Below are 69,938 nucleotides of genomic sequence, written 5' to 3' on the forward strand. Positions count from 1 at the left end.
CCAAAGTTGATATGAGACTGAGGTGGTATTGCAAAGGACTATGAGGAAATGAAACCACTTGTCCAACAATGCAGCAGTCAGCAGTAAGACCCATCCAAACTTTCCACAAAGAAGTCAGCCGGAGTGCGAATTATACAATCTCCAGGGCGCGTATCAACCCCCCCGACCTGTTGTTTTTACCCCTTTTGGGGGGGTCCAAGTCTTAATTAGGGGATCAGACCCCCCCCAAACCCCCCGTAATACGTACCTAGGATTCAGCCTATTTTGAAGTTGAGAAGAGCCATTCAAATGCAATACTCTTTGCGCCATGTCTAAATAGAGTGTCTGTGGTTGTGGTACAGTGACGCGTTGGCAACACCCATCCCTGAAGAAGCAGCCCTCTTGATTCACAGCTCACATCTTTCCTTTCCTTAATTAAGCAAACGCTCTGAAGCGGAAATAATGTTACCGGCCCTCAATCTCATTACCAGTTTAATTAAAAAATAAATGTGCTGGAACAAACATAGGTGGTGCTCTAGACAGTCAAGTGACTTAAATGTCACAATAAGGGTGAAACATAGGACACATTTTAAATGATTTATTAAATGGCTTTAAAGACTTTGTAAGATCATGAGGGATAAATAATCTATGCAAATGTTTATTTATAAGTTTGTTTGAATTGTCCATCTAACTTATCATCATTGAACAATTCTGAAACAACCAAAACAATTATCTATTTCATAAGTCCACACTTAATAGTTATGGATTGACAATAGATACTACTCATTTTAATGACAATAAAATATTGCCACTTTTATTGAGGCTGTATTTCATTGTACAATTTAACGGTAATGACAGACATTACTTCAACCCATAAAACAGTTGTAAATTTGAAAGTTCTTGTCTGGCAGTTTCTTTCCACGTTATGTGTTTATGGTAAGGCATTATGTTGCATTGCCTAACAGAGAGATTTACATTCTCAAATAGATTTTGACAGATCCTTGTTAAACCAGTGGTTTCTTATGGATGTTTGTGTCTTTTTGTATTTTGAATTGCGATATAATTTTAGGTTTTGACGCCAGAATGTGTCACGTTTATGAGAGTAAATGTGTGGCACGAGACTCTGGGACACTTCAAGGACAAAGCCCTGTTTGCTGAAGCTCTAACTGTCCTCACCCTTAGTGGCCAGTAGATGGCACACAAAGCGCTTGTCCGCCTTGTTTCATAACATTATTCCCGAGGATACCAACCGAACCACAACATCATGGTACAAAAATGTACCGCTTTCCGTACGCAATTTAAACATGCTTCAGTAAAGCATTGGGTCGGTTTACATGGTTGGCCTTAATGAGAGATCTGTGTGCAGTTTATGCAATTTCAGATGTATAAAGAGAGGTATACTTTAAATGGTTTCCTCTGGTGGAGAACATATCATTTTACCCGTCAGATTATCCTACCAGGGTTTACTGCGCATGTGCACATTAATATTGCGTCATTTTTGTCACTGTAAAATCATACTAGGCTACTCTTTAATTTTAGACTGGTAGAACAATCTGATGAGGTATTTTGCACTGTAATATCATTTTACTCGTTTATTTTAGACTGATAGGACATTCTGATCATGTATTTTGCACTGTAAAATTATCCTACCTGTTTATTTTAGACTGGTAGGCCTACTGGTAACAGTCTGATTGGATATTTTGCACTGTAAAATCATATTACCAGGATTTTCTGTCGATGTGGTAGGATGGATCGATAGATCGATATATGGATTGATATAGCTATAATTTTGCTCTACGGTAGCAACATCTGACAAGGTGGGACCAGGACAAATCAACAGTACACCGATCCTGGATCAGTACAGAGAACTGCTTTCGTCACGTGGTCCGTTAATCCCTGTCACTGTCACCGAGGAACGTTTCTGCTGTCATTAGCCAGAAGGACCGATCACGCTGCGAAATGGAGGTGATGCTTTCATTGTACATCAGATGTTTTAGATGTTTACTATACAACAAATTGTAAAGACCGCTTCATTATATTCAAAGTAGCCGTCCCGTGTCAGCAATTAGTGATATTCGAAGTGCATCGTTGAATCCGGTGACTGCAGCGATTAGCTAACGCTAGCTAGCTACCTAGCTAGCCTCCTTCAATTCCTGTTTGACTCAAATCAACAGCCAGAGCTAGCTAGCTTACATGATGCTACAATGTTACTTCCAGAATCGTCAAGGCCTCGATCGTTGCTGATCATATTTACAAGCTAGAGACACTGGTTCCAGAGATCGAACAGACACACGTGGAGCCAAATGTATCCACGTGTTGTCACATTTGTTACGATGTTATGAATTGCTGTTAAGTACAACGATGATGTTAGAGCTAATTAGGTTTTGTCTATAGCTAAATGTGATGTTGCAGACTGGTGAAATCGTTGTTCACATTAGCTTCAGAGCTAGCCAGCTAATTTAGACTGGCTAATGTACCTAACCCCAGTTAGCTAAATACGAGTGCGTCCCATAATTCCCTCTTTCCATTCTGAAGGATTTTAAGGCGCGTTTTGAACGTTAATGATTACATTCAGAAATGCGTTCTGTGGTTTTAGGATGACAGCCTATACCTGCTGGATGCGTTTTAGCCCAGTAGCACAGGTCAAACGTGGGAGTGAGGTCAAGTGTACAACTGTCAAGTCTAACACTGTTTTTGATCAATTCCTGTTTTCCTAAGTCACTTAATCAGATTTTGCTTTTGACCCCTTTCTTTGACCTAACAGGGGCGTGAGTCCAAGGAGCCAGAACAACTCCGAAAGCTGTTTATTGGAGGACTGAGTTTTGAAACTACAGAGGAGAGCTTAAGAGCCCACTTTGAACAATGGGGAAAGCTCACAGATTGCGTGGTGAGAGAACCATTATGACATTTCATATTTTCCACATTACAGATAATAATGAAGAAGTCTGATATTTTGTGTGTTTTACCTGTAACCTGACGACCTCCCCGCTGTCTTCAAGGTGATGCGGGACCCAAACAACAAGCGCTCGCGAGGGTTTGGCTTTGTGACGTACTCCTGTGGCGAAGAGGTGGATGCTGCCATGGGGGCTCGCCCCCACAAGGTGGACGGACGCGTGGTCGAGCCCAAGAGGGCTGTGTCCAGAGAGGTTAGCCTACCCCGCTGGACTAACCCCGTGGAGCTAACCCAGTTGAACTAACCCAGTTGAGCTAACCCAGTTGAGCTAACCCAGTTGAACTAACCCAGTTGAACTAGGGAGTCAGGTGGCTGAGCGGTGAGGGAATCGGGCTAGTAATCCGAAGGTTGCCAGTTAGATTCCCGGTCATGCCAACTGACGTTGTGTCCTTGGGCAAGGCACTTCACCCTACTTGCCTCGGGGGAATGTCCCTGTACTTGCTGTAAGTCGCTCTGGATAAGAGCGTCTGCTAAATGTAATGTAAATGTAACTAACCCAGTTGAACTAACCCAGTTGAACAAACCCAGTTGAACAAACCACGTTCGAATTATTCACTTCTGACCCTTGTAATGTAACCCAGATTCACTTTCAGGTGCATCTCAGTTAAACGAAAACAAGTTGTGCTCCTATTTCTGTGCTTGGTCTCAGGACTCCTCGCGACCTGGCGCCCACCTGACGGTGAAGAAGATATTTGTGGGCGGGATCAGGGAGGACACGGAGGAGTACCACATACGGGAGTACTTTGAGACGTACGGCACGATCGACAGCGTAGACATCATGGAGGAGCGGCAGACAGGCAAGAAGAGAGGGTTCTGCTTCGTCACGTTCGACGACCACGACACCGTCGATAAGATCGTCGGTACGTTGTCGTTTTGAGTTTTAAGAATTTCAATCAAAATTTGATTTTTTATAAGTTTAAACGCGTGGAACTATTCTCTGTGGTAAACCCTTTTGTTTACCTTTCAGCTCAGAAATACCACACTATCAACTCCCACAACTGTGAGGTCAGGAAAGCCCTATCTAAACAGGAAATGATGTCAGTGTCAAATCAGAGAAGTAAGTATAAATAAACAGTTCAGTTTTTCGGTTCTCTGCAACAAACAAAGACACGCCCTACGTATTAAAGCTGTTATCCTGTAAATTATCGACTCAACGAACCTTTCAAGGGGACTGCACTCATACTAAAGTCCTTAGTACAGTGGTAGACCTGTACACAGTTAGAGCAGCGCAAATTCTTCCGTGTAACTGTAATTGTCTTTTAGACAGGGGTGGAGGATCAGGGGACTACATGGGCAGAGGTGGAGGTTTTGGGGATGGCAACTTTGGCAGAGGCAAGTGCCCTGTTTTTGACCATGGCAACTACAGCAGCCGGGTGAGTGGAGTGGAGCGCTCTGACGGAGCGCGTCGCCCCTGTGTTACAGGAGGCTTTGGCGGAGGGCGGGGCGGTTACGGAGGGGACGGTGGCTACAACGGCTACGGGGGAGACGGTGAGCCCTCACAAACACGAGCCGGCCGGAAGCGCCAGGTGTTCGGCAGGTGTTACAAAACACGGCAGCGTCACCCGAGCCGCGGGCCTCTAGTGAGCGCTGCGTTTGTTGTGTCTCCAGGTGGGAACTACGGCGGGGGGCCCGGCTATGGGGGCAGCCGGGGGGGCTACGGAGGGGAGCCCGGGTACGGAAATCAGGGAGGAGGATTCGGAGGATACGACAACTACAATGATGGAGGTACACAGAACCTTTTAGAGGTGTTGGCTCATGTAGTTAGTGATCCACGACCCGCTGGAGGCAGGGTGTCTGGTGTCTGGAACGGGAGCTTGCTCTGTAGTTTGACACCTGTATTTAATTTCTTGTGGTTGATACTCAGGAAACTTCGGTGGCGGAGGAGGAGGTGGACATTACAATGACTTTGGCAATTACGGTGGGCAGCAGTCCAGCTATGGACCTATGAAGGGGAACAATTTTGGCGGCCGAAACTCCGGGGGTCCTTATGGAGGTCAGTGAAGTCTTTAGCTCTGGTGACACTCTTTTTTTTTTTTAAACCAACATATGTAAATATCGTGGTTTCTTTTCCCAGGCACAGTTATTTACACTTTGTCTGAGGTTGTGACAGCTTATTGTTTTGAACGAGCTGATCATCGTTCGTTACAGGTGGATATGGGTCCGGAGGTGGAGGTGGAGGTGGAGGTGGTGGAGGTGGCTATGGTGGTTCACGGAGATATTGAGTTTTGACGCTGGGGTAAGTTCCATTAGAATCAACATGCCTGACCACACAGAGTACAGTGAGCGTATGAGTGTAGAATAACTGTTTTGTTCTATCCTGTATCCATTCAACAGGCTTCAGATCTTAGCAGGAGAGGAGAGGAGGGGTGAATGGGAGGCAGCAGTGGTCAGGAAAGCTGCAGTTTAACTTTGAGGCAGTCGTCTTGAGAGCATTAGAGGAACACAGAAGCCAGACACGTTACTCAAGCTAAAATGGGAGGAGCTAATGCAAAAAGGGGACTGTTCTTCAAGCTAAACAGCGAACCAGTGTAGACATAGTACCTTTCCCACTTTCTGATAGATGTTTCCCCATTTACACATTTTCCCTTTTGTGTATATGAAGTGTGTGTACTGTGCCTGTGGTATCAGGAGTAAAAACAACATTTATTTTTTATTTTTTACTCTGCAGTCAGTTTTGAATGATGCGTTATGTTGCTGTAGATGTATTAGATTTAGATCTGGAGTCTTTTCATCTTTGTCACTGAAGAATTTGGTTTTGTCAAAACATCCCAGGCATTGCAGGCCCATCTATAAGCTTTAGCTGGCCATTTTTATTTGAAGTTATTATGATTGCTTGTTTCTCAGTGTCATGTGTATTTTGATTTTGTATTTGAAGAACAGCATGTAATTCATAGTATTAGTGTAACAAGCAATTTTAAGCAGACTGGACATTAATTAAGGGAATGTTTCACACTACTTGTACACAGTAAACAGAAATCTAGATTGTTTAAATATTTTGAGAAGTGAAAAAAAAAAAAACAGATTAAATAAAATTTGTTTAGTAAAGTACTTTGAGGTTTTAGTGCGTCATTGGCTGAGAGAGAGAGTTGCATTTTTTTCTCCATTCCGTATTTGTCTGTAATGAAGTGTAGTAAAAAGCCATGTCCGAGAAGAACCGTTTTCTTGGAACTACTTTCAAAGATCTTTTTTTTCCAACCCCATGGCTCAATTGCAAGAGAGTCCGCTAGTCCCTAAGGCTAGGCTCACAATCCACCTATGCCAGTTTTGAGCTAGTAGGATTATTGCCACTGCCAGCCTCTTCAGCGGGATAGTATGGAACAGACTGTCAGACAGGACCTCTTCAGCCGCAGCACAGTGGACGAGTCAGCATGTTCAGAGAGGAGGCAGCTTCCACAGCCACGTCCGAGGAGGGGGAGCGGGCAGTCTCCATGCCATGTAGTGAGCATCTCTCAAGGCTAGCTAAACCTCCCCAGCAACTGATGCTAGCGAAGAAAGACTAGGAAGTGCCGTGCCTTTGGACACTTGGAGATCCCGTTGAGTCAGATACACTTTGCCAGAGAATACTAGTTTTCAGACGTAACAGGAAAAAAAAAAGGGAGTGAGTATTTCTCAAAAATGCTTACCTTTCAGAAGATGGAGCAGGTAAGAGTAACTACTTTGCTTGATTTACAGATTTGGAAAGAACCATTTCATCTGCTCTTAATGGCTGAAACTCTGTAAAGACCTGGTAACATGGAAGGTTCTGGATGGGTAAGACGGTATGTTTTTCAAAGTATTATCCATGGCTGCCACTTGACACTCTTAAATTTACAATACCACAGAGGTTGAACAAAAGCATTTGGTCTGTAAAGTATGAGAGAAGGGTTCATTCACCCATTGTGTAGCCGATCAAATTGCACTTCTACAAAGAATCTGAGGTTTCTGGAGCAGTCCTACAGTCAGGCAGGTTTCAACTGTGTACACAGTATGTGTGTCTGAACAAGGACCTCACAGTGGCAGGAACATTCAAGGGAGACTTTTGCGCAATTGTCTGACTGTGTACATTTACATTTAGTCGTTTAGCAGACGCTCTTATCCAGAGCGACTTACAGTAAGTACAGGGACATTCCCCTGAGGCAAGTAGGGTGAAGTGCCTTGCCCAAGGACACAACGTCATCTGGCACAGCCGGTAATCAAACTGGCAACCTTCTGATTGAAAGCCCGCTTCCCTAACCGCTCTGCCACCTGACTCCCTAAGACTCCCTAAGTGTCGTGTTTGAGAGGGTGAAACATGGAGAGGACTGATAGGACTCAATCCCTTTAAGCTGGCGAGAGCATTGCTCCCCTGCTCAGAAACTGGACACACCACATGTGAATAAGCACACTGCTCACTGTAAATTAAAGACAGATGCACACCCAGGAAGAGTTAGAGAATAGTGACCGAGACCAAACAGTTTTACATGGATACTCTAAAGAACTACAGTACTATACTATATACTCTTATCAACACCCAAATGAAATTGACCGCACATACTGTACTCCCATAGTAAGTCTTGACGATAAACTGTGAATAAAATAAATGATGCATTCCAAAAATGACTTATTTTTTTTCCTGAATAATGATATTTTCTCTCCAATTTCTTTTGATATGTTCAGTATGGATCATAGCTGTAATTCACTCAGTTGAGAGTCTGAACACAATTTAATTGGTTGATCTGCACAATAGAGTAGTTGTGTCACTTGGTAATGGTCACAGAATAACAAACCTTTTAAATCATTTATCTAATTAGTAGGTTGTATTTTGTGGGTGGGTTATTTTCTTGTCCTGTGAAATAACACAGGGTAGCAAAAGCTGAACTTGGGAGTGTACCTTCTCATTCTGCTATCTTTTGTTAGCTTTGTAGTTGGAAAAGAAAAGGGTTTGGTGCTCAAAGGTAACGTTGGTGAGTGAAAGTGCATCGAAGTACAAATACTACCGAGTGCTGTGCTTTCCAAAGTGTTTATCCAGGGGACCTTTGTAAAGTGTTCATGCATGGTTCACATGGAGTTTAACTGAACAATAGAGTTACTGTGGCATAACAGAATGAATGCTGTGTTGTCCGAGCCTGTGTACTGTACATGGGCTCTGTAGCATTAAAGGATTCGGGTCATCATGGGCCAGATTTAGTTGAATGCGCAAGTCTCTGTTCAGTAAAAAAAAGTGGGGTGATTGATCAAGTCTAAAAATGTACAGAAACGTTGTGCTGATCCACATGCACTATTCAGTGTTCCGTACTGCCTTTGGTTGAAAGGGAAATCACATGGATTGTTACGTAATCTGTCTCCAAAACCATGTGTCCATCTGGTTCCCATAATGCGGCCTATCTGCAGTGTTTTTCCCAGTAAAGTTTCCAGCGTTTAGTCAAAGCTGAGTTCCGAGTCAAACACGAGACCGATCGTCTATACGAATAGTTTATTATAAAGCACGAGAGAGCCAGGAGATAAAAAAAGATGGAACTGCAAATCAAAAAGTACAGTTTATAAAATAGATTTAAGTAACAGTGATTGCAACAAAATTTGTAGCATACTAAAACGTGATATATATATACAATACATTTTCATATCTCGATAGCAAACAATGTGAATATTTACAAAGAATGTCAGTAAAAGAATCTCTGAGGAAAATAGAGAGCAGTACAAAAGAAATAAAATATCAAAATGTGTCAATAGAGATCCAGAGAGCGAGCAAAAACTATATAATAGTTCTGCTATAATAGTTCTTCTCTTCTAAAAAGCCAAGCGTCTACAAAGTTATCCTTGCATAGAGTTACTACTATGATAACGCTGTACCACGTAATGAAGCCGATCGGTGCTAATTGGGACCGCTCTTGAGTGTCTTTTTGACGCGAGGCACGAGGAATACGCTGCCGTCGGTGGTCTGCTGCAGGGAGTAGTCGGCCGGGGAGTAGGAGCAGCCCTCCTCGTCTCTCAGCAGGCTGAACACCTCCAGGTACAGGGTGCTGAGCTGCCGCTTGGCCTCCCTCAGGCTGCCCGCGTTCCGCCGCTTCTCCTCCAGCTGGCGCTCCTTCTCCTCCTTCAGGGAGTCCAGGTCGTACTCCAGCCCCACGATGTTCTCCATCTTGCGCTTGCGGCAGTTCTGCGCCGCCACCTTGTTCTTGCCCCGCCGCCGGATGTCCCGCACCAGGGCCAGCTGGGCCTCGTTGAGCTGGTGCTTGGACATCATCTCGTTGAAGTCGTCCACGGGCAGGTTGATGACCGTGTCCACGGTGAAGGGGATCTGCAGGGCCTTGGCCTTCTGCTCGTCTCTGGAGAGACGCTTCTCCGAGCGCTTCTTGGGCTTGTCCTTGGTGAAGGGGTGGCTGCTGTGACCCGCCTCCTCGTCCGGCTCCGTCTTGTTCGGCCGGTGTTTCTTCCCCCGCTTCTGGGCGGCGGGGTCCGACGCAGAGAGGGGCAGTTTGAAGCCGTCCGGTTGGTAGTTCAGGGAGAACATTTCCGAGTAGTCGGATTCGGCACTTCCGGGGTTGCTGTCCATCTCCTCCATATCCGAGTCGCTGAAGCCGTACGAACCGTCCCCGTACACCGATTTTTCTGGGGAGCTGGCGTTGGGGCTCGTGTTAAACGACACTCCCGAATCCGAATCGGGGGATTCGGTCATGGCTTCGAGTTCCCCTCTGTCAAACATCTCCCCAGGAGACAGGCTCTGTGTGTCCATCGGTTTAAAGGGTGGCTTGTGGGTGGGGTCGGCCAAGGCGCCGTCTCCCTCGGCCTGGCCGTGGACCTGGGCGTCGCTGCTCATCTCGCCGGCGGCGAGGCCCGGGTAGAAGACGTCACAGAAGCCGTCTGTGCTGAAGGTGGTGTTTATCTCTGGGGCTTCCAGGGTCATCTGGCCCAGGTGGTCTGGGGGGGCCCCCGTCGGGAAGGCCCCCTCGAAGCTGTGGACGAAGTCCCGGGGGCAGGCGTGGGCCGCGCCGGGGCTGTCGTCCGTGTGCTGGGGCAGGGGGTAGAAGCTGTAGGCGGGGCTGTGTGACGGAGGGCTGCTGGCGGGCAGGTACCCTGACGTGTCCAGCAAGGTGTCCTCCATTTGCATGTTCAGGCACTGCTGCGAAACGAGAACAATTCCAAATGGTTTAAGCCCCATGGTGTTGGATAACAAGCTCTCTGCAACAAGCTGTGCCAGGATTATGTCTACATTCCTAACAGAGAATGTTCCTCCCCCTAAAACGAACACAAATACTCAAAAGAGGGAACTAAACAAATGCCAAAGGGTTCGGCCATTCTGTTTACTGGAGACGCATGACTTGTATGTTTGTAGGCATGCATGCTTCAGTGTCATTATCTGCTATATATTTCAAAGCTATTATGTTGCTACCATGGCCACAAGTCCTCCTGCTCTCCCCCCCCCCCCCCCCCCGGATATGAGCACCCTCTATGTGGAAACCCGATCTCAGAGGAATTAGCTGTGTGCATCTGCCTCTGCCTACGTATATATGCCCTAGTCCCACAGGCTCAACAAAGGTGAGCTTGTGTGCTGGTGCCTGCCTCCTGCCATCCAGGCATTCTTTGTGGGTGTTTGTTCTGCGACCGCAACCGCGGGGGGAGAATCTGCCTATTGTACCTGCAGCTCAGGGAGGGACAATAGCTCCATCCAGGCCTGCTCCAGGTCTGGGGAGGTTCTCTGTGGGGGCAGGGGGTCTGGGTGGGCTGGGGTCCGGGCCGCACGTGGAGGTTCTGGGGCCATCATTATGTGGCCGCTGGTGGGGGCTGGAACCAAGTCAGTGTCCAGGCCCGCGGGGGTTGGCTGCAAGGCAAGTTGATTTGGCAACATTTCAACAAAGGCGTTTTAAAATGCTTCGAAAACAAGAAGAGGATTTCCAGGCGATGCATTCACGCTCGCGGTGGGTTGTGTAAACAAGGAAATGTGTTGTCGGTGAGCACAGACAGAGGAAACGCCTCAGCCAGCGTTCTTACCTCAGCCAGCGTTCTTACCTCAGAGTTCTCTACCAGAGGGAAGGTCTCTGCCAGCAGCTGCATACATTCATCAAAGGACATTGCATCACCGTTGTCTTCTGTAAAACCAACATTCTGAAAAGAAAAGATTCAGGGTTCGTCATTCCGAAGAGTGGAATATTCCTGTTCTGCCACACGTATTGTCCATGTTGACAACACGGCGTCCCCTCCTTAGAAAACAATGAGGGAAGTGAAGCTGAACTCCACTGCACACGCAGCAGTTTCTAAAGAGCTAAATCCTCCCGATGCAAAACTACAGAGCCACCTGTGTTTCTCTAATTACACGGGATGAGGTGGTTACCTAGCTACAGCACAGCTGCGCCCCAACTGAGTGCGAAAGGAGTGGCCAGCTTCTGACATGACTGATGGCTGTGTGTGTGTGTGCGCGCGCATGCGCATGCATGTCTGTGGTGTGTGTGTGCGTATCCGCGTGCGTGTGTACCTGCGTAATCTCTGAGGGCTCGCCGGCGGCCCGCGCGGGGCCGAGCGCCGGGGGGGGAGGGCGAGGCACAAACTCTCCCGTCTCCTCGTCCAGCTGCAGCTGGGCCAGCAGGGCCTTCTCCTGCTGCCTCGCCAGCTCCTGCCTCTTCTCCTCCTCCGCCTCGCGCTGCCTCCGCAGCTCGCGCTCCTTCTGCCTGTAGCTGTAGTCGAACACCTCGCGCCGCGCCCCCAGGTCGATGTCCTGCCTCCATAAGATGTCGATCAGGTCCGTGTCCTGAGAGAGAGAGAGAGAGAGAGAGAGAGAGAGAGAGAGAGAGAGGGGGAGAGGGGTGAGTGCGGCTCGAGAGACACGCCCCCTGACTGGCGCAGTTACGGGCTGCTGCTGTGCCCCCCCCCCCCCCCCCCCCCCGAGCGAGGAGAGGCCCTGCCACGGAGAACGGGCTCTGCACCGAGGTGCCGCGCCCTCCTTTGACGACGACGACAGGCGAGGAGGAAGAGGAAGCCACATGAATAATGAATGCCGCTTCTCCGTTTCGGGGCCGCGTCGCCACCCAAGCAGAGGTGAGGACACGGTGTGGCGTGCGGCCCATCACAGGCCGCTCTCTGGCTGAACACAACAAAGGAACACGAGGGAACTGGAACCGTGGCACCTGGTACGGATCACAATGCCAAATACATGCCAGTTCATACATGATTGGACATTGAATCTTCTGATAACGTGTTAGATTTAGGATAGTTTTATTGTAAGATTGTGTCAACTTCCGCCTATCTCTTGGCTGTTGGAATCAGATTGCTGCTAGCTGCCTGTTTAATCAGGAATGTCCAGCCATAGCCTGAGCTAAGTGTGTGACTCCATTAGGCCTGTTAACATACACAGAATTTAGAGAAGGAAATGTTTCACAAAGTCGGCGGGATGTTGCATGAACCCAACATGTTTGGTCACAAGCCGAGCTCAGAGCATGTGACCTTGGGTGTCTTATCTGTGGACGGAGGCGGGCTGTGGGTAGCTTTAGAGTCACAAGGACAAAACGGCGTCGAGAGAGGAGGAAGCAGAAGGTGGCGTTTGAAGAACCGCTTGAAATCAGTTTCTGCATTTTCCTATTCATATCAAATCGCAATCACCCAAGTCGTTCCTAACATATAGTCTGGTACAATCAGGTTGAAGGCAAAAACGAAATATCCAAAGCCAAAAATATGACAAAAACATGTCTTTTTTAACTATATTTTCCCTACATGTACAGTATGATACTATGAACACTAAGTAGTGTGTGGAATTGCATCAGCAGCTGTCTCCAGCAGTATTTACCTCAGTGTTACATCACAAGCTACACAAGGCCATAAACACAGCCTCTGATGTCACAGCCTGTGATGTCACTCCGGCTAGCCAGGTCAAAAGTCCCACCATTTAATCATACAGCAGCTTTATGGGCACACAAACATGCATTTATGGCCGTGGGAGATGGTGGATAATTACAGCTTTTGGGGTCAGCCAAGTTTTCGGACACAAACAGCCCATTAGGTCCATTTGTCACACGCCTTAAGTGCTCACACACCACCACGTCTACATTGTTTTATTGTATGTACGCTTTTTCTCAGCCTGAAACCAACTGGGACGACGACTTTCTCTGGGACAACTCGACATCTTCCTTACCACCCGTAAAGGACAGATGACTTCCGGAACATACGCAAATAAATCAATGATCAAAAGCTAAGACTTGTAAATCAATGATGCTTGGCTCCATGTTACATTTAGCAGACGCTCTTATCCAGAGCGACTTACAGTCAGTACAGGGACATTCCCCCCGAGGCAAGTAGGGTGAAGTGCCTTGCCCAAGGACACAACATCATTTTGGAAGGCGGGGAATCGAACCGGCAACCTTCTGATTACTAGCCCGATTCCCTAACTGCTCAGCCACCTGACTGTTCATTAGGCCTTTGAGTCTACTCGATATCAGAATGCTTCTTTTACTGTGTGTCGGACCATGTGTCACACCTTGTGATGTTTGTCTGATTCACGCTATAACCGTGTTGTAAACCCATATGCTACACTAGGCATCAGTGAACGGATCCTTTCAATGTGAAATGAGTTCCTGGAAATGAAATGTATTCCAACATTAAAGTTTCAACATGTGGGTGAACTTCAGCCTACAGACCAGCTGAGTAGGCCCGAGTGAAACCAGTTTTGTAAGAGGAACCAGCATGCTATGATGGCCTTACCCCTCACAGGCCTACCATGGAGGCTGCAGTGGGCGCAGTAGGCATACAGTTGAGGACTTGGTTGCTTTGTAAAGGTTATTCATGGACTGTTTTGAAAGCAAATATTTACAGTGGCTTTTCAGGAAAGACAGGTTTGGTTTTTCCTAACATGCTTCAATGTTTCCGGAATACATTTCCAGGCAGCAAACAGGAAGCACAGTGACAGGGATAGTTTTATAATCTAGTTATCTAGTTTTATAATAGGACAATGTATTTTTTAACAGCTTCGAAACTGTGATCAGGATCTAAAAACTATCTGACTGGGTCTGTCGTTTCTTGTTAATATTACGCGATGCAAATATCTTGATAAGTAAAGCCAAAGTATGTCGTCAGAGATATGAAAACTACTATTGTTAACCAGCAGCACTTCACTCAATAGGGCCTCCTGGGATTGAGCAATGAGCGAAGCAGGACCAAAGGTATCATGTCAGTTACGGGATCACACGCAATGGGGCTCCTTCACACGCGAGGGGGGCTGCGACGTCCAATAACCAGGCCAATCAAGACTAGTTTGTAACAGAACAAATCGGCTATGAATTTCATCATCGTCAATTTACCATGTTTGGCCTATGTCTTGCTGCACAGGGGGACGCTAGACATTTAACGGCAACTTTCTACGTGAAACATCACCGCTATTTGAGTCGTTTCTCTGCGGCACTTAAGTGACTAAGCACATTTTATCGTGGGGAAAGTAGGCTATAGTGGTAGCCAAATGAGAAGAAGCGCATAGGCTACAAAGCTACATGTGAAATGCACGGCACACTAGACATTCATAAAATACAAATATTCCAACAGAATCAAGTTTACCACACTGTTATTACATACTAGTAAGTAACATTATTAGAATAATTTGCCTATATGTCCGTTTCAAAAGCGACAATAAGAATGAGGGCGAGAATAGTGATAGGAAGAGAAGCTCTTAATTAGTAGCCAATGAATTTACCTACGTTGACAAATAAAACATATTCAATGTTACTTAAAAAAAAAAGTGGGCTGTACGGTCTGTTAAAAAAAAACGAAACAACCAGAAAGCAGGTGTGAAAATGACCTCAATTTTCATTAAACAAATAACAGCATTACCATTTACCTGTTGACATGTAGGCTTTTTAGGTATCTCAATTTCCATAATAATGGAAAATAAAGTACTGTCTTCTTGCAAAGAAACGCCCCCTCCCAAACTGTTATTTGTATTCCTTTGAGGCAGTGTAAAATGGTGGTCTATCCGAAGACGAGTCTGGCGCAGCACGTTTGGTTTCAGAGGAAATAATGCTTCTAAATTCTTATGAAAATTACGGAAAACCCCAGGCAGCTGATGATGGCCACGCCCACACAGTCCGGCAGCCAGTCAAGCGCCCTTCTGGATCAGCGATGGGATCGTCCCACTCAATGTTATACAGGACCGAAATATAAAGTGTCTGTGAACAACATGATCCTTATCATTTAAACAGGTTTACATAATGGCAGGAAAGGCTTTACGAAACAGTCCCTGTTTTACAGCACATGTCAGGGATACATAACCTGTTTTCGGTCATAGGCTACTCTTTCTTATTCAAAACCAAAAAATATAAGTAAGCTAAGCTGATTCAAATAATATGTCCACAAACTTTATGTACATTAAAAAAACACTTGACGGACAAGAAGAACGATATAATAAAGAGATGCTGAAGATGACCACTGATATAACAACGACACTTGACATTGACAAACCTGAAAGTTAGTTTATTGCATGGCGACCTCTTCCGGCTGTCACCTTTACATGCACAGAGGCCCGGAGCCTTCAAGCGCTCTGCTTCTGAATTTCAGCAATCGTGCATCTCACCTAAATTAGAACCGAAAAATAGGATACGGTGACTAGCAGAACTAGAAATATGAGCTAGCCTACAAAGCAAGAACGTTCGAGGCCTGGAACTGTTTATTATTGTTGTCTTTGCACAGTCCTGAATGGCAATCTTCATAGGAAATTTGCTTACACAGAAACAGTATAACTGGTAGTATTGCTTGCTAAGCGTTGCTCAAGATTTTCCACAATGTGCCAGCTGCAATGTGCTGCCGGCTGTTAGAAAGCGCAATGGATTATTGACAACCAGGAACTATTCTAAACATTCTGGCGCCTCAATGCAAGAAATATATTGACACCGTTGCACCAATATGCAATTAACCAGCGTCTGAAATATGTCTAGGTAATGAGGTGGGCTTTGTCCCGTGAGCTCTGACACGTATCTGTAAAGAACCTCACTCTACCTCTACCTCTCTACCTTACCTACAGTACAGCCCACTGTCCCCACTGTCTGAAATTACACTAAAAAGAGTTTTTTTTTCTGACGCGCGCTCACGAATACGCGTTCACGTTTGGCAGCTCCACGTCGACATTCTTCCAGCTGCAGACTGAACTGCACAGGGCTGTTAGAAGAAGTAAAGGCGACGTGTAGGCACCTAACAAACAGTGTACTGCAGGTTCCAAAGAAGGACGTCAACCGCTAAATGAAGCCATGAAAACTACAGTCTTTCTTGATAGTTTGTTCAGTATCCTTCAGTGTTTCAGACAGCCTGCTGCTTTTGCATTTTATGATCCATTTGCCCTCGTGCTGGATTGCAGCTGGCCCCTTTTAACTGCCTCCACTTCTCTCAGGTATAGTATTATTATTAAAAGCACCTAACTGTATAGCTTTAATGTAATTGTTTGTCTTATGACATAATCTAGTCGTTGGGCACCATGCTGTTCGTACCATTCTTTAAAACCACTAGCTGGATTTTGCACTTTGAAACTTCGAGACAATCAACGTAAGATCAAGTTCTCAAAACTGACCTCAAGCTCATACAATGGGTTTGTTTATTACCAAAATATCGTTGTTTAATCGAGATGGTATTTTATACGTTTTTCTTCTCGTTCATTCAAATTCTGTCAGCAATTTTATAACATAAAATAACAAGTTGAAAGTTACATATTACATGTGGATGCATTAGGCTATACCCCTTGTGTAAAAAAAGATTACCAGAAAGAAAGCATGCTTCCAAATTTGGGACCTTTAGACACGTCAGCTTTTTCATTCACTGACTGACCTGCTTTTTAACTTTACACCCTTGAAGATTGTCAAGGTTGAACTGTAAAAGTAAACACTAGTGAAAGGTATTCATGCTCCCTGGCCTGCTGTAGCCTAATATTTTGATATGAAACCATTTAGGAGGTCGGGGCTGGAGGTAGAGAGTGAAAGTCCATTCAAGTCTCCACCAACAGGTAGGCCCCACTCAGATTACAGACTCATGTGGTGTGTCGTAGGCCCAAAAAGATCCAGCTGTCCAGCCTTTGCAGTTCCTTTTGCACCTTTTCCTATTTCCTTACGTGCTTTCATACAGTTGAATAAAGTTTGATCTAAAAACCTTTTTTATTTATTTATAAAAAAAACTAACATTTCTACTGTAAATCCTGCATTCTGAAATCAGTGAGATTCTATTAAAAAACAACAATGTGAATGTATTATTGACATGTTTTCCACTCTCTTGTTTCATGTACAGAATCGCAGGTAAATGAGTGGTGGAAATGGTCTGCACAATGGAGTAACCTGTGATGTGGCACTATGGCTTTCCAAGTAAAGTTCTGTGGTACACTTAGACTCTGGTTGTTTGCAGTCAGTGCATTACAGAACTTTGTTTTGGGAGTTTGGTTCTGGCCTGAGGGATAGAAAAAACATCTGGACAGTGACAAAATAATTCACAAGCGACACACATCGTTTTGTTTCTGAGTTGTTCTTCTGAGAATAAAGTTTGGTGCCCGGTCGGTTCCCATGTGTTTACATTTGCATTAATTATAACAATAAAGACACAGAGGCTAATGTCCAAACTACACTATTGTTGCACTACAGTTGAAATGACCGTGTTTGGATGAGTTGCAGTTGTAGAATGCCTTTGAAGAATGTTGCATCATATTTAGTAAGAACACACAGAACCATATGGACTCAGCAGTCCTGCATGACTCAACAGAGCGGTGCGATGGAAAGGTAAACACACAACCACTTGGCCAAAGCTGCTTTGTCGTGCTAACCCTACAGTGTAAAGTAATGGTTGGTGTGTGTGTGTGTGTGTGTGGTTTGTGGTTGTGCAAACCTAAATGTCACGTTTCTGATTTAGTTGTTTCATATTGTTCTCTGGTGCCCTTTCATTTTTGTGTGAGTGCTGACTGATGTATGAACTAATGGAATAATTAAATAAAGCTTGGTGTAGGAACCTATTGTATTGAATGGTCAATTTAGCTTCAGAGACAGTAGCAAATTATTCTACATAGTGGTGTAATTTCTACCAGGCAAACATGAAAGCAAGGTATCACTTAAAATAGAAACTACTTTGCTGTACACACAATTCCTCAAAATGTAGGCCTCTACAAGTTCTACGCAAAGCCTACGAAAAATAACTGGCCACTAATATAAAAATATATTGTTTAATCCAAACTCTATAATAAATGCATACACTTGCATGTAACCTACTAAAATAACACAATTCAAATATTCAGGCAGAAATGTAATGTGCATTAAAAGTGAAGAACGAGTGATATTAGGCTAGGCTACATTGTAAAAAGTGGCCTGCTCAGATTGGTGGAATCAATACAGATAAGCAATGTAACCAATCTGGTAGTTAATGTTCCTGACACACATTATATACAATTCCCTTATTGCCCGATGGTATCCGGTTACAATGTACCTCATCATATCCTCGCTGCTGACCTCTGACAGCCGCTGCCTCCCCCCCTCACAAACACGGAAGCAGCATGGCGTCAAGTAGCAGCAGCGGCGGCGGCAGCTCCGAGGTGCAACGAATTGCACAGCAAAGATTGAGAATAATCGCTGGACATCTACAGAGACCTGCGTACGATGAATCGGGGATCGTTGCTATGGAGTGCAAAGCTGAAGAAAGCAGATCAGATGTTGCCAACACACCGAAGACGTTGCCGAGGAGGAGGTAAAGGCTATGATGATGGAGAGCTCTCGCTGTCATGAGTGTCCGTCTGCTAGCTCTTAGCTTGCATAGTGAGCTGAGAGTTTAAATGACATGCATTATTAGTCACTAACAGTAACTGAATACAGTCCACTGTCGTCTTAGTATAGTTAGACTGCCGTAGTACATTTAAGCACTGCTTCATAGCTTTCAAACTTGGCCCGCTAGCTTTGCTGGTAGCGGCTACTCTGAATGCGATTCATTCATAAGTGGGTGCGGCGGGTGGGCATAGACGTGGTTTGGTAACACCTTTCTTGATCGATATAAATAGCACTAGTTCTATCAAACGAAATCGATGTGTTGAGAGGGGAACGTCTTTTAATCAGTCTTCTGTAATGCATTAATTCAGAAACAAGCTGGATGAGAGAGACGTCGATGTGCCTTACATTTTGACATTTCCGCCCATTTTTGACTGGTTAGTCAACGTACTGGCTGACAGAGGCCAGTTTATTAGTGCGTCAGGCTAAGGAATGTTTTTAAAGTTTGCCAGCCTAGTTGTCAAGATACTTTGACGCCCTATTGTCTTATCATATACACAACAAAATCAACGAATATGTTGTTTTCCGTTGCTAATATGGGTCATTCTGGGACACTTATTCCCTTTCATTTGTAAAATAGTAAACATTGACAAAGGAGGAACGGAGAAAGTTGGTCAGGTAGGATTACAACTTTCCCCCATAAAACTGTGATCGGATTGGACAAGAGCTTTGGTGGCCTGACTCTCTAACAGGGTTGTGAAAAAATTTGCTCCTTCCAGGCGGGGCATGTCCCCTCTCATGGTGTACTGACATCTAGTGTCATAAAGCAGATAACGCAATGACCTCAGTGCAAAGTTACATATCTGAATTTACCAACAGTTTGTACAAATGGCCTTGCGAAACTTGATCACAAGTCAACCTGATGCTCTGATTAAGAAAGGTTATGGAGTTCGAGACATGTTTCGTCTTAAGTTGTACCCAAGGTAACAGTTGACTTATAAAAGTCAGTTTGTGAGCAACGTTATTGTGGCTACTTGTGAGGGTATAAGAGAGATTATGCATGCCTGAGGTAGTGTTGAAATATATTTACACTTGCATTATCTTCATTTAACAGATGATTTTATCCCAGGTGACTGGCTATGAATAGTCCATAAAGAAAGCACAGCAGAAACTCAAGAATCAGAAGTGTTTATTTACAAACAGAAGGGTCTAATAGTCTGAAACTACTAGTCAAATACTTCTAGGCCTATTTTGCTTTTTTCTCACATGTAATATCCTCTTAATTTGAGTGTAAAGTTAAATCTTTGAAAAATATACATTCATTCCAGAGTATGTTAGTATCACATTTGGCATGTGATGTAGTAGGCAGGCCTTTTGGCGTGTACCTGATGCCCAGTTCTGATAGCTCTCGTGTGCTGGGTTGGACAGACTGAACCAGTCTGTGTGCCCAGCTGAATTGGGTCAAACTTCCTCCAGTGCCACCTGGAAGGTATTTGGCATCATGCTTTGCTCCTAGAGCATCATAGAGTGAAATCAACTGTTTGGAATGGATGTTTAAAAGCCAGACTTATGAGATTCAGGCCTAAATCATAAACTATAAACACTGTTCACCTAGATAAATATTCAGTACACCCCTGAACCAGTCACGGCTGTGGACAGTATTTGAATTCCAACAGCCATAATGTCATGTTTGGTGACGTGCTCACAGCTCAATGTGTCACACCAGGCTTTGACTGTAGATCAAACGTTGGCATGAAAAGCATTCCGCTGTCTCATTCTCGCTCGTGAATTACAGGCCTGAGAAGTTTGTTAAACACTCATAACTTTTGTCGCTACACTGTTAGCATACAACACTCCTCGTGCACCTTGAATTATGAAAAGGTTATGGCAAGGAGTGGCTATGATATGGCTATTATTACAAATAATAACTGTGGTTCCTCTGGAGTCTCCTTCCTTTGTGTGAGCGAACATTCTGTGGGTGTCATTGCTCAACAGCAAAGACTCCCTGACAAGCCAGCCACTCCCTGTTAGCATAGGTGGTTGCTGGTGAGGAATCGTCGTTTGAGAGGAACCGGGTTGGCCATCCTGCGACGTTACCACGGTAACGGGGAATGGGGTTGCCGTCTGTGCCCCGGCCACAGGAGAGCGGCAGTGCCTCGGGGGAACACTGTGCTCTTGGTGTCCCTGTCAGCTGTCCCCAAGGCTGAACACAGACACCAGCCACAGTGTATCCAGGGGAAAGTTCGACACCATTCGTCCTTGACTAGAGGGGTTTAAAGAGATCCAAAACAAAAGATTGCGGAAGGAAGTCCCGATATCTGAAACGATGGGAGGATGGCGGTGTCTGGATGTGCAAGGCCGCAGCCTTTGGAAAAAGTCAGCCCTTGGACTGTGTGTGTGGCGTTTTCCTAAGATGATCGTCCTGTCTTGATCTGAGAAGTGTTCTGACACGGTGAACTTGCTTGACACCGGGTTCTTGTTTTCCCACAGGCAGGAAGTGATGAAATGGAATGGCTGGGGTTACAGTGACTCCAAATTCATCCTCAACAAGAAAGGCCAAGCGGAATTCACCGGCAAGAGGTACCGTCTTTCGCTTTGCAACAGTCATGTACGCGTTACACAGGTGTCTAAACCTGGTATAACTGAACATTATTAAACCATGAGATCTCACACTGACTTTATTAATATTACTAAGAAAAATACCCCCATCCTTACACAATTCCATTCCATCGTACATTGACCTGTAAACTTTCTCTTACTGGGATAGAAAGTGAGTCTGAGTGGAGATATCATGTATCTCCACACCACACGCCTTTTGAGAAACTCCCCCATGGCCAGTCCCATCCATGTGGTGCTACTGCCATCTGGTGGCAGGCATCTGCAGAGAACATTTAAACACATCGGAGAAGGTCAAACAGTATGATAGTCGTCTGAAAAATCCCTCGGATGCGTTGAACAGATAATGTGTTGACTTGACAACTCGATTCCCCCTTGCTCCAAACGAGAGAGAAGTGAAACGCGGCGCACGTTGAATTATGTGGACCACTTATGAATGTTTCTTTTTTATCCCTCCCCCCCCCCCCCCCCCCCTCATCTCTGTGTGTGTAGAGAAACACAGCCTAACGTTTCCATGCTGTCAAGTGACTGAGCAGGCTTTCAATTGGCACAGGCACCAGAATGGATCGCTCTCTCATCTGGCGAGCCATCACCCTCTGTTCTATAGCTTTATCTTTGTCTGGCACGATGGAGGGGGAGGCGGAAGGGGAGGCGGAAGGGGAGGCAGAGAGGGAGGCAGAGAGGGAGGCAGAGAGGGAGGCCGAGAGGGAGGCCGAGAGGGAGGCCGAGAGGGAGGCCGAGAGGGAGGCCGAGAGGGAGGCCGAGAGGGAGGCCGAGAGGGAGGCCGAGAGGGGGAGGCGGAAGGGGAGGCAGAGAGGGAGGCAGAGAGGGAGGCAGAGAGGGAGGCCGAGAGGGAGGCCGAGAGGGAGGCCGAGAGGGAGGCCGAGAGGGAGGCCGAGAGGGAGGCCGAGAGGGAGGCCGAGGCAGCGATGGGCCAGCCTGTTGTTGTTCTTTGTCTCTTCCTCTTTAGTTGTAAGGGTGATGTACGACTTAACAAAAGACATCCCTGCCTGTCGGAATCAAAAAGAAGCCAAGGCGCCCGGATCGAGGTGTCTGGGTTTTGAGTAATGGCTTGAATTGTACAGGATGTTGCACAGCAAATGGTTTTTCCCTCTTCGAAGCTGTAAGCTGTATCAAACCGCGTCTGCGAGGCTTCCGTCGCGCTTCCTCAGACGAAACGTCGTCGGACGAGCCGACTTGGAGGACACTGGAGGGAGCGGAGGAGTGAAAGTCGGAGAGAAAGTCCTCCTCCTCCTCTCCTCCTCCAGAACCTTCCATGACAGAGGCTTTTTCATTAAGGGCTGTGTATCATGGTCTGCTGGACAAAGGCACACCACAGTCCCCCTAATGGGCTGGTCGTCACCGTGCCAGCAGCTCAATTATACAGCGTCCGAGGTGGCGATGGCACAGCCAGCGCTGTCGCCTGGGCCGCCTATTAACCTCCTCCGACACCAGCTGCACACACTCCCAACCCATGACGGACGAATGAATGCTAACCCGCGGCATGCTAACCCGCGGCATGCCAACCCGCGGCATGCCAACCCGCGGCATGCCAACCCGCGGCATGCCAACCCGCGGCATGCCAACCCGCGGCATGCCAACCCGCGGCATTCTAACCCGCGGCATGCTAACCCGCGGCATGCTAACCCGAGGCATGCTAACCCGCGGCATGCCAACCCGCGGCATGCTAACCCGAGGCATGCTAACCCGCGGCATGCTAACCCGCAGCGACTCCGAGACGAAATGCCAAGTGTGTGGGGGGGGGGACTTATTTGGTCTCAGAAGTGGTGTTGTGTGAGGAAGTAACGTGTGTTGTGACCGGGCCCCCCCCCAGGTACAGGCTCAGTGGGATGATCCTGCCCAGTCTGAGGGAGTGGATGGAGAAGACGTTTGCGACGAGCATGCAGCATAAAAACATGGCGATGGTGAGCATCGACCGCCGTCGAAACCCTCAAGCCCCATTCCTGAATCACCACGACGACGGCAGTCGCTTCATGACTCCCCCCCCTCCTCACCCCCTGTGTCTTTGTTTCAGCCGGTTCTGAATGCCAGCTCTGTGCAGCCGCCCTCCCTGAACCAGCCATTCATGGATGAGCTCAAGTCCTCGGGCGTCCCCTTCTCCCTGGACGCCGAGGACCGGGTGTTCCGGGCCCACGGTGAGGCATTCTGGGAAGGCCCCCCCTGAGGGCCCACCAGCATTAGACACGTGTAGCTCCCAACACTCTCTGACACGGGGCATCTCACCGGGACTCAAACCCACCCACGTGTGTTCTTGTCGTCCACAGGGCACTGCCTGCACGAGATCTTCGCTCTCCGGGAGGGTCGGGTGGGCAGGACCCCCGACATGGTGGCGTGGCCAAGTGAGTTCCGTGGCGTCGCTGTTTATGACAAGCCGTGTCTCCCCGCCCCCCCTACTGCCCCCCCAACCACCACCACACTACACAGTTAATCTCTGGGCGCGGGTGATTTAAAGGGTTAATCTCTGCCGAGGCGTGGGAGTATTAATATGTATGAGTGGAGGGTTAATAAGAGGCGTCGGGGGGAGGACATGTGACACCCGACACCCCCGCGCTCCGAACCGGCGCCCCACGCCCATGAATTATGACGCTGGGATTGGTTTGCTGCCGTTCAGGCCCGGCGCTATTTCATCATGCAAATGAGTGCTGACTGGTGGCTGAAACTTGATTATCAGGCTCACAATTGGCCAGCAAATCACCCAGACCCTGCAACAGCATCCAGGATGGGGGGGGAGGGAAGGGGGGGAAGGTCCACAGATTTTTTTGCTCTCTCAAATGCCCCTTTTCATGTGTGGCTTCATTCACCCAGTTCCTGTGTCCGTGGTATGAAAAGGGGAGTGGTAGGAGAACCGCTTGGTCGTGGTTGTAGATCTGTAGCTGGGTTTAGTCTGTTATCCTCGCCTCAAAGCCCTGTTGTTTTGATTGGACGGCAGGGCGGGTTTGAGTCGAGGTGTTTCTTATTGGCCTGTAAGACTGCTTGTGCCCGGTGAAGCATGTCTATGTAGGTGGATATTACTGCCCCCCCCCTCGCGCCCCCCCCCCCCCTCCAGATGAAAGGTCGGTGGGGGCCGTGATTGGCTAGAGCGAGAGAAGCTTCTCCGTATCGACCGCCCCCCCCCCCCCCCCCCCCCCCCCCCCCCTCAGGGACCCTGGTCTTCATGCTCTCTGGCTCCATCGTAAGACCGCCCTGGGCAAATCTGGGCCATCTCTCCCTGGAAGCCCCCCTGCCTATCTTCCTGTCTCTGCTCTAATCGCCCCGGGCCTCATGACTGTTTACTGTCTCCCCAAGACCCAGCATCATGTGGCGTTGCTTATTTCCTTTGCCACATGAGCACTCCCGTCATCTTGCTAATGCAAATTTATGTGCGGCGTTGCGCGGTTTTACTGGCTTTCGGTCGGTGTGTTACTGCAACGACTGTGTTGTCTGTCTCCACAGGCTGCCATGACGACGTGGTGAAGATTGTGGAGCTGGCCTGCAAGCACAATGTTTGTTTGATACCATTTGGTGGTAAGTGCCTGATTGTGGCAAAGCAATGTTATTACTCAGTGTATTACAATCTTCAGTGAAGTAATGTGTGGGTCATGGAAACTCCCCCTTTTCACTCACACTCCACCCTCACCCCCCCCCCACCCTCATCCTCACCCCACCATCATCTCTCCCTCCCTACTCTCTACTCTCTACCCCCCTCATCTTTCAACCTCGCCTCACCCTCTCCCCTACACCCCCCCCCCCCAGGTGGGACCAGTGTCTCCAGCGCCCTGGAGTGCCCCCCTGAGGAGACTCGCTCCATCGTCTCCCTGGACACCTCCCAGATGGTGGGTACCCCCTGTCACTCACCCCCCCCAGAGGAGAGCTGCACACGACACACGCCGCTCTGCCCTGCCCGGCCGCTCCCCTCTCTAACCCTCAACCTGTTTACCTCGCCCGGCCGCACTCCCCTCTCTAACCCTCAACCTGTTTACCTCGCCCGGCCGCACTCCCCTCTCTAACCCTCAACCTGTTTACCTCGCCCGGCCGCTCCCCTCTCTAACCCTCAACCTGTTTACCTCGCCCGGCCGCTCCCCTCTCTAACCCTCAACCTGTTTACCTCGCCCGGCCGCTCCCCTCTCTAACCCTCAACCTGTTTACCTTGCCCGGCCGCTCCCCTCTCTAACCCTCAACCTGTTTACCTCGCCCGGCCGCTCCCCTCTCTAACCCTCAACCTGTTTACCTCGCCCGGCCGCTCCCCTCTCTAACCCTCAACCTGTTTACCTCGCCCGGCCGCTCCCCTCTCTAACCCTCAACCTGTTTACCTCGCCCGGCCGCTCCCCTCTCTAACCCTCAACCTGTTTACCTCGCCCGGCCGCTCCCCTCTCTAACCCTCAACTGGTTGAGCTAAGCTCCCTTCACGACCAGTGTCGTGGTCGTCGTTCTGGAGCATTCACTTCAACCCAAGAGGCCCTACAGTACCGTAAACCCAGTTCTGCTGGACGGGGTGACCGTGCAGGGCTGATATACGACCCGTCTGGGCACGGCGAGTCCAGGCTGGGCGTGGCCGGGCGTCATCGGCACCAGGGAGCCGTGTGTCAGGGTCAGGGGTCGCCCAGGGCCAGGGCCAGGCACATGAAAGGCACAGCAGGACAGCATTAGACTATTTATTACTGGGGCGGAGAGATTGATGGCAGGTGTGTGGGTGTGTGTCTGTGTGTGGGGGGGGGGGGGGGGCTCACGCTGGGATGAGGGTTTATGGGAGCCAGTGTTAAAGGAGGGGTGACCTTTAGCGAACCTGCATGAGTCAGTGCATCAAGCTACTGATACACACACTCACCACAGCAACATCAACCCTGCACATTGCCCTAAAATAACCATAGTAATGATATACATTTAGCAGACGCTTTTATCCAAAGCGGTGCATGGCGCAGGGGGGTTTCGAACCTGCCGCCTCTTGATCTACTGTTCAAGATATCGCATCTTTTTTTGGCCGTTTTTAGTTCAGTCTTTTAGAACCTGGGATGTATTTGGTGGTAGTATTTCAGGGAGGGAAGACAGTTCTGCAGAACAGCGAGGATAGCCATGTGTTGGTGCTGCCGATTCCACTATGTTGTGTTGAAATTCCTCTAACCCCCTCTAACCTGAATCAGATGTGTGTGAAACCAGCCACGCCAGGCCCCGTGCCACAGAAGAGAATTTACTTTGTGTGTTTGTGTTGCGTAAACGATAAAAGTTTACAACCTTTTTCTTCATGAATCCCACCCCCCTCCTCTCTGCAGAACCGAATATTGTGGATCGACGAGAAGAATTTAACTGCCCATGTCGAAGCTGGCATCATCGGACAGGATTTGGAGAGATTAGTGAGTGTCAGCATCCACACACCTAAACTGGTTTCTAACCTTCACGTGTCCACGGGCCTCTGTGATGGAGCAGATGGCAGCGCGTTAAAGAGCCACCTGCTCCGGGGGGGCGGGGGGATAAAACAGGGCCTCACTCCACCACCGTCACCTGGAAGAGAGAAGCCGTTAGGGTGAGCCAGGCCGGGGGCGGGGGGGGAGACGAGACGACCAGCCCAGAGGGGTGACTAGCCACCACTACACCCCTTTCCTCCGACCCCCCCCCCCCCCCCCCCCCCATCACGTTTTTTAGCGGTTGGTTTATTTTGGGCGTTTGTAAAAGTCTATGATGTCATAAAGGGCAGAGTTTGGAGCGTAAAACGCTAACGAGGCTGCAGTTACGCCCGGCAACGACGGGAGGAATTCGGTCGAGTTTAATCAGCGAGCGTTTTTGTCAAGCCGTTGAGTTTGGAGTGCGTCTATGAATGCTGATCTGTGTTTTTGACTGTTTTGATATATATTATTTTCTTTTTTTTGACTGGTTTTCCCTGTTTCCCCTCAGCTCAACGAGAGTGGCTACTGTACGGGCCACGAGCCAGACTCCATGGAGTTCAGCTCTCTGGGAGGCTGGGTGGCCACTAGGGCCTCGGGCATGAAGAAGAACATCTATGGAAACATTGAGGACCTGGTAGGTGCCGTGGCTGCCTCTCCCTTGACCTCGTCCCCTGACCTCGTCCCCTGACCTCGTCCCCTGACCTCGTCCCCTGACCTCGTCCCCTGGCCTCGGTAGTCGGCATAACAGCTTCATAAAGTCCGCTTTCCCTGCTAAAATGAAGCATGTTCAAATGCACTTTCAAACACATGTGCTTTAAAAACCAAAACCTCACTTTTCACTGTAAATAGTTCAAGCGTGTCAATCTTTGACTTCTTGGCCCATGATGTCACCACTGTTTCCAGTCTACCTGCTTGAACCCAGAAGTGTCCCAGGTCAACAGTAGCCTGGATGTTGGTGTGTTGGGGCTTCAGATCAGCGAGTGACAGCTGTTGGGTTCCTGTGCAGGTGGTCCACGTCAGGATGGTGACCCCTAAAGGAGTGATCGAGAAGAGCTGCCAGGGGCCACGCATGTCCACGGGGCCTGACATCCACCACTTCATCCTGGGCTCTGAGGGTACGAGCCTCCCACTGCTGGGTGTGGGTGTGTGTGTGTGTGTGTGTATATGCTACGTGTGCATGTTATGCATGTTTGCTTATCAGGGCAGCAACACCAGGCTAGCTCTCACACTGATCGTCAGGTGAACATTAACTAGGGCTGGTGGGGAAACCATTTTGGCAACCAGGGCTGCTGGTGAGAGGCGTCACCCCCCCCCCCCCACACACACACACACACACACACACACACCCCCACACACACACACACACACACACACACACACGTGCCTTGTCCTTGTGTACGCCCACATAGAATCCTGCCATATGCCAGTTCCCCCCCACATAATGGGGAGCTGGAGGGAAGCTTGGCACCATCATGTTAAACAGATGTGGGTACAAACTTGCTGTTTGCCCCCTGAAAAACTCTGCAATCTGCTCACTGCCTATGCAGCAACTGGGACAGAGATCTCCATTTGTACTCATTAGAATGGTGTTCCATGGATGCTTAATGCACATCTGTCTGTGGACAGGGGAGGGTGTTCCATTAAGTCAAATCATCACTTTTTATGTGACCTTTGTTTCGGTGCTGTGTAGAGCAGACACGGTACGGGCTTGTGGTGTTCGTTTCCCAGGCTTGTGTCTGTAGCCAGGTCTCTGGGTGGAGGGTGTGGGTCTCTGGGAGGAGGGTGTGGGGCTGGAGGGTGTGGGTCTCTGGGAGGAGGGTGTGGGGCTGGAGGGTGTGGGTCTCTGGGAGGAGGGTGTGGGGCTGGAGGGTGTGGGTCTCTGGGAGGAGGGTGTGGGGCTGGAGGGTGTGGGTCTCTGGGAGGAGGGTGTGGGGCTGGAGGGTGTGGGTCTCTGGGAGGAGGGTGTGGGGCTGGAGGGTGTGGGTCTCTGGGAGGAGGGTGTGGGGCTGGAGGGTGTGGGTCTCTGGGAGGAGGGTGTGGGGCTGGAGGGTGTGGGTCTCTGGGAGGAGGGTGTGGGGCTGGAGGGTGTGGGTCTCTGGGAGGAGGGTGTGGGGCTGGAGGGTGTGGGTCTCTGGGAGGAGGGTGTGGGGCTGGAGGGTGTGGGTGGAGGATGTGTGTGTGTTTGTGGGAGGGCTTACTGCTTGCCCGTGCCTGTGGGGGGTCACCCCCTCCTGGGTGTGATTGGAATATCTCCCTGTGCGCCTCCTCCCTCCCTCCTCGCTGACACTGTGCCCTGACACCCCAGCCGTGGGATCAAACTCCCACCCTGCCTGCTTCGAGGGAAGACATGGACGTCATTAGCAACCACTGCAAAGCCTGTCCTCATATCTGATTCAGCAGCCCAGCCGGGGTCGCCCCTAATCTCCCTGACCTTGATGGGGCCTGAATGCTGATGTCCTCCACTGCAACACGCCGTAACATGGTGTGATTGGAACCATCAATAATCATCTGTTGGTGTTTTTCCCCCAAGGCTTCCAGACATGGACAGTGCTGGGCAGGTGTGTGAAGCCATCCAAGGCTGAACCCACACACACACACACACACACACACTCCTACCCTCAGGTCCTCCTCATGTCTTCATGGTGGCGCTCTGTCCTCAGAGTTGATCTCCTCTAGATAACCCTGGCTGGAGAGACGTCAGCTGGTCACGGAGGAGAGCACTCTGCCTCCTACTGCCTCCTACTGCCTCCTACTGGCTCACACTGCCTCCTACTGCCTCCACTACCAATCTAGGCACAGGACACCCCTGCCTTTATTTACCTCTCTCTCTCCCCCTCTCTGTCCGTCTCTCACACACACATGCTATCTCTTTCTTTCTGTTTGTCTTTTTTCCACTCTCCCTCTCTCCCTCCCTCCCTCCCTCTCTCTGTAGGTCAGGGTGTAGCTCCAGAGTGGAGATGAGGGCTTGTTGAGGCGTCATCCAGTCACCTGTTCACCTCAGGACCACTAGATAGAGCACGTGGAGGGTGCTGTGACGTTACAGGCCTCATTAGCATCCAAAAGCAGCGCGTAGACCGGCCACACAGTCTGTGTCACGTAGGATGGATGTTAGGCTTTATTCATTTACCTAAAAAAAAAAAAGACAAAAAAAAAACTCAATGTAGAAAGTACCGCAAAAAGTCAAGGATCAGAAGTGCGTAGTTTTAACTCTATTTCGGTGGTCAGAGATGATGAGATTAGATTAAGCGTCATGTAAATTGAACCAAAACCTGAGTTTTAGGTTACGCTGGAGTCGAGGTTCTGTTATTTGAGCTGCAGAACGTTGCACAACGTTGGTAATTTCCCGGTGGAATATTTGAACATGACACTAGACGGGAGGAAACTCCGCACACTGAAAAAATGGCGTTTGGCACCGCTGTACCCTGACTGTGCTTGAGTAGGTTTGGTCTTGATTTAGCTGCGATTCATAAACATTTACAAAGCCGTTAGCGAGACATCTGTTTTCTTTTAATGTCTTTGGTAATTATATACGCGCGAAACGGTATCGAAAGCTCCCATTTCGGTCTCCCTCCCTCGGAATGATGAAGTGGGTTTTCCGAGTTATGAAAGTTTTATTGAAAATTCTTTACGACGAGAGGTTATCACTGTTTACTGGAAACTCGTTAAGACGAACGTGTCGTTAGTGTCCCTGCAGCGCTGCCCTGCGCTGAGGCAGTTTGTGGCCGGCGTCTGCGAGGGAGCTTGGAGAGTACCGTCGCTGGCAGCGCTACCTCTCCTAGCTCCCTGTCGGTGTTCAACTGTTTTCAGCACAACGGCAGTAAACACGCATCCCTTCTCTGCTCCGCCAGCAGATGTTTCACTGTCATGTTCCCTGTTAGACCCCCCACTCACCCCGAATCACCAGCTAATGACTCAGTTTATTTCCTCCTAGTTACAATCCGCAGCTCTCCCTGGCTCCTGTTGTAGTTGTCTGAGAAACACGCTTCTAAATAGACGACGAATGTGGTCATTGGGCAGGAGAGCTATACCAGACAACTCTTGTCTGGGTGGGGGAGATTATACACACACACACACACACACACACACACACACACACACACACACACACACACACACACAGGTAAAGAACCTGGAACATGAGCCTCATAGCAGCAGACATGTAGTTGATACTCTGAAGGGTCAGGGGGGCCAACCGGGGCCTCCTGAGGGGCCTCCTGAGGGGCCTCTTCAAGTTGTCCCGGGGTTGGCCCCTTTCATACGGGTCTGCTTTACCTCCCTCCAGCCAGGCTTGGTAAATCTAGCCTGGCCTCCCTCCTTTGAGCTTGCAGGAAACTGGATCCTAGAGGTGGAATGTTGGCCTGGGTCACCACGACAGGTTTGGGGCCTGTGGTTCTCTGTCCTGCTTCTGTCCTCGATGAGGGAAGCCAGCCATGAGGGGAACTCCCTCTCTCCTCCCCCCAGCTGATGTGTGTTCCCCCCCACCCCGCGCAGGTATGCTGGGCGTGGTGACGGAGGTGACCATGAAGATCCGCCCGGTACCGGAGTACCAGAAGTACGGCTCTGTGGTGTTCCCCTGCTTCGAGCAGGGCGTGGCCTGCCTCAGAGAAGTCGCCAAACAGGTACCCCTACACCCCCGCTGCTGCTGTGGGGGAAAAGGCACACAGCTCCCGCTCTCTGTTTACGTCAGACGAACCTCACCCAGCTAACAACATCGACCCGACTGCGCTAGGCTAGGCTAGGCTAGGCTAGGCTAGGCTAGGCTAGGCGAGTTCATTTTAGCAGGGCTGAGGAGACCTTTACAACACAAACAAAGCTGTGTCTCTGATGTCATTACCTACAGTACTATTATTTGTTACCGACTGTGTCAGTCAACGTCTCTTGAAAGATCCCAATAATGGGTTCACCTTAATTTCCATGACAATAACCGCAAAAGATGTGTGTGTGACCAAGGAGGTATATCGACTGGGCTGATCAATATGGTACCGGGAAGAGGCGGGGCCCGCGGTGAACGACAGCTTCCCGATGTATTAGGGAGGAATACGTTTCAAGATGATGAAGAAACGTCCCCTTTTAGTCTCTGCTCTGTGGCTGTGTGCAGTGCTGATGCAGCCGGTATCGATGAATACACGCATCAAATTAATGCCGCTCGGCTCGTTCTAGCTCCAGAAACGAGTCGTGTTTTTTTTAGAGCTCACCGCGAGGGTATCGACCTCGCCCTCGCAGCCTCGGCCTCACAGCCTCCTGGGAACTGGGAGTCGGCTTTATATATAAACTATGAAACCTCATTGAGTAGCTTTTGTTTTGGTGTCCTCTCAAAAGCCTTGGTCGGAAACTGTTTGTACACACATTTAACTTTACACCAACTTGTGTCTGTTTTGTGTGAGTGAAATGACTTGGGTGTCTTGTTTTCCAGAGATGTGCTCCAGCATCCATCCGGCTCATGGATAACGAGCAGTTTCAGTTTGGTGAGTCGCCTCTGCCCTTCGCATCATCTCCACGTCAGATCTCATTTGCTTCCATGTTATCCGCGCTGCAACGCGCGCTCTCTCTCGGGTCCGCTCCGTAGCCGCGCGGCTCCCGCAGCCCTGCACCACTGCCGGGAACCTGGTTTCACTGGTCAGGAAACTGTCACATCTCCTTTCCTCCACCACCACCACCTCCTCCACCTCAGTCAGGCCGAGGAAGTTGCACCATGGCTGCGCGCGGGCCTGAATGTTTGTGTGAACTCTAACCACATCCTTCCTCTACTCACTGCGCCCGAGTACGGTTTGCTCCCACTCGCCGCAACGGTGGAGTGTGAGGAGAGAGGCTGCCCTCGCCCGGCCTTCGCCCCTCTGCTGCGTACCAGGAAGTGAAATTGATCATTACAGCGCCGAGAAACTGAAGTGTGCGTCCTCTCCGCTCTGGCACAATGAAAAATGACCTTGGCTACAATTAAGCAGTTCTTCTATTGAAGTTTTATGATATTGTTTCTTGAGGTCTGGTGGAATGTCTCTGGCATCGTCCAGAGATCTTTGTAAAGTTCTTTTCTCTCTGGGGATCTCATTAGCTCCTCTATTTTTCCTCTTTTTTCCAGAGTATGCACTTCTTAGCATTAAGTAGGCAAGACAAAGCGACTAGGGTTTTTCACTAATAAGTAAAACTCCTGGCTTTATAATACCTTCTTGGGCTTATTAGTGCCTTGTTCTCCCTTTAATCATGTCGGCTTTAGAGTAAAGAGACTTGATGTATTCACAGCTGGCTGTCAGAGCGAGACAGCGAGCGCAATGTTCAGCCGTGCTACCTGACTGTCTAATGAAAAATGAGAAGGGTGTTTAGGACGTGGATACGTAGGCCATGCGTGGAAACTTGAACAACAAAAAGACAGAAGTTGGTGTTATTCACCCCGTGTTTAATTCTCTGTTCTGGTCAGTGAGTATTTATTTAATGAGTGTGTTGGCTGCAGGGGACTTAAAAGACCCTGGATCGCATGTGGAACGGCGACAATTAGGACACTAAGTGATGAGCCGACCCGGGTGGAAGCCGAATAAATGAACTGTTAAGTCTCCACGGCAACGCCACGGCAACGCCCGGGAGTTTCCGTCTGTGATTGATAGCCGTCCCCTCGGCCCCAGACTCCCGTTCTCACTGGTCCGCGGGCGCTTTGTGTGTCCAATCAGGAATAAATCAAAAAACGTGCGGGTGAGGAAGACAGATTTCGCCGTGTCATCCCCACTTCCCCCTCGGAAAGACCCTGATTTATAGTCGCTGTCGCGGGCAGTCGCGGGCAGCCGCGGGCAGCCACTGGCCACTTACAAGTTATTCAAATGTTGCCATTTATTTTCCTCCTTTTGTTCAAAAAGCCAAATAAATCTGAGGCCGTGGGCCCGATCAGACGCTGGAGGAAACAGGCAGGGGATGGGGGCGCCAAGTGGGGCTAAATGTGTGCGGAGATGATAGGAGCTGTAAGTCCAAACCGACAGAGGTGTGCTTGCCGTTGGAATGGGAGGGGGTTGACCTTCTCTGTCTGTGTGTTTCTGCAGGCCACGCGTTGAAGCCTCAAGTGTCGTCAATCTTCACATCGTTTGTGGATGGGCTGAAGACGTTCTACATTACAAAGGTAAAAAAAAATAATATATAGAAACATGCCAGCCCCACTTATTTGGTTCCGTATGGACAGTTTTACAACGTCTGGTCTCTGTTGAACCCAGTTCAAAGGATTCGACCCCCACCAATTGTGCGTCGCCACCCTGCTGTTTGAAGGGGACCGCGAGAAGGTCCTGCAGCACGAAAAACAAGTTTACGACATCGCTGCCAAGTTTGGGTGAGTCGCTTCTCAAACTCCCCTAACACGGAACGTTCCACTCTGGTGTCTGGAACACCGGTCTTGTGGTTCTCCGCTAGTTTCCCCAAACCATTAAAACTTTTATCAGTTTGGAACACAGGTCACTGGCCAATCACAGAGCACCTCCTCGGAGAAAGCGTCCTCTGATAGGTCTGCGGCGCCGAGCAGACGGCCGGGGGCGGAGCCGGTCCTCTGGCAGAGCTAGCATTATGGGATGCCTGGGCGAGATGGTTGGGGGTGTGTGAGCTTAGACTGGGGGGATAGGCTGTGGGGCTGAACCAGAGGCCGACCGTAAAACAGCCCGGTGATGGATCACCCCTGCCTGCCCCCCTGGCAGGCCTGCTGGTGGGGAGGGTGGGGTGGCTGGGGGTGGGGGCACCTTGTCCTGAGCGGGGAGGGGTGGGGTCGGAGCTGTAGGGGGATAGGGTGAAGGCCAAAGGAGCAGTGACTGATTGATTGTGTGGTAGATGGATGGAGGTCTTATCAGTCAGAGAGGGATGTTTCGTTTCCATCTATCCTCCACCCTCTACCTCTATCATTCTCCATCCTGCTGCTCTATCCTGCTCCTCTAACCGCTAAGCTGGGCTCGTTTCTCTTTCCCGTTCACCTGTATTATAAAGCTTCAGGTTCGTTTCCAGATCCCAGTTCCACACCAGCTAGTACACAGTCCCCCACATCAGGAATAATAATAACAGATTCATTTAGACGCTTTTATCCAAAGCGAAGTACAGCACGGGGGGGGGGGGATTTAGACCTGCCACCTCAGTCAAATGCTCTACCCACCGAACTACACAGGAAGCACCCAGTTCCACAACAGGAAGTCCACGATTCCACAGCATTATAGAGGATTCAGGGTACATGGAGTACTCTTCCCCTCTACATCAGCCGCAAGGCTCCTAGTCAGCACTACTGGCCCTCGTTAAAACAAGCAGAGGTGTGTGAATCTCGGTGTAACCTTATGGATCGTGTATTAGTGTGACTGCGCGGCCCAGCTCCACGCACACCATCCCCAGTCCCCCTGGTTACGCCCAGGACCAATTTAAGAGCCCCGTCGTTAGGGGAAGGTGTCGCCGCGCCGCGGTCCTCCTGTTAGCTCAAACAAATCATCCTAACCTATCAGGCTGAGGTTAATGGATGAGGGCGACCCTTGGAGGAAGCTCTTTTGTCCGCTGTCGGGAAAGCCGGGCCAGTCGATCAAACGATTTCCTAATGAGCGTACCCTGATTAGTTAGGGCAGTGGATGAATATTTGATTATCCTCTGTGGTTGATGGATGTAGGGGCTGACCTGAGGGGGGGGTTGGGGGGGGGGGGGGGGGGGCTGGGGCACCATTGATCTGACCACTCTGGAACTGACTGGCAGCTGTGGTCAGGGGGTGGAGGAGGGGGGGGTGCACCAGGATAAAGAAGTGTTAAATATTAACCCCCTTGTATCTGCTTCCAGGGGCTTGGCAGCCGGAGAGGACAATGGGCAGAGGGGATACATGCTGACCTTCGTCATCGCTTACCTCCGGGTGGGTCATCGTCCGCTGTTCTCTCTGGGGGTGACGGATAGGCGGGGGGCCGGGGGGGGGGCAGGGCTCTGACCGGAGCCCTGAGTAATGACAGGAGAGGCAGGGGGACAAAGACCTGGGAGATCCTCTGTGTTGATCCTGTCAGGCCTGGACGGGGCAGCCCGCTCCCTCTGGAGAGCTCCGGCCTGTGTTCTCCTCTGGAAAGCTCCGGCCTGTGTTCTCCTCTGGAGAGCTCCGGCCTGTGTTCTCCTCTGGAGAGCTCCGGCCTGTGTTCTCCTCTGGAAAGCTCCGGCCTGTGTTCTCCTCTGGAGAGCTCCGGCCTGTGTTCTCCTCTGAGGGTCACGGTGGCCTGCGCTGCTTTGTCCACGTCTGGGCCGTCACACGACGCCCTGCCACGACGCCCTGCCACTCCCCAGCTAGCTGCATCCATCAATCGTCGGTGATTCACTTATGTCTTTTTCCCTCTGTTGTTTTCCCTGAAGGATTTGGGGATGGACTACTTTGTGATCGGGGAGTCCTTTGAGACGTCCGTGCCGTGGGACAGGTGAGGATCGTGTGGGAGGATCCACTCTTAGCCACCGTGTCTGTGAGGCTGCCTGGGAGCGGCCCTCCTGGGAGCGGTCCTCCTAGGAGCGGTCCTCCTCCTGGGAGCGGTCCTCCTCCTGGGAGCGGTCCTCCTCCTGGGAGCGGTCCTCCTCCTGGGAGCGGCCCTCCTCCTGGGAGCGGTCCTCCTCCTGGGAGCGGTCCTCCTCCTGGGAGCGGTCCTCCTCCTGGGAGCGGTCCTCCTGGGAGCGGTCCTCCTCCTGGGAGCGGTCCTCCTGGGAGCGGTCCTCCTCCTGGGAGCGGTCCTCCTCCTGGGAGCGGTCCTCCTCCTGGGAGCGGTCCTCCTCCTGGGAGCGGTCCTCCTGGGAGCGGTCCTCCTGGGAGCGGTCCTCCTCCTGGGAGCGGTCCTCCTCCTGGGAGCGGTCCTCCTGGGAGCGGTCCTCCTGGGAGCGGTCCTCCTCCTGGGAGCGGTCCTCCTGGGAGCGGTCCTCCTCCTGGGAGCGGTCCTCCTGGGAGCGGTCCTCCTGGGAGCGGTCCTCCTCCTGGGAGCGGTCCTCCTGGGAGCGGTCCTCCTCCTGGGAGCGGTCCTCCTGGGAGCGGTCCTCCTCCTGGGAGCGGTCCTCCTGGGAGCGGTCCTCCTCCTGGGAGCGGTCCTCCTCCTGGCTTTCTTCCCACACAGTCAGTTTAAACTGGCATTCCCCTCCCCCTCACTTCTCTCTGTCTCTTCTCCTCGGCCTTCTCGCGCTCTCTCTCTCTCTCTCTCTTCTCTTTCCCTCTCTCTCTCCCCCCGTCTGTGGGTACTCCAGAGACAGCCTCAGGAACATTCCCTCTCCCCCGTGACACGATACCGTACTCCACCGCGACGCGCCTCCCAGGCGGGGACCCCCCCCGGAGGCGTCGCGTGAGCGGCTGTGTTTCAGACACACACGAATGCAGGGCCCCTGTGTACACTGCCCAGTAGGGGAGACCGAGGGATAGCAGGCGTGCAGGCCAGCATATATACCTGGCTCATTACCTCTCCTCCTCCTCTCTGCTCTGCACTTGGCTGCATGTGTGATGCTGACGGCTGTTACACGCCAGGGAGAGCTTCTCACAGTGACCCGGGCAGTCCCCATTATGTCCCCGTGTTCTCCCCTTCGCTGCTCACTGCTGTAGACGTGTAGGGAAACACACACACACACGCCTCCTTCTGTCAGGCCGCACTGCAGGCATGTTTCCCCACAGCATCATTGGTCATTTAAAAACATTGTTTGGTTTGATTCACAGCTTTGTTTGTTTGTTTGTTTGCCGTCTGTGTGTCCAGGGTGTTGGACATCTGCCGGAACGTGAAAGAGCGCATCACCAGGGAGTGTAAAGACAGGGGCGTCCAGTACCCAGCCCTGTCCTCATGCAGGTAGGTAACCTCAGACTGACTAGACCTTAGGACCCCTGGAGGCAGACAGGCAGACAGGCAGACAGACAGACAGGCAGACAGGCAGACAGACAGACAGGCAGACAGACAGACAGACAGACAGACAGACAGACAGACAGACAGGCAGACAGACAGACAGACAGACAGGCAGACAGGCAGACAGGCAGACAGGCAGACAGGCAGACAGGCAGACAGGCAGGCAGACAGACAGGCAGACAGACAGACAGACAGACAGACAGACAGACAGACAGGCATGCAGGCAGACAGGCATGCAGGCAGACGGCCAGGCTGCTCCCTGCTCAGAGTGGACAGATTAGGCCTCAGCCTGATTATGCTCCAGCCATTCATTTCCCGGCTGCCGTCTGTCACAAGATTGATTTGTCCGTTTAACCTCTGTGTGTGTTTGAGCGTGAGGGAGCAGGCTCGAGGAACAGAGGTTGTTCTCACAGGGGACAGAAGACCGAGAGCGAGAGCGCCCAGCTCCAATCTGTCTGAAACACAAGAATGGATTGCCTTTCTACATTATTACAGTATTTTAAATCTTTAACGTGGACGTTTTGACTCTTTCGATTCAATTTGAATTTTAAACGTGACAAATGGCTTCTGGCTTTGTCTCCCATCTCTCACCGCGTGTGACAACTGACACGTCAAAGTAATAAATGTAGCACCAAGGTCCTTAGTCATGTAAAGTGTGACCGTGTTGTAATGGATTGTCGGGTGTCACATAGTAGCTTGCTTGCTGAACAATCATGAAATGTCGCTCAGGACGATCCAGTGAAAGTGTGCTGATGACCGTTTAATGTCCCGATAATGTGACGTTCTGGAAGCTGGCAGACCCCGATGCTCATTTGGAGCGAAGGAATAGAGGCCAGGGGTTCAAGAGGCCCCGCCCCTCACGCCTTGTCACCGCCCTCCAATTACAGCGGAGAAATTGCATTTACCGTCGTGAGACTGGCTAGCTCAACCAAAACCAGGGGGTTTCTCAGGTTCACGGAGAACGCATTTCCACAGGGAAAAGAGAGAGGTGGGGGGGGGTAAACCAATAATACATAAAAAAAACAAAAAAAAAACAATAAGCTTTATTTTATCTTGTGAGGGTGACATGTTTGTGTGGCGGTTTCAGGGTGACCCAGACCTATGACGCTGGAGCCTGTGTCTATTTCTACTTTGCCTTCAACTACAGAGGACTGGCCGAACCAGTGCATGTGTACGAACAAGTGGAGGTAACTCGCACTGCGCCTACATACCAACCCCCCCTGAGCTCATTACACAGGCTTAACTTCACGGTGATATACTTACATGTTCTGTACGGGTTTGAAATGTTGACAGTTGAAGTGGCTTGTTCCCCTGTCCTAGCGCGCTGCCAGAGAAGAGATCCTAGCCAATGGAGGAAGCCTGTCTCATCACCACGGAGGTACCTAGCAACCACCATCCAATCACAAACACACATCCTCTCTACGCGTGCTTGTGTACATTGTGGGATCAGATTGATCGCAAGGCTTACGTAGGCATGGGGGTGTACTGCCCTGCACATTAGGTTTGCTGGTCCAAGTGAGAGAGCGGGCAGCAAGCCTTTCTGTAAACATGTATTTGGTCTAAGGAGATCATTCATTGCTTCTTTCACGAATCCAAACACGTTTCCCCCACCCGGCTGACAAATGGCCGCGCTTTGGCTATTTGTTCGTTTTCAGCGGCGGCCAAATGAGACGCCAAATGAGACGTGAGAGGAGGGAGGGGAGGGGGGAGGACAGGGTGGGGGAGCCTCTATCAGCCCAGACAAAATGGCCGCCTTATCTTATTGCCATCCGCCTGGCCGCTTTCATACACCACGTCGGGCCATTCATCACGCCTGTCAAAACGGCATGCAGGGGACTCAGTTGCGATATTAAATCACTATTTTTCCTGAGAGGTTGGGGGGAGGGGGGTGGGTTCAAAATTAAAAGATGGCTAATAAAAGGAGGAGGCCGCGGCTGGCCCGGCGTAGGTGAAGCTGCTGTTATCAGCTTGGGTTCACTGACCTCCACACAGTGGCTGGGCCACCCTGATCCGAGCCCGGGGTGGAGGGGGGTGGAGGGATATTGATGCAGCTCCCGTGTGTGTGTGTGTGTGTGTGTGTGTGTGTGTGGGGCCCCCACTCTGTAATTGTGATTAATAACAGTGGGCCTTGCTATCTGGGCGCAAACAGGCTGGTTTGTCTGCCCACAATCAGGGCTTGACAAATGGAGCTAGTTTCGCTGGGCTTTGTGTATCAAGGAAAACAGATGTAGTCTGGGGAGGAGAGGTGGGAGGGCGCGGCGGGAAATATACATTTTTGTAACCTGTGTTTACACCCGGCTGTGACTCAGGTGTGTGTGTGTGGGGGGGGGGGGGGGGGGAATTCCATCTACTCTCAGTAGTCAACTGCTGACTATGATGGAGAATAAGTCATATTTAATAGTTTTTGTGAAATGGTTGCGTCAACGTTAGGCCCCCCCATCTCAGGGGTGTGTTTCCAGTTCAGACGCTGGGTGCAGAATGTCCTGTCAGTGTTGTTAGAGAGCAGAGGGAAATGTACTGTTTAACCAGGTCAGTGGGGTTGCAGGAGAGTAAAGCTGCTTGTCATCCATCACTCTGGGAGTCATCCATCCATCTCTCTGAGAGTCATCCATCCATCAGGCCTGCCATGCAGCCCCCCCCCCCCCCCCCCCCCCCCCAGGCAGCCCTCCTCCCTCCCCTCCAACCAGGCCCCTAGCCCCCCCCTAGCCCTGCCCCCCAGCCCTCCTGACTTATCAGGACCACACTGTATCACTGGGCTCAGCCCTCTCTCTCTCCTCCTCTCACCCTCATGTGTCAACGCCACACAGCCCTGCAGACCAGGAGGCAGGGGGGTGGAGGGAGGGAGAGAGGGAGAGGGAGAAAGAGTTGGGGAAGAGGAAAGAGGCTGAAGTAGAGAGAGACGGAATGAGAAAGGGGGAAAGGAAAATGCGAAGAGGGTGAGAGGTCAGGATGGAGAGAAGCGGCACCACCCTGGACCTCCACCCTGGACCTCCCCCCTGGACCTCCCCCCTGGACCTCCCCCCTGGACCTCCCCCCTGGACCTCAACCCTGGACCTCCACCCTGGACCTCCCCCCTGGACCTCAACCCTGGACCTCCACCCTGGACCTCCACGCTCTCCAGCAGACCAGGACCTCCCGCGAGCTGGGGTCTCTGCAGAACATCAGTCCTCACACACACACACAGAACACTCATTCACTTACTCACCTACACACTCACTTATACAGTCACTCGCACTCACTTACACACTTTTATACTCGCTCACTCATGCTCAGTAACTCACACACACACACTCACTGACACACACACACACACTCACTCACACACACACGCTCACTCTCTCACTCACTCAGTCCCTGCCGCTCAGGTCGATGAACACGGGAGCGGGAGGAGGAAGTTAGCACACTTGCTTTCCCTTCATTAGCCCTGCTCTCGTCGATGACGTCTCTCCCCTCAGCACCCCTGAACACCCGCCTGCGAAGGCCCTGCATGTTCCCAGTGCCCCCCCCCCCCGTGTCTCTGTCTGTCTCAGCTGTGCCAGCCAGCCCCCGCTAGATGGATGACGATGGCAGGCGAAAAGGAGGGAACGTGACAAGATAGATGTGTAAATTATCGCTGTGATGGAGGCAATGATGCACTCCCAGCACCTTCTGTTTTGTCTTCTCCCTGAGTGGAAGGAGGGGATGGAGGTGGAACAAGGGGAGGGAGGGAGGGAGGGAGGAGGGGGAGGGAGGGGAGGAGGGGACGGGAGGAAGGGTGGGAGGGGATGGGAGGGAGAGGGAGAGCAGGCTATTTAGTTAGTTACAGAGTAGCGGCTGATTGGGTGACTGACTGGCCCTTCTGTCGCTATCGTGGGGGGGGGGGTGTGGCGCCCCCGCCCCCACCCGGTGGCCCCCTTGTCTGTCCTGCCTTGTCAGGAGACGGGGGCCTGGCCCCCACGGCTGGTCTCCATCTGGAGCTCCCGGCCTGCCAGCGCTAAGCGTGGCTGGTCTTGGCGTCTGATTACATGGCGCCCTCCCATCTCCCATGATGCCCTGACAGGTAGCTCCAACCCCTCTCTCAACACACTCAATTAACACGGAGGGGTTGGCACTCTTAAGCACCAATCAAGCAGGGAGGTGTGTGTGTGTGTGTGTGTGTGTGTGTGTGTGTGTGTGTGTGTGTGTGTGTGTGTGTGTGTGTGTGTGTGTGTGTGTGTGTGTGTGTGTGTGTGTGTGTGTGTGTGTGTGTGTGTGTGTGTGTGTGTGTGTGTGTGTGTGTGTGTGTGTGTGTGTGTGTGTGTGTGTGTGTGTGTGTGTGTGTGTGTGTGTGTGTGTGTGTGTGTGTGTGTGTGTGTGTGTGTGTGTGTGTGTGTGGGTGTGGGTGTGGGTGTGGGTGTGGGTGTGGGTGTGGGTGTGGGTGTGGGTGTGGGTGTGGGTGTGGGTGTGGGTGTGGGTGTGGGTGTGGGTGTGGGTGTGGGTGTTAGGTAAATAAATAACGAAAGGGGTATCTCCCCCCCTCATCCTTTCCCATTGGAAGGCCAGGGGGCCTTTAGTCACCTGGAGACACCTGTTTCAGATAGTACCGTTCACATGCCTGTCTGTGAGTGTGGCGGAGGGTGCTGGACTGTGTACTGTGCTAGTTAATGGTCATCCAGTCACATGCAGCCAGTCAAGGACAGACTGTCACTTTGTCGTACCTCTCCACTCTCATGGGGTACGGAGGTGGTGCCCAATGTTTAAAATGCCACATTAGCCTGGTCTCGCTACCCCTGCCCCCCCCCTTCCTGACCCTCACCCCCCCCCCCCCCCCCCCCAGACACCCTCACCCCCCCAGATTTGGAGCCTGTCTGGCCAAGTTTGGGCCCCAGGGCAGAACCCAGCCCTGAGCCGGGGAACACCGCCAGAACCACAGTCACAGAGGACAGTGTGTCCCCCTGCCCCTCCTGTCCCCACTGCCCCTCCTGCCCCTTACCCCTCCTGCCCTCCTGCCCTCCTACCCCTCCTGCCCGCCAGGCTGCTATCTGAGGGGAGGAGCAGAGAGGGAGAGGGGGGGGGGATAGCAGCCATGTACCTCCAGGCATCAGTGGTCTGATCTGGGAGCAAGAAGAATGGGGGGAGAGAGGGAAAGAGAGGGAGAGAGAGGGAGAGAGACAGGAAAGAGAGGGACGGGGAGAGGAAGAGAGACAGGAAAGAGAGAGAAGGGGAGAGGGAGACAGACAGGAAGAGAGAAGGGAAAGAAAGGGAGGAGAGAGGAGAGGGAGGGAGGGAGGGAGGGAGGGAGGGAGGGAGGGAGGGAGGGAGGGAGGGAGGGAGGGAGGGAGGGAGGGAGGGAGGGAGGGAGGGAGGGAGGGAGGGAGGGAGGGAGGGAGGTGCGTCGGCCAGCCGGCCCCCTCCTCTGGGAACACGGAGCCTAATGAGTGTGATAGTCTGCTGAGCTCCATAAATCATGCCATGCAAAACATTTCTCCTCTCTGAATAAAAGCATTTATCACCTTCTGTTTATTCACTCACACTCGCAAGATTGATTGGTTTCCAAGCAACCCACTGAGCAATCAGCCGTGCCCAGTCCTTGTTCTTCTCCTTTCTGTCTTCCTCCCGCTTCTTCCTCATGTTATGTTTTTATTTATTTTTTTACTTTCAGTTGGGAAACTTCGGAAGGAGTGGATGAGAGAGACCGTCTCCAGTGTGGGCATGGGAATACTGAAGTCGGTCAAGGACTACGTCGATCCTGACAACATCTTTGGCAACCGGAATCTACTCTAATTCCTTCTTTCTTATTTTTTGTCTTCTTTTTCAAACCACCTTTTTTGTCTCACTTTTCTAACAGCCTCTTGTGCAATTCTGATTCCTACTTCATGTGAATCTGTAAGACTGTGTCTTCTCCCTCTTCCTCGCCGTTCGAGCGTCAGACGCCGATCTCTTCCCAGCCTCCTCCTCATCCTCCGCTTCCCACTCTGCTTGACCGTGTCTGTATAGCACTTATCCTGCTGTAGCAATCATTGTGTCTGAGAGGGAGTTGGTTGGTCAGTCCGTCAACGCCATTGTGGGCCTTGGGGGTCGAGCGGTCCAGGAGATGGAGCTACTGTAGACGGACAATTTCCAGCTCCACTCTAACCCCTGCCATGGTCATGGCCTTTTTCACTGCACATGATCTAAATCCTTGTCGATATACTCATGTTTGCCTATGATGAAATTGTTCCCCCCCCCGCCCCCCAAAGAAATGCCAATTAATCATTAACATTTTCTTTTTTTGTAAACATTTAACTGTTAGTCGTTGTTTGTGGCAGTCCAAAGCCATGTGCCTTTCAACAGCTCTGCCCTGCCCTCCCTTCTCTGCACACTTCCGGTCTCCGAGCTGCACACTTCCTGTTGCCCACTTCCTGTTGCCCAGTGGAGTCCGTGTGTGAGCCCACACTTGTCTTTTGTACGTCATGTTCTTGAACCACGTACGTCTATGTGCTCCTCTGTGAACCACGTACGTCTATGTGCTCCTCTGTGAACCACGTACGTCTATGTGCTCCTCTGTGGAGTCCTGTGAGCTCTGCCCCCCCCTGTCATTATTGCCACAGGAGATGTGTGTTCTGTGGTCGGACCTAACGAAGATTTATATTGTGAGTTGTGCCTCTGTTACAAAAACTGTACCCTCCTGCCCAATCGACAGTCATTGGATTTACAAACAGAAGACGAGAGTCACCTAATAGCTTGTCATTTTGTCTTTGTCGTTGAAGGATTTTATTTTATTTAGTCTTTCCCTGCCGTGCAAAGTGCTTGAGTCATCTGTGCTCTCATGTGAATGTGTTTGAAAACGTCTCTCCATCCTGGTGACCTTGGTTACGCCAAACACACGCCCAGGACTCCTCCAGCACTCTGTACACACCATGCGAACATACTGTGTGTGTGTGTACATGCTGTGTGTGTGTTTGTACATGCTGTAAAGACAAATGGAACACATTTAGCAATAAACACCTAAATTGTATTATTTATTTTTTTGATCAGCACATGCACAATACCATTCCCAGACGCCATCTTTAGAAGTCTTTTAACTTGATTGATATTTTCCACTGTTAATGTTACATGTACCTGATTATATTCAACACTATTAAGTTACTAATGTCCAATGCACTGTTTCATATTATGTTGCTTACTGCAGAAAAGGAAGTTGGTGTATCACCCAGAAATTCACCCAGACACAATACACTAGAGGTGTGTTTCCGAGGTCAGTTACACTGTGTGTGGTGTTTATGGTTGGCGTACAGCTGAGCGGGGCGTTTGTGCCTGGTCACTGCTGCGTGTGCGGCCATGTTTGGCTTCTGTAGGGGAGTCCCTGTTCCCGTGCCTGGTCCCTACCTTCACCCCCACCCCCTTGTGCACAGGGCCACTCCACCCTACTGTCATTTAAGCGAGTTAAGGAAATGGCAGGGGACAGGACCTCACCCCGGCGGAAATGTTCTAAAGTTTCACGCTTTGACTTCCTGTGACAGTTGCAAAAGCCCAACTTGAATGAGAGCTTGAAAATCTCAATGTAACTGATGTACCTGTCGATGTTTCCCACTTCTCCTGATAATGTATTAACGTGAAATTACATTTTGTCAATGCTGTTTGTGCAATAAATAAAACCACAATCGAACACCAGTTCCTACGGTGGCATTTATCAGGCGACAACACGTGCGAGGTGTGTAGCCCTCGCAGTACGCCATGCACTGATGTCAAGAACCCAGAATGCTGTTGCTTAACCATGACACATTGAAGAGCGCACGCCCACACACACACACACACACGGCCAGGGCCGCCGCCCTAGGCAAGATGTTTAAACCCCCCCCCCCCCCCCGGGAGCGCAAATCGGAGAGACGCCCAGCCTCGGCGCCCTCTGCTGGTGGTGCGGGACGGTTAATTAATGGCCGCACTTCGGAATTTGGCTCCCCTCTCTTCATGGCGCCCTAGGCGGCTGCCTAGTTCGCCTATAGCAAACGCCGGCCCTGCTTCTAGCTGAGCGTCAAGTGTCCTCCCTCTCTCCCTCTCTCAGAGCCGCAGGGCTATGATCCACAGAGGGGCCTCGTTCAGACTCGTAGAAGGCGTTGTTGTGACGCCTACACTTCCTGACACGCGGCTAGCGCTACCTGCGCTAGCTCAAGGTAATCCGGCACAAAGGACTTGGACTGCATCCATCCTGTCAGAGGTATCTCCACAGACCCCCAGAGATCATCACCACCCACTCACACCCACACACACTGCTGCTGACGTCAGCCACATCAGCAGCCATCTGCCAATGAGCCAAACACTACAACTCTGCAGTGTATAACACTACAACTCTGCAGTGTATAACACTACAACTGCAGCGTATAACACTACAACTCTGCAGTGTATAACACTACAACTCTGCAGTGTATAACACTACAACTCTGCAGTGTATAACACTACAACTCTGCAGTGTATAACACTACAACTCTACAGTGTATAACACTACAACTCTGCAGTGTATAACACTACAACTCTGCAGTGTATAACACTACAACTCTGCAGTGTATAACACTACAACTCTGCAGTGTATAACACTAAAACGCTGCAGCGTATAACACTACAACACATGCAGTCAACCTACTGCATGCAGCAGGGTTAGAAGAGGCTTGTGATATTTGCTTGTTCATAGATCCAGAAAGAGTAGATGTGCTTGCACGTGCTAACCTTTTTTATATGGGAAAACCATATGAAAGAAATGATTAATCACAGCAGTATTTTTACATAAAGACATTACTGTAGGGAATTTTCATATCACAATCTATAACACTAATCTATAATGTCACAGTCCATTACAATATACTTATAACACTAGTCTATAACATCACAGTCTACAACACTGTAGTCTATAACATCACAGTCTACAACACTGTACTCAATAACACTAATTTATAACATCGCAGTATAACCCTGTAGTCAGTAACACTGTAATCAATTACACTGTGGGCTGTCACATAACATCACAGTCTCTAATGTCACAGTCTCTAACACTTTAGTCTATGACACCATTCTTTAACACCAGTCTGACTCTGTGGTCCATAACATCATACTGTTGGTTATTTGATAAGATTGATGTTTCTTTTTTACTGATGCACCTTAATTTCTCCGTTGAACCCCAGATTAGGTTCACCTTCCTATTATAAAACGAATTGTTGACAGAGTACTGAATGACGTTCTTCCCAGTGTGACATAATGACGGTGCGTGTATCTCCTTGTCCGTCCACACGGGGGCAGTAGAGCACCAGTGAGGATCTTCACACTAAAGCATCACAGATTCAGACACAACTAGCAGCACATTTTTATTTCAATTTAACAAAACATTGCACATTTTCCAGTAACATGCCTTATAGTTTCTTTCAATTCAGCTCGCTTCAGGATTAAAGAAGAGGTGTAACAAGGTTCAGAGAAATTGGAAGAAACACATGAAGCACTTTCCCAATGCATAAGAAGACTGTACCAAGTAGAAATTGGCCACTATTGAAACCAAATGTCATAAAAAATATTACAGCAATGTTAGCACTTCACCTAAGATGATGTCATTTAATAAATCATGCAATTAAATGAAATGGTAATATGCATATTACTAATACAGATTGAAAATAGGAGGTATTTGTTGGCTCACATTTTTGTTTGCTACATCCAGAGCAGTTGGTTGGACTCAAAACTGTAGTCAGACCTCATGCAATTCAAAAGTCTTGTCAAGTCAAGACCCAAACACAGTAGCACATAAATCCATGCCTCACAACGCGCAGACACGTTTTGTACTCCAAGTCACGAAGCTACAACACATTTTTACACCCCAAATGAAACTTACGAAAGGAAAACGAACGCAGCTACAACTTGTGTACTACCCGACTTCACAGCTTCTTCCTCGTCTGAATGTGTTGAACCGAGAATAAGACTGTCGTCTCCGGGCGTCAGATCTGAGGGCCTGGAGGCATGCAGGCAGAGTAACCACTGGGGCACTCTAGTAAGGAATGAATTGCTAATACATGAAGTATGATGAATTCATCGGATGAGATTCGCTTAACCCTCGTGCTGCCTTCGGGTCACATGACCCAAAGGTTCATAACGAACCATCGTTGTGTTTACCCAATTTTACCCAATACAAAAACAAATAAAAATAATTTTCTTTTAACCATTCCAATGTGGGGGGTCTGGGACAGCCCGACAGTTAAAAGAAAATGCTTCACTTTGTTTTTGTATGAGGTAAATTTGTCGCAATAAGACGGTGGGTCACAATGACTGATGGGTCTGAATGACCCGAAGATAACACAAGGTTAACAGCTGTAATGGGACCGACGTCAGGGATGGCGTTCCCTGATGGTGAGGTATGGGACTGCATGACGTATACAGGATCCCACAAATAGTGGGCATGGGCCCTGGTCTCCCTATCTAAGGCATATTTCTGGGTATAAACATGCATTTATCATCAATAGATTATATTAACAATTCTAGCACTGTACTTGATCAGTTGTATATTTCTAGTAGCATGTTAGTTGAACTCCTCTGCTATCTATTCTTTGGCAAGCTTACTGTGTCGTGGTGCGGAATTAAATTCAGACATTCTGTGTCTGTAAAAGAACTATGCTCATGTATGACTGTGAATCTAGAGACTATAGGAACCAAAGATAAGGTAAACCAATTAAGAGCTGTGTTTGCAAATCAACTGTTTACTGAGATGTGACCAGCGTAGTCAAGGCACATTATTAGGTGGCTGTGTGGGTGTGTATGTTTTGGTTCACATATCAGAAAACCATACCCCACTAGGTCTTTACTTAATTACAATTTTGTCAAACCTCAAATGGGAATAAAAGGTGTTACAGTATATTGGCAGGTGTTAATGACTGCACAAATCATATTAGCACACTATAACTGCTCGGACTATTAAATAAGCCTATGGCAATTTTCATTAGGAGTTTTAACCAAGGCACAGGAAGAGATGGAGGGAGGCAGGGAAGGATGGAGAGAGGAATGGAGGGAGGGAGAAAGGGAGAGAGAGAGGAAGGCAGAGAGAGAGAGAGAGAGAGAGAGAGAGGAAGGCAGGAAGGGAGAGAGAGGAAGGCAGGAAGGGAGAGAGAGAGAGAGAGAGAGAGAGAGGAAGGCAGAGAGAGAGAGAGAGAGAGAGAGGAAGGCAGGAAGGGAGAGAGAGAGGGAAGGATAGAGGGGGAGAGGAACAGTGGATTTGCATTGCAAGTATTAGCCATCCTGATCCTTTATTAAGTCTACAGACACACCTTACACGACCAGACTCAGATAAAGCAACTGCATATACCATCTCTTTCTAAACCTCATATGTACAATACAAAACAAACAAAAAGTCACGACGAAAACTGATAAGGGAAGAGCAACAAAACAGCGAGAGAGTGGAGATCTACAGCAACCTTCTGGAACTCTCCAGGCAGGCGAGTCTGGGTGAGTCAGTGGCCGGCTCGTCGGCCAAACAAAGTGCCTTGCTGACTCCACCGCCGCCCCCTCCTCCCTGGCGGACGGCGTGACGGTAAACAGGGTTCCGCGGGTGTGGAGGTCGTCGGGGGGGAAGGTAGGATGTAGTGGGGCGTCGCTGGTTGCGCCCGCAAGCACGTCAGACGCCCCCTCGTCAGCAGAGGCCGTGGAAGGAGCAGGGAGACCCCCCCCAGGAGGGGACCCCCCCAGGAGGGGACCCCCCCAGGGGGTCTGAAGTCTACACAAGCCCGTGCTCCGGAGGGGCCAAAGCAAGGCGCAGAGCCCAAGATGCACTGCTGCACTGCACTGCCTAGCCTGCAGGTGGAGTGGAAGAGCACTGAAGCTGCGAGGCCAGTGGGGGGGCGGTGACTAGCTGGCAGGTTTGGGGGGGTCGCCGTCCGTCCCCGCGTGGCTGGGGGGGCAGCCGTGGGGGGCCGCGGGGCAGCCGTGGGGGGGCCGCGGGGCAGCCCTGGGGGGCCGCGGGGCAGCCGTGGGGGGCCGCGGGGCAGCCTTGGGGGGCCGCGGGGCAGCCGCTGGTTCCCGTGGCGTCGCTGCCGCAATGGCTTGTGGGGCTGGAGGGGCTCTGGCCGCTCTGCCTCTCGTTGTTGAGCTCCTCCCATCTGGCTCTGTTGGCTTGGATCATGTCCACCATTGGCTGGAGCTTTGGGTTCAGTTTCACCAGAGTCTGAAAGAAGGACAGGAGTTAGGGGTTGGAAGAGAGGGGTGAGGGTGGCAGGATTCTGTCTGTGTGTGTGGTGTGTGTGTGTGTGTGTGGGGGGGGGCACTGACTACAACACCTTATTCACAAAAAAACCTTTTTAATAAAACAAAAAAGCGGTTGACGCAAACAAACAAGAATGGAACGGTTTTCCGAGAAAATGGCTCCTGCCACTTTAAGATTACAAAGAGCCTGTTGGGTTGTAATGAGCCGCTTGTCTCTCCACATTGTGTGATGAACAGTGGGCAGCTCTGTCACCGCTTTCATCAGGCTTTTAATGAACGACCCCCCCCCCTACACGAGAGCTTCTCCACACCGCCTGAAGCCCCTGTGAACCGTATCTGCTTCCTCGGGTTTCCCAGGGAAGACACTGTCATTAACCAACATTTCATCAGTCCCTCTCCATATGGAAACACTCACCCATCCCTTGGCAGAGCCCAGCACAAAGGCTTTTCACCTGAGCTGAAATCCACGGCATTCAACAAGACTGCTTCCATTTCTCCCCCGCTCACAGTCAATAAAGCGAAGCCCAAACTGGGAATTCAGCTGGGATTGTGCCAGGGGCGATTCTAGGATCAGACCTTTAGGGGTGCTCAGCCCCAATGAGAATGTGACATGAATACAGTGCCTTGGAAAAGTGCTAAACCCCCTTGCTAATAACAGGAATGCAAACAGGTCAGGGGTAAAAAAGGTGAGAAGGATACAGGGAACCCCCGACCCTCTAGGGGGGTCCAGGGGCATGTTCCCCCGGAAGGAAATTTATTACATTTTTGATTTAAACGCATAAATCTGGTGCACTTTGAGAGCAAAATTAAGAGGCTAGATCTATGTAGAATCTGTGCTCTTGTAAAACATAAATAAATTTTTTGTATAGCATACATCATAAAAAACAATTAAACAAACAGGATTACCTGTGTTGAACTACTTTAAAAAGCTAAAGGCAAAAGCATCACTTACTGTAAAGCTAACACACATCCAATAGACATCATTTTTAATATTGTCTTAAAATTGTTTCTACTAGATGATGTAAGATGGGTCTGTAAACCTCTCCCCACTCTGCCTCTGATTGGCTGTGAGGTTAAGGCATTAGGTGTGACGATTGGTTCCAGAGCCAGTTGTAAAGTTGGGAAGCACGGGTAAAATAAAAAATAATCACCTAAAGATGAGGAGTTTGCAGGCCTGTAATAAATCCCTAATTTCACTGGATAACAATTAATACATTTATGTATTATTATGCAAAATATTGAATGAATGAAAAAACTAAGGATGTCCCTTTCTTCATGAACTACCAGCATCAAATTATAATAAACAATAATATGTTTTTTTTTTAATAATTATTATTTTTAGGGGTGCTGAGGTGAAATTGGGATGCTTGCGCACCCCTAAAAAGGGTCTAAAATCGCCAGTGGATTGTGCAAACGTTCAGAGTGTCGAGTGTCCTCTGGACTCTCGGTGCTTCTTCTCCACAGTCAAGCTACCGTCTGACTGACTGTATATTCTCCATGCGTATGCATGGAGAATATACAGCAGCGCAATTAGGCGATCTTTGTCTTGGCCAAAACTGTCTTAAAAAAAAAAAAGTCAAAAGAGTTTGTTGTTTATCGTCAAGAGGCGGTGGACAGCGGAGGCACGTGTGTTCCAAATGGCATACTCCAAAAAACCTGCGCCACAATGAAAACAACTGTGATACGCCACTAAGATGGAGACCATGTGTGGTGAAGCTGCACAGTTCAAAACACGAGCCTCCTCGTCTACACTCTGAAGAGTCGTAATGGCCTCTCATTTCTACGCAATGCATAATTATTTCTGGAGAGAGCGTTCCATTTTACGCTTCAAACCGTAACCTCGTGACTTGGTGTCCACAACGTCGCATGGCGAACATAATATTTAAAGGTTAATGGCTACAATAACAGGAAGTGTGAATCTTGCTGGATAATGAGTGCATGTGGATTTGGAGAGGATTGTATCCCTGTTATGTGTGAGGCCAACAAAGAGCAGTGGTCACCACAGCAGTCCCGATGATCCGGTCTCTCTCTGATCAACCTAATCCCTGGGTTAGTCTCCCCAGCTCAGCTGCTAACAGAGGAGGATTTTCAACAGAGGATCATGTGGACATCTCTCCCTCTCTCATTCCCCTGTCTACAGTGTGTATCTCCAGGGAGAGAGAGCCCTGCTGTAGTCCTGGTGCCTCGACAGCATCGCTGTTCCGGAGAGACAGTGGGGGAGGCGGTAGACATCTGGTTATCTCGGGGGGCCTTTGAAGACGGAACGTTGCATAAAGGTGGATTAATATTCCACACAATAGCCAGCGAGCTCCGGTAGAAGGAGATGCGTGAGATTCTCTTCCTCCCACAGACACAACCTGAAGCCTGTGAACTTCCTCCTCGACGCTCTCCCTCCCACAGACACAACCTGAAGCCTGTGAACTTCCTGCTCGACGCTCTTCCTCCCACAGACACAACCTGAAGCCTGTGAACTTCCTCCTCGACGCTCTCCCTCCCACAGACACAACCTGAAGCCTGTGAACTTCCTGCTCGACGCTCTCCCTCCCACAGACACAACCTGAAGCCTGTGAACTTCCTGCTCGACGCTCTCCCTCCCACAGACACAACCTGAAGCCTGTGAACTTCCTGCTCGACGCTCTCCCCGCGCTCCCTGCCTGCCTCTAATAGGCCGCTGGTCTTGAGCTGGATGCTACTGGCGTGCTCTAAGCACGGCTCGTTTGCACGACGATGGCGCAGTGAGGCAGCACACACACACACAAACAGCCGCGCAGTAGCCAAACACCTTTGTTCCTTCGCATCTACAAAGGCAATCCGCGTGTTCAAAGATAAACGCGAGTCAACTGTTGCTTCTGAAGTTAAAACTGGAATCATCCCACACAATGACGTTTTTTTTTTTTCTGCTTTGGTTGTTTGATTGTGTTGTTGTTTCTAGTTTAGAATAATCATCGGGAAATGAATGATGAGGGAAGTGCAATATGGTTGGTGAATATTTTGGGGTTAACTACTTTAACAATTCCGGTCGTATCTTTTCCTGGTCGAGTTGTGTGGTCTGTGAGTGGGCGTGTTCTCTTCAGGAAGTCCTCCATCGCGCCCACACAGGCCAGGTCAGCTTTAACGTCACACACACACAACATCGCACCCCCCACACACACACACACACACACACACACACACATAACATCGCACCCCCCACCCACCCACACACACACACACACACACACACACACATAACATCGCACCCCCCACCCACCCACACACACATAACATCGCACCCCCCACACACCCACCCACCCCCCCCCCACACCCCCCCCCCCCCCACACACACACACACCCCCCACCCACCCCCCACACACACACACACCCACCCACCCCCCCCCCACACACACACCCCCCACCCACCCCCACACACACACAACCACCCCCCACCCACCCACCCACCCACCCACCCACCCCCCCACCCACACCCACACACACACACCTAAATCTCTCTATTCAGTGCATGTCTTCTTTCTGGGCCAGTGCATCAACATGTTTGAAAGCTAATTTCCGATGTGTACAGAGGATGTTTTAAAGCCGCTGTACTCTGCAAAGCCCACCCGTGGTGTAGTTATAGTAAAGCGAAAATGGAAAAGCTTTAGGTGGCAGTTAATGACGCATTCAGAATCTTGCTTCAGCTCCTAAGATGGACAATGTTCATATGTTTGTGGCTTGTAAGGGCTCATCTTTCATGCTGAGTTGAGGAACTTAAATGTAAGACTGATGGATTCATAAAATGGAGTCGTAATAGCTTTAAATAAGCCTTCACAAAAAGACACAAGGTATTCTTCTTGTTTTTGGAAACACTGGAACAAAAGAAAATGGCCTACCTTTGTACATCAGACCAGCACCTTTGATCTCCACCTTCAAGTCTGCTCTAAAGACCTGTTAATTCTCTTTGGCTTTTAGTAATATTCCTTAATCATTGTGTAGTCTACTGTTTAATATTTTTATTACTATGTCTCCATTGTTGTGTGCTTTGTTTCCTGTGACTGCTATTTCACCTCTAGAACAGCACATTGGTCAACCATGGTTGTTTTTAAATGTGCTCTATAAATCAATATTGATCGATTGATTGATTGGAACAAAATGCCTGCCTGTGTTTTACTGTAATCACTGTGGACTTGTGAAATGCCATGATCTTCTTCACATCTGCGTTGTTTGTGCTTGAATAGCTCTTCCTTTTCTTCTCTACTGACATGGACGTGCGTGTCTGAAATAAAGTGACATTGAATCAAAAGGCTACATGCTACGTTTGTCTCGTTTCCATCATCACCGACGTCAGAACTCCTTTCATGCTGAGCTGCAGTTTGGCTCGGCTCTGCTCACACCAGGAAATGTCGACTCATTCTTGTGTTCTCATTCAGACAGAAGATGTCCTTGAGGTCTTTCACAGAGTAAAAAAAAGAAGCCACTACTGTGATTCTGCGGGGCGGCGTGTCTGGAGTTCCACGCCTGCGGGTGACTCCTCCCCCGGCTGGCGTCACCAGGGAGGACAATGTGGAAGAACAGTGCTCGCTGGTGCAGGAGAGAAGAGGCTCTCTCCACTGTGAGGTCGGTGGAGATTGTGTGTGTGTGTCGGGGGGGGAGTTGGGAGAGAGTGTGTGTGTGTGTGGGGGGGGGGGAGTTGGGAGAGAGTGTGTGTGTGTGTGTGGGGGGGGGGAGTTGGGAGAGAGTGTGTGTGTGTGTGTGTGGGGGGGGAGTTGGGAGAGAGTGTGTGTGTGTGTGGGGGGGGGGAGTTGGGAGGAGTGTGTGTGTGTGTGTGTGGGGGGGAGGGGAGTTGGGAGAGAGTGTGTGTGTGTGTGTGGGGGGGGGAGTTGGGAGAGAGTGTGTGTGTGTGGGGGGGAGTTGGGAGAGAGTGTGTGTGTGTGTGTGGGGGGGGGGAGTTGGGAGAGAGTGTGTGTGTGTGGGGGGGGGGGAGTTGGGAGAGAGTGTGTGTGTGTGTGGGGGGGGGGAGTTGGGAGAGAGTGTGTGTGTGTGTGTGGGGGGGGGGAGTTGGAAGAGAGTGTGTGTGTGTGGGGGGGGGGAGTTGGGAGAGAGTGTGTGTGTGTGTGTGTGTGTGGGGGGGGGAGTTGGGAGAGAGTGTGTGTGTGTGGGGGGGGGGGGGAGTTGGGAGAGAGTGTGTGTGTGTGTGTGTGTGGGGGGGAGTTGGGAGAGAGTGTGTGTGTGTGGGGGGGGGGGGGGGAGTTGGGAGAGAGTGTGTGTGTGTGTGGGGGGGGGGGAGTTGGGAGAGAGTGTGTGTGGGGGAGGGGGGGAGGGTGTAGGGAGAGAGTGTGTGTGTGTGTGTGGGGGGGGGGAGTTGGGAGAGAGTGTGTGTGTGTGTGTGTGTGTGGGGGGGAGTTGGGAGAGGGTGTGTGTGTGTGTGTGTGTGTGGGGGGAGTTGGGAGAGGGTGTGTGTGGGGGGGGGGGAGTTGGGAGAGGGTGTGTGTGTGTGTGTGTGGGGGGGGGGAGTTGGGAGAGGGTGTGTGTGGGGGAGGGAGTTGGGAGAGGGTGTGTGTGGGTGTGTGTGGGGGGGGGGGAGTTGGGAGAGGGTGTGTGTGGGGGAGGGAGTTGGGAGAGGGTGTGTGTGGGGGAGGGGGGGGAGGGTGTAGGGAGACAGGCGGAGAGGAGGTAGGAAGGGTTACCTCATACAGCGGAGCACAGATCCCATCGATCCATTCCAGCTGAAGACCCGGCAACTCGTCTTTCCGGTTCCGATCGAAGATGGCCTGAAAGACAAACGCCGTCTCACGTCGTCAAACAGGAAACCCTCCCGCAGCAGGGACAGACCAGCAGCGGCAGAACAGCCCGACAGGCCTCACTTTGGACACAAACAAGTCGATTCCAGCTCCTGTGCTCTCCCCTGCCACCACGGCTCTGAAGCTCGACAGAGACTTCACTTCACATCCAGTTACTGGGCTACAGCTTGGGAGCCCAACACCCACTCACTCTGTGGTAAAGGGTTTGACACAGGCAGCGGACCTTAGGCTACTGCATTAGCTACTTCAGAGGGGAGGCAATGTGGCCAGGCACGATTAGTCAACAGCCAGTAATTACAGACGCAGCACTTCCTCGGTTGCCCCTAACGACCTGCGCCGGCGTTTGGTCTTCAAAGTGCAGATAGCGCACACGGAACGTTCCGCGGTTCTCTTTGAGGAAAGGAAAAATAGTCTCACAGTGCAGACAAACGATGTCGACGTGGAATCTCTCATCATTTCATCCTGAATAAATAGCTTTTCAGTCCTATAGGTAGAGGTAACAATCCTATCTTATGACACGTGTCGTCTGTTAGTGGAGAATGTGCCTGGTGTTACACACTACAGATGCTGAATGGAATTGAACCGAGGTTTCAGTCCTGGATTCCTGTGTGCACCTATGGACGTGTTGGTGGAGGTTCTAGTTCTAGTGGTTCTAGTGAGCAGGGGATTCCAGGACGCGAGGCTGTCAGATTAAACCCTGGCCCAAACATCGCCCCAGGCTCAGCAGCAGGAGTGTGTACGAGCTAACAACCTCCCCCCCCCTTTCTCTCTCTCACTATCTCTCTCTACATTTCCCTTTCTCTCTCTTTCACTTTCTCTCTCTCTTTCCCGCCTCTCTTTCTCCCCTCTCTTCCTCTCCCTCTCCCCCTCCCCCCCTCCCTCCCTCCCTCCCTCCCTCCCTCCCTCTCTCTCTCTCCTCTCCCCCTCCCTCCCTCCCTCCCTCCCTCCCTCCCTCTCTCTCTCTCCTCTCCCCCTCCCTCCCTCCCTCCCTCTCTCTCTCCCTCTCCCCCCCATCTCTCTGTGTGATGCAAGCTCTGTGTAACTAGTGACCCATGCGGGGGCCTCAGGGCTGTCCCTGTTCCGCAAATAACCAGCGTCACCTAGAAAGATCTGGGGGCGCACAAGGGGCGCAACATCTGATGTGCTCAGCGTCTGTTCAGAGGACACCAACGGCGTCCACGTCAGGGGACGAGGCGCGGCGAGGTACTCACAGACGGGGTGAGCTTCAGCTCCGATCTCTCCCGGTCCCCTTGCTCGAAGAACTCGCTGGTCACCAGCTCTGCCACCTAGGAGAGACACAGGACAGGACAGCAGGTGAGACCGGAAGGGGGGTTCGGCCCCAGAGCGGCCGCGAGACGACATTTCTCACGCGGGGTCGTTTCGGAGGGAAACACGGCCCTTGTCACCTTGCGGGATATGTCCCAGGGCTTGGTGACAGCCCCGAGGTCACACGCCGTCATCAACATGGACCTACGAGAAGGGGAAACATCCTAGAGTTACTTCTGGAATGAAACACTGAAATGATCCGTTAACAAAAGCCTTCTCTCTTGTCTCAGTTCACAACATTCTCTCTGCGTTCAGTTAAAGACATTCTCTCTTCTCTCATCTTAGTGACATATAGAACTGAATATCCAGAGGCTCCTCCGTGCTTGGGAACAGTTACCTGCACATGTCTCTGTGGGTCTTGACATTCCAGTTGTACTCTCCTTTGCTGACCAACTCAAAGAATGTGTTCCTGTTCCTGAATTAGAGGGAAAATGGCCTACTTTATTCAGGGTGTCTGCACAAGGGGGCGGTATAGGCCAGAGGAATGCTCTGTTACTAGGCAATGTAAAGCTACATGGATTGTGGCGTGTTACATAAGAAGGTATGAATAATTCATGCATGAAGTGAACCTTATGTATGGTGCGGAGAGTAAGGTACGTACTCAAAGTACAGAGTGAGATCTGTGGCTAGGATGGACTGTTTCAGCAGCTGCATGAGGTCTCCATAATCTCTGGAGGACAGGTTGGAGAATATGTTATGTCCCTGCAGAAAAAGAAAAAAAAAAATACACACAGTTTAAAATGTGCATGAGAGAAAAGAATTATACACTTTCCATTTTAGAACTCGTGACATTGCTTGGGAGAAGTCAGTGCTGGTGTAGATGTCATCATTGTTTGACTCTGAAAGGAACTCAACCAGACAGTGCTGAAGTGGGAATGACTGTGTGCGCATGTGTGTGTGTGTGCTGCGAAATTTTAAGCGACAAACAGCAAGCGTCTATGGAAACCCAGTCAGAGGGATTTCAGATGAACCACCCACAGATCTGGGTATTTGGCCCCTTGACGTAAAAACATTCTACACTTTTGAGTCCAAACATCAGTTCAGTCTGGGCCTGGAAGAAAGAAAAGTCTGGAGTGTTCTACGAGCCGGTCAGAGAGAGAACCTCGGCCCTGGCTGGTGGGCAGGGGGGTGGAGCTGGGAGGCTGTCCAGAGGACAGGGGGGTGGAGCTGGGAGGCTGTCCAGAGGACAGGGGGGTGGAGCTGGGAGGCTGTCCAGAGGACAGGGGGGTGGAGCTGGGAGGCTGTCCAGAGGACAGGGGGGTGGAGCTGGGAGGCTGTCCAGGGGACAGGGGGGTGGAGCTGGGAGACTGTCCAGGGGACAGGGGGGTGGAGCTGGGAGACTGTCCAGGGGACAGGGGGGTGGAGCTGGGAGGCTGTCCAGGGGACAGGGGGGTGGAGCTGGGAGGCTGTCCAGGGGGCAGGGGGGTGGAGCTGGGAGGCTGTCCAGGGGACAGGGGGGTGGAGCTGGGAGGCTGTCCAGAGGACAGGGGGGTGGAGCTGGGAGGCTGTCCAGGGGACAGGGGGGTGGAGCTGGGAGACTGTCCAGGGGACAGGGGGGTGGAGGTGGGAGACTGTCCAGAGGACAGGGGGGTGGAGGTGTTTCAGCGGAGCTCTCTGGCTCCCTCTCCCAGCCCGCAGGCCCGGCATGAACAGCACCACTAGGACATGGGCAGAGTCCTCAGGTGTCTCTAGAGGAACAGGGGAGAGGAGGATGGGGGAGAGTTTAAGGGAAGGAGGAGTGGAGAAGCCCGGAAGGAGTGTGGCATTGTGGGAAGGGTCCGTGATAATGAGCCCATCCTGCTCGTAGGTGGACTCAATCTGTGAGCTCGCTTTCCCCCTCGGATTAGCAACACTTTTCATTTATATGCTAATGCAGACTATGGGAACTCATCCACCATCAACAGAATCCATTCTGGTATTCCAAGCAAACGTTTGACTGCTCACTGTGTCATCAGCTCCGTGATCATGAAGCTGATGGAGCCTGGCTCATCTCCACTGCTCCCTCAAACGCCTTTAATTAGCACACAAACCCGGTCGCCTGGTAAAACATCTCTCTCAACCAATCACCAGCAACTCTATCAGTTCCCAAATCACATCGATTTGAGGTCACGGCCTCCTTTTTCATCTCCTCGGTTGTCAGAGAGAAAGACAGTAAGTGCGGCCATGTTTGTGGGAAAGTGTGTGTTCTGGTGGTGAGACCTGATGAGGCCTCCGGAGGAGGGGATGGTGGAGGAGATGGTGTAGGTGATGGAGGAGATGGTGTAGGTGATGGAGGTGGAGGTGATGGAGGTGTAGGTGATGGAGGTGGAGGTAAAGGTGGAGGTGATGGAGGTGGAGGTAAAGGTGGAGGTGATGGAGGTGGAGGTAAAGGTGTAGGTGATGGAGGTGGAGGTAAAGGTGTAGGTGATGGAGGTGGAGGTAAAGGTGATGGAGGTAAAGGTGGAGGTGATGGAGGTGGAGCTAAAGGTGTAGGTGATGGAGGTGGAGGTAAAGGTGGAGGTGATGGAGGTGGAAGTAAAGGTGGAGGTGATGGAGGTGGAGGTAAAGGTGGAGGTGATGGAGGTGGAGGTAAAGGTGGAGGTGATGGAGGTAAAGGTGGAGGTGATGGAGGTGGATGTAAAGGTGGAGGTGATGGAGGTGGAGGTAAAGGTGGAGGTGATGGAGGTAAAGGTGGAAGTGATGGAGGTAAAGGTGGAGGTGATGGAGGTGGAGGTAAAGGTGGAGGTGATGGAGGTGGAGGTCATGGGCGGCGCTAGGGAGGGGCTAGCAGGTGCTTCAGCACCCCCAAGAAAGACTAAAGCACCCTGATAGCACCCCCAAAAATATTACAATATGAGTCCAACGAAATATTTATATTAGCCTACAGAAAGCTCAAAAAACCATTTTGCACAGAAATTAATGCAAAAAATTGCGCTCGCATTCATGTGAAGTTCCGATTTCACCTCGCATCAAAACCTTGACTAGGTTCTAGGTTCGGGTTAAGCCCCGATTGTTCAACGTAGGCTCGGCCCCTGATGGGGGATGGGCTGGCTCTGGCCATTACACTGCCGGGCTGAAAATGGGTCCCACTCTGGCCCAGGCGGCCCTGATAGTATTTATATATAATATATAGAATTGCGCAGCTCCCCCTGTCAATGATCTAGCACCCCCTTAGCACCTGCATTAAAAATTCTCTGGCGTCTCCCCTGGTGGAGGTAAAGGTGGAGGTGGAGGTGATGGAGGTAAAGGTGGAGGTGATGGAGGTGGAGGTAAAGGTGGAGGTGATGGAGCAGCACCTCACTCTGCAGGATCATGACAGCGTGGTTGAAGTGGTGGTGTTCCAGCGTAGCAGACGTCCCGTAGAGCAGAGATAGAGCTGATCCAGTCCTGAGGACACACACACACCCACATGCACACACACACACACACACACACACACACCGGCATTCATACAAATAGAGAAAAATGTAACATTACTTTAGACTACATCACTTTAGCAGGCATTAGATGCTGCTAGTCAAATCCTGCTCAATAAATCATTGTAAACATCCTAATCCTGTTCTTTCATAACTCCCAACGTGTTCAGTTTGTATCCAGCAAGGAACAGTGTGATGCTCAGCATTCCTAACCTGATATCCACACCTAGAAGACACACATGATCTTAGGTCTATCTAGCCATGTGTACCCCGCGTGTATGTGTGTGTGAGTGTTAGTGTGTGCACCTGTGTGTATGTGTGTGTGTTAGCGTGTGCACCTGTGTGTATGTCTGTGTTAATGGGGTGTGTGCATGCATGTGTGTGGGAATATCAGCAGAACTAACCCAGACTGATTTAGCAGCAGTTGTACCCACTGTTCTAACTGCAGAGGGTTAGGGTTCTAGAGGAGACGCCAGGTTTACTGCTTCTCTGTCAGACAGTCTTACATAAGTCTTATGCAACTAGCTCCTTGCCTGGGATCCTGACTGGAGCTGGGATGATACACCATGGGTGAAACCAGCATCTGTGTACGTCTGTCTACCTCTGCAGCGCACACTGCACGTGCTGTGTCTGCTATGTATTTGTAAGCCTGTGTTCAGTGATTGTGGATGTCAGATTTTTGTGCTTATGTGTGTTATGTGTGTCCGTGCATGTGTGTGGTGTGTGTGCGTGTGTGTGTGTGTGTGCGGTGTGTGTGATGTGTGTGGTGTGTGTGTGTGTGTGTGCGTGTGGTGTGTGTGTGTGTGTGTGTGTGGTGTGTGTGTGTGGTGTGTGTGTGGTGTGTGTGGTGTGTGTGCCTCTTCCTCTGCTGTGTCAGTGTGTCTGCAGCAGTGTGTCAGTGTGTCTGCAGCAGTGTGTCAGTGTCTCTGCAGCAGTGTGTCAGTGTCTCTGCAGCAGTGTGTCAGTGTGTCTGCAGCAGTGTGTCAGTGTGTCTGCAGCAGTGTGTCAGTGTCTCTGCAGCAGTGTGTCAGTGTGTCTGCAGCAGTGTGTCAGTGTGTCTGCAGCAGTGTGTCAGTGTGTCTGCAGCAGTGTGTCAGTGTCTCTGCAGTGTCAGTGTGTCTGCAGCAGTGTGTCAGTGTGTCTGCAGCAGTGTGTCAGTGTCTCTGCAGTGTCAGTGTGTCTGCAGCAGTGTGTCAGTGTGTCTGCAGCAGTGTGTCAGTGTGTCTGCAGCAGTGTGTCAGTGTGTCTGCAGCAGTGTGTCAGTGTCTCTGCAGTGTCAGTGTGTCTGCAGCAGTGTGTCAGTGTGTCTGCAGCAGTGTGTCAGTGTGTCTGCAGCAGTGTGTCAGTGTGTCTGCAGCAGGACCCACTTGGCCTGGAAGGCGTTGTTAGTTCCTCGGTGGTCGAGGTCGTGACAGACACATCCCACGATGAGGGCCAGGATCTCCACCTCCGTCAGGGTCTCCTGGAAGCCCGCCGTCTGACACACACACACACACACACACACACACACACACACACACACACACACACACACACACACACACACACACACACAGGCACATACACACAACAACCATAAACACACACACCCACATGCACACACACACACAACAACCACACACACCCACAGACAAGATGATGTCACACAGGGAAAACACATTGAGTGAGCACATTAGGTGCACCAGACTTCAACGTGTGTGTGAGTGAGTGAGTGAGTGTGTGTGTGTGTGAGTGTGTGTGAGTGTGTTGAGCACGGCAACAAATCCAGACAGTAGAGGTAGCCTAGCTAACCCTAACCCTATCTAACCCTAACCCTAACTAACCCTAACCCTAGCTAACCCTAACCCTAGCTAACCCTAGCTAACCCTAATCCTAGCTAACCCTAACCCTAGCTAACCCTAACACTAGCTAACCCTAGCTAACCCTAGCTAACCCTAACCCTAGCTAACCCTAACCCTAGCTAACCCTAGCTAACCCTAGCTAACCCTAACCCTAGCTAACCCTAGCTAACCCTAGCTAGGTGCCCCAGCACATCCTCATTAGCCCTGTGTGTGAGTACAGCAGGTTGGCAGCATCAGCAGCCAGAGAGTGATTCATCACTGGCCTGGCAGCGCTCAGCCGTGGCCCCCTGCAGGTCGCTGGGGGAATAACAGCTGGTCGAGCACAGGTCTGAGACACTCATTAAACACCTCCTCATTAAAACACCTCGCAGGAGAGCCCACGGGCTCCGGAGAGCTTACAAACAACTGTTCCATTTCCCTCCCGCCAATAATCCCTTCAAATGGGGAACCATGCACAACACACTGCGGTTGATTAGATGAAGTAGAGTGCACGTGCGTGTGTGTGAGCGTGTGTGTGAGTGTGAGTGTGTATATCTGCGTATGTGTGTCTGTGTGTATATGAGTGTGTGTGTATATCTGCGTATGTGTGTATATCTGCGTATGTGTGTGTGTATATGTGTGTATAATTGCCCCCAGGTCCTGATAGAGTAAAAGGCTTCTGTAACTGCATGAAGCGGATCTCTGGAGTCTTCTCTGAAACAGACACCCTAACCCTGCATGAGTGTTTGTCTAGTCAGTCAGACACCAGGCTCTCAGAGAGGCCCTGACAGAGGCCAGGGAAGAACATGGGATTGTGGAGAAGGGGAGGGGAAATCAAAGGAATATAGAGAAGTATGAAAAATATATTAGGGGAAAAAAACAAGAACAGAACAATCAAAGTATAAACTAGATGGAGACACCTGCCTCAGATCGCTGCTGTACTGTGGTAGGACGTGTGCTTCTTAAGCTATTATGGAGCGGTGGCTGTGTGTCGTCCATACTCCTTTCCAGACCCCTGCCTCTACCACCCTCCCCTGCCTCTACCAGCCTGCCCCTGCCTCTACCAGCCTCCCCCTGCCTCTACCAGCCTCCCCCTGCCTCTACCACCCTGCCCCTACCTCTACCAGCCTCCCCTGCCTCTACCAGCCTCCCCCTGCCTCTACCAGCCTCCCCCTGCATCTACCACCCTGCCCCTACCTCTACCAGCCTCCCCCGCCTCTACCAGCCTCCCCTGCCTCTACCAGCCTCCCCCTGCCTCTACCACCCTGCCCCTGCCTCTACCAGCCTCCCCCTGCCTTTACCACCCTCCCCTGCATCTACCAGCCTCCCCTGCCTCTACCAGCCTCCACCACCCTGCCCCTGCCTCTACCAGCCTACCCCTGCCTCTACCACCCTGCCCCTGCCTCTACCAGCCTCCCCTGCCTCTACCAGCCTCCCCCTGCCTCTACCACCCTCCCCTGCCTCTACCAGCCTCCCCCTGCCTCTACCACCCTCCCCTGCCTCTACCAGACTCCCCCTGCCTCTACCACCCTGCCCCTGCCTCTACCAGCCTCCCCCTGCCTCTAACAGCCTCCCCCTGCCTCTACCACCCTGCCCCTGCCTCTACCACCCTGCCCCTGCCTCTACCACCCTCCCCTGCCTCTACCAGCCTCCCCCTGCCTCTACCACCCTGCCCCTACCTCTACCAGCCTCCCCCTGCCTCTACCACCCTGCCCCTGCCTCTACCAGCCTCCCCCTGCCTCTTCCACCCTCCCCTGCCTCTACCAGCCTCCCCCTGCCTCTACCAGCCTCCCCCTGCCTCTACCACCCTGCCCCTGCCTCTACCACCCTGCCTCTGCCTCTACCACCCTGCCTCTGCACCCCCCCTGCCTCTACCACCCTGCCCCTGCCTCTACTATGTGTGTGTTCTGTACTCACGGTCAGCATGGCGAACATGCACTGGCAGACGTTGAAGGCGTGCCTCCAGTTGTGGTAGAGCACCATGCGGTAGTTCTTCCTCACGGTCAACAGCCACCTGCAGAGCGTCTAGACACGCACACACACACACACACACACACACAGACCAGCTGCTAAGCCGGGCTTGAAAACAAATGCACCTGAGCTCTTGTGACTCTTGTGACGGTCTACATATCATGAGCAATTCTATACTTCACATCTACATACATTGTTTTGTCACTTAGCGGTTGCTTTTTGTTCAAAGCGACGCACAGCGCATGTCGAAAGTCCAGCAGGGTACAGTAATAGCACTCCGACTGTGCCACAGGAGGAGTGGGGAGAGGATAGAGAGGGCGGCTCCTCTCACCTCGTAGTCGATCTTGAACTTCTGCACCATGCCCAGCTCCATGAACATCCTCAGGGCTGCCGTGACCATGGCGTCCACGTCCAGGGAGAAGTCGTCAAACGACAGCTGGTCAATGCCCAGCTCACACACCAGGGGGATGTTGGCAGCCTGTGGAGAGAGAGCGGGAAGAGAGGGTGTCAGAGAGGAGGTGTGTGTGTCTGGGTGTGTGTGAGTGTGTGTGTGTGAGGGAAAAGGAGAGAGACACAAAAAGACAGAGAGAGAGAGAGAGAGAGAGAGAGAGAGAGAGAGAGAGAGAGAGAGAGAGAGAGAGAGAGAGAGAGAGAGAGAGAGAGAGAGGTGAAAGGAGAACATGCCATTTTAAGATACTGAAAATACATAAACACACTAATTAAGGCTCCTTCTGAAAGGGTTCACATTAATGAGCCGACATCAGCCGAGGAACAGACTGTGTATTTCTCTCTGAGCTCATTGACAAATTGCAGTTGCAGTCACTGGATCCTATTTTTAACCCCTAACATTTTGAAACACTCCAAAGATTCCTAAAACCGGCTTGATTCCTGCTTCTGATATGAACATGGCCCTCCATCTTGGGAATGTTCTAACGAGCATTCAAGAGGTTCCATCAGACAGACCGGAGAAATCCTCCTGTCCTTTAGACTTCCAGACTGTGGCGCTGCTGGTTGGAGAAGCTTGCACAGACGCTAGCCTTTCCCCTCTAATGAGGGCACCGTGTTACGTGACAGATTCCCTGTTCCTCTCTGATCTGTGAGCAGGTACGGCTGGCTTTCAGGGGACACTGTGTACACGCGCTACCGACACACACACCCACACACACACACAGACCTGCCACCTCCACCCAACACACACACACAGACCTGCCACCTCCACCCGACACACACACACACACACACAGAGCTGCCACCTCCACCCGACACACACACACACACACACAGACCTGCCACCTCCACCCGACACACACACACACACACACAGACCTGCCACCTCCACCCGACACACACACAGAAAAAAGCCACTTTTTCTCCGAATTGTCTTTCAGGTCAAAAGGTACGTTTCTGTCATTTCAGCGTTGTGGGTAGTGAACAGTAGGCAAGGCTGTTGCTGGTGACATTTACAACCGAGTGGAGTCCTGGTAGTGTGTGTTTACCTCAGCTCCATATGTTGGACAGTTAGGAAAGAGGTGGAGGCATGGAGCGAGCAAGAGTGGGTGTGACATCACTCTGGAGGAGGGGGCCGGGAGATCACACGCACACACACGCACGCGCACACACGCACGCGCACACACACACATGCACACACACGCACACACACACACACATGCGCACACACGCGCACACACACGCGCACACACACACACACACACACACACAGGCACACACACACGCACGCGCACACACTCATACTGCAGCACCTTGTGCTGATGGCCGCGGGGGAGAACCCTACATCAATGTGCTTGAAAACACAGTTCACAGATCGTAGACACACATTGTGAAATGAGAGGGAGGGTTGGTTCCTCTCTGCCTTTCGGTTCTCAAAGAGCGTTTTCGTCTCAATGGCATAAATAATGCAATGAAAATGATTGGATATTGATTGAACAAATCCATTTCAAATATCCCAATTAGTCATTTCATCTGGGGCCTCAAGGAATATTCTCCAATCCCTGACCCGTAGAACTGCTCTCAGCAAGCACCAGCGCATCGAAGCAATCGGAAAAGGAGGTCTCGCAGGCAAGCTATCAATCTATTCCTGCTGTATGCTGCAATTAATTATTTTTATTCTTATACAACTGAAGGTTGTGGGTGCAAATGATTCATTTTGAAACATATCTCCATTGAAGGTCGACCAGGATAACACACACTCACACGTTGACCTAAATGAATACCTTTTACCTTGGGCCATGAAATGTAAGTTCTTTTCAAGCGCCTATGTTTTAGTACTGCTGCACAATAAAGCATTTATCCATGCACGTATTATCCATAAGTCTCATTAAAATGGAAATAAATGGTTTAAATCTGACATTAAACCTCCTCAAGATACAAGATTATCTCTGTGAAGAGGTCATTAAAATGCCAACCTACTGTATCTGCATGTAAAGGAGCTATATGCGGAGGGTTTCACAGGAGAATTCATATGATCTCAACCCTCACATGCCACACACCATTAAGGATTAGATGTTCTTTTAAGGAGCTTGAAATTATATTAAAATCTTCTAGTTTATGTTCCCTTATGATTCTGATCATTCATGTAAACGAAGGGGAGCGCCCTTACCTTGAACTTATCAACCTCGGTCTTGGAACATGTTGCGTGGTATGACAGCACCTGCAAGAAAACAACAGGTTTGACACGGGGCATGGCTTCGTTATCAAAACATAATCACCCCACAGGTTCACAGTCGTACATCGTTATGGTCACGGTGCAAGATTAACCCAAATCTTCTACAGGGCTCTAGAAGTCCGCAGAGACCAACGCGTGACCCCTTACTCTTTGCGTCGGTCATCTCCTTGGTAGCGATAAGGTGCACTTCCTTGCAGTTCTGTATTCGATAAAGAGCTCTCATGTTTATACAGTGCTGCCGGGGGCAATGTACCTACATGCTAGCTCCTTCCATACCCCGACTCCCACCAGGGCACAGCCCTGACCCGGCACAGCCCTGACCCCGCACAGCCCTGACCCCGCACAGCCCTGACCAGGGCCGGAGTGAACCCATTTTCAGCCCGAAAGTGTAATGGCCAAAACCAGCCCACCCCCACCAGGGGCTGAGCCATACGTTGTAAACATTCGAGGCTTAACTCGAACCTAGCACCTAGTCAAGGGTTTGATGTGAGGTGAAATCGGAACTTCACATGAATGAGATTTTTTGCATTCATTTCAGTGCAAAATAGTTTTTCGAGCTTTATGTAATAGAGATATAAACATTACGTTGGACTCATATTGTTAGCCTATTTGCATTTAGTCATTTAGCAGACGCTCTTATCCAGAGCGACTTATATATTTGCCGGAAATTACAACCCAATTTTTTACCTGAAAGATTCGGGGCTTTTGAGAAAACATATTTTTCCCACCGTTGCAGGTCACAGACTTTTTTTACCTGGCTTTTTCAGTTTCTCCTGGCATCTTTTTCCCATCCATTGTATTATTTTCGCATCAGCTTAATCTTGCTAACTCCCTCCACAACAATAAATGATGGTTTAGGGTTGTCTCCATGGCAACAACCTTGGTACGCGCGCTACTGTTTGAGAAAGAGAGCATGCGCGACAACTGAAAACTGCACTTTTTAACCCTTGTGTTATCTTATCTCATTGTGACCCACCATCGTATTGCGACAACTTTACCGCATACAAAAACAAAGTGAAGCATTTTCTTTTAACCGTTGGGCTGTCCAGACCCCCCACATTGCGAAGGTTAAAAGAAAAATATTTGTATTGTTTTTGTATTGGGTAAAATTTGGTAAACACAACGATGGTTCGTTATGAACCTTTGGGTCATGTGACCCGAAGGCAGCACAACGGTCTGATCATGCATTTATTTAGAATAAAACCTAGTGTAGCCTTTTAGCTTACTTATCAGTCACACAGTAACTTAACAAACTTAACACACGTTTTATTCGGTGTGTGAAAAAACAAAGAGAAAGCAGGCGATCTGCCGGCCCAATTTATGAGCGGGCAGAGCGGCCCACCGGGAATTCCCCCCATTCTCCCGATGGCCACTCCGGGCCTGATCCCAGGCCTGGCCCCGACCCTGCACAGCCCCGACCCCGCACAGCCCCGACCATGCACAGCCCCCGACCATGCACAGCCCTGACCCTGCACAGCCCTGACTCTGCACAGCCCTGACCCTGCACAGCCCCGACCCCGCACAGCCCCGACCATGCACAGCCCCGACCCTGCACAGCCGTGACTCTGCACAGCCCTGACCCTGCACAGCCCTGACTCTGCACAGCCCCGACCCTGCACAGCCCCGACCCTGCACAGCCCCGACCCTGCACAGCCCCGACCCTGCACAGCCCTGACCCTGCAGAATTTGATAGTCAGTGCAGACTCTGTGGTACATGGACTCTGGATAGGAACACCGCTACCTGATGGAGCCATGTTCCGTCAAACACAGCGTTGAACTGTGCGAAACCAGACGATGTGGTGATGTGTCTGGACAGAGCGTCAGATATGACAATAGACCAGCATCAAGGGAGGAGGGGGGATGGAAATGGAGAGAGAGAAGAGAGAGATAGAGGAGAGAAAAGAGAGAGAGAGGGAGAGGAGGAGATAGCGTGGGAGAGTTTCAGATGGGGTCATCACCCTGTCTGAGTCAGCCTGGGCAGCCTGCAGTCAGCCCTCTGAATGTAGGCATCATCCTTCCACCACACACAACACTACTGCAGCTACACACCACCACACAACACTACTGCAGCTACACACCACCACCACACAACACTTACTGCAGCTACACACCACCACACAACACTACTGCAGCTACACACCACCACCACACAACACTACTGCAGCTACACACCACCACACAACACTACTGCAGCTACACACCATCACACAACACTACTGCAGCTACACACCACCACAACACAACACTACTGCAGCTACACACCACCACACAACACTACTGCAGCTACACACCACCACACAACACTACTGCAGCTACACACCACCACCACACAACACTACTGCAGCTACACACCACCACACAACACTACTGCAGCTACACACCACCACCACACAACACTACTGCAGCTACACACCATCACACAACACTACTGCAGCTACACACCACCACACAACATTACTGCAGCTACACACCACCACACAACACTACTGCAGCTACACACCACCACCACACAACACTACTGCAGCTACACACCACCATACAACACTACTGTAGCTACACACCACCACACAACACTACTGCAGCTACACACCACCACCACACAACACTACTGCAGCTACACACCACCACACAACACTACTGCAGCTACACACCACCACACAACACTACTGCAGCTACACACCACCACCACACAACACTACTGCAGCTACACACCACCACACAACACTACTGCAGCTACACACCACCACACATCACTACTGCAGCTACACACCACCACACAACACTACTGCAGCTACACACCACCACCACACAACACTACTGCAGCTACACACCGCCACACAACACTACTGCAGCTACACACCACCACACAACATTACTGCAGCTACACACCACCACACAACACTACTGCAGCTACACACCACCACACAACACTACTGCAGCTACACACCACCACACATCACTACTGCAGCTACACACCACCACACAACACTACTGCAGCTACACACCACCACCACACAACACTACTGCAGCTACACACCACCACACAACACTACTGCAGCTACACACCACCACACAACACTACTGCAGCTACACACCACCACCACACAACACTACTGCAGCTACACACCACCACACAACACTACTGCAGCTACACACCACCACCACACAACACTACTGCAGCTACACACCACCACACAACATTACTGCAGCTACACACCACCACACAACACTACTGCAGCTACACACCACCACACAACACTACTGCAGCTACACACCACCACACAACACTACTGCAGCTACACACCATCACACAACACTACTGCAGCTACACACCACCACAACACAACACTACTGCAGCTACACACCACCACCACACAACACTACTGCAGCTACACACCACCACCACAC

General features: G+C 50.6%; 4 protein-coding genes and 1 long non-coding RNA gene across 6 annotated transcripts in view; 3 read left to right on the top strand and 2 right to left on the bottom strand.

Annotated features, from left to right (window-relative positions):
* Positions 1-1,872: 1,872 nt before the first annotated feature.
* On the top strand, positions 1,873-7,486 carry hnrnpa3 (heterogeneous nuclear ribonucleoprotein A3). Its single transcript, XM_067253745.1, has 10 exons — positions 1,873-1,944; positions 2,744-2,866; positions 2,979-3,125; positions 3,582-3,792; positions 3,900-3,989; positions 4,196-4,420; positions 4,541-4,657; positions 4,797-4,925; positions 5,081-5,168; positions 5,267-7,486. Exons 1-9 carry the CDS (start codon positions 1,939-1,941, stop codon positions 5,152-5,154), a joined length of 1,122 nt encoding a protein of 373 aa, XP_067109846.1. The 5' UTR covers positions 1,873-1,938; the 3' UTR covers positions 5,155-5,168; positions 5,267-7,486.
* An 862-nt stretch (positions 7,487-8,348) lies between these two features.
* Positions 8,349-14,881, bottom strand: nfe2l2a (nfe2 like bZIP transcription factor 2a). Its single transcript, XM_067259341.1, has 5 exons — positions 14,703-14,881; positions 11,361-11,633; positions 10,898-10,993; positions 10,527-10,709; positions 8,349-10,010 (listed from the first exon to the last, which is right to left on the bottom strand). The coding sequence occupies exons 1-5, from the start codon at positions 14,739-14,741 to the stop codon at positions 8,763-8,765; spliced, it is 1,839 nt and encodes a 612-aa protein (XP_067115442.1). The 5' UTR covers positions 14,742-14,881; the 3' UTR covers positions 8,349-8,762.
* A 1,151-nt stretch (positions 14,882-16,032) lies between these two features.
* LOC136932328 (uncharacterized) lies at positions 16,033-17,458 on the top strand. Of its 2 annotated transcripts, none has more exons than XR_010874627.1 (2): positions 16,033-16,244; positions 17,129-17,458. It is a non-coding gene; the product is annotated as an uncharacterized lncRNA (long non-coding RNA). The 2 variants fall into 2 exon arrangements; XR_010874633.1 differs by lacking the exon at positions 16,033-16,244 and adding an exon at positions 16,796-16,850.
* A 916-nt stretch (positions 17,459-18,374) lies between these two features.
* Positions 18,375-45,005, top strand: agps (alkylglycerone phosphate synthase). Its single transcript, XM_067229277.1, has 20 exons — positions 18,375-18,565; positions 21,070-21,159; positions 23,030-23,120; positions 23,231-23,351; positions 23,481-23,555; positions 24,649-24,720; positions 24,949-25,028; positions 26,463-26,543; positions 27,082-27,207; positions 27,580-27,688; positions 31,065-31,192; positions 31,987-32,038; positions 33,596-33,672; positions 33,764-33,876; positions 35,340-35,409; positions 35,892-35,953; positions 37,256-37,345; positions 38,487-38,586; positions 38,720-38,777; positions 43,020-45,005. The coding sequence occupies exons 1-20, from the start codon at positions 18,375-18,377 to the stop codon at positions 43,139-43,141; spliced, it is 1,908 nt and encodes a 635-aa protein (XP_067085378.1). The 3' UTR covers positions 43,142-45,005.
* Positions 45,006-49,148: 4,143 nt separating this feature from the next.
* The window catches only part of pde11a (phosphodiesterase 11a), a gene marked incomplete at its 5' end in the record, with an annotated part of 23,468 nt that continues 2,678 nt past the window's right edge, over positions 49,149-69,938 (bottom strand). The window contains 11 exons of the mRNA XM_067254013.1: positions 49,149-49,523; positions 55,222-55,305; positions 56,547-56,621; positions 56,742-56,805; positions 56,999-57,076; positions 57,263-57,363; positions 59,937-60,027; positions 61,424-61,533; positions 63,794-63,901; positions 64,179-64,325; positions 66,465-66,515. Of these exons, the coding sequence (XP_067110114.1) occupies positions 49,149-49,523; positions 55,222-55,305; positions 56,547-56,621; positions 56,742-56,805; positions 56,999-57,076; positions 57,263-57,363; positions 59,937-60,027; positions 61,424-61,533; positions 63,794-63,901; positions 64,179-64,325; positions 66,465-66,515 (1,284 nt within the window). The remainder of the gene's footprint in view (positions 49,524-55,221; positions 55,306-56,546; positions 56,622-56,741; positions 56,806-56,998; positions 57,077-57,262; positions 57,364-59,936; positions 60,028-61,423; positions 61,534-63,793; positions 63,902-64,178; positions 64,326-66,464; positions 66,516-69,938) is intronic.

This window comes from Osmerus mordax, chromosome 2 (genome assembly GCF_038355195.1).
Source record: "Osmerus mordax isolate fOsmMor3 chromosome 2, fOsmMor3.pri, whole genome shotgun sequence".
Taxonomy (NCBI): domain Eukaryota; kingdom Metazoa; phylum Chordata; class Actinopteri; order Osmeriformes; family Osmeridae; genus Osmerus; species Osmerus mordax.

Coding starts and splice junctions, on each gene's coding strand:
- hnrnpa3 (XM_067253745.1), top strand. Junction 2,867..2,978: donor GAAAGCTCACAGATTGCGTG/GTGAGAGAACCA, acceptor GCTGTCTTCAAG/GTGATGCGGGACCCAAACAA. Junction 3,126..3,581: donor AGAGGGCTGTGTCCAGAGAG/GTTAGCCTACCC, acceptor GCTTGGTCTCAG/GACTCCTCGCGACCTGGCGC.
- nfe2l2a (XM_067259341.1), bottom strand. CDS start 14,741: ATGGAAATTGAGATACCTAAAAAGCCTACATGTCAACAG. Junction 11,634..14,702: donor AAAAGCCTACATGTCAACAG/GTAAATGGTAAT, acceptor TCTCTCTCTCAG/GACACGGACCTGATCGACAT. Junction 10,011..10,526: donor TGTCCCTCCCTGAGCTGCAG/GTACAATAGGCA, acceptor CTCGTTTCGCAG/CAGTGCCTGAACATGCAAAT.
- agps (XM_067229277.1), top strand. CDS start 18,375: ATGGCGTCAAGTAGCAGCAGCGGCGGCGGCAGCTCCGAGGTGCAACGA. Junction 21,160..23,029: donor GCGGAATTCACCGGCAAGAG/GTACCGTCTTTC, acceptor GCCCCCCCCCAG/GTACAGGCTCAGTGGGATGA. Junction 23,121..23,230: donor AGCATAAAAACATGGCGATG/GTGAGCATCGAC, acceptor TCTTTGTTTCAG/CCGGTTCTGAATGCCAGCTC.